Consider the following 72,089-nt stretch of genomic DNA (forward strand, 5'->3'; position numbering starts at 1 on the left):
TCCTTTACTTTTTTCATATCATATTTACACTCTAAAATAGTCTTTAAACTTTTGCCCCTTCTATATGTACACTTCAAAGGCTCATCAAAAATACATTTCAAGTCTGAAATCTGACCAAACCTATACCATTCTTCCTCCAGAATCTTCCTAATTCTGGGTGCACTACCATTGTAGTCCACTACAAAATTACCTGTACCATCACTACTAGGCTTAGTGGATTTTGTCACATTCAAAACTACATTCAAACCCAAAATGGGTTTAAATTTATCATCCATACCTACCCTAACTTCCCTCTCTATAGACTCAATAAGATATTTTGGGTAGCCTCGATCCAAAAACATATTGTATAAAGTTTTACACTCTTCATCAAAATCACACTCTCTTGATGTCATACGGCTCCCCCTCACGTATTGGCCTTTAACAATACCTTTTTTCTGATGGTAAGGGTGAGCACTATTAAAGGCCAGATATGAATTTGAAAATGTTGCCTTCCTGAAAATCTTTGAATAAAAAGAACCATCCCCTTTGCCTATAGTAATATCCAGATAGTTTAAAAATTATTTGTCCTCTTTGTAGGTACATTTTAAAAAATCAGTAGAATCTGAGATGTACTTAAAAAATTCCCAAAATTCGTCCTTCGTACCCACCCATAAAAAGCACATATCATCCAAGAAGCGCTTATAAAATTTCCAATTGTGGGCATAATTTGAATTAATAATATATTTATCTTCCCAAGCTGTTAAAATTATATTAACATATGTGGGGGCACATCTTGCTCCCATCCCTACCCCCTGAATCTGTTTAAAAAATTCCCCCTCATAATGAATAAAATTATTATTCAAAACTAAATCCATAAGAACCAGAATCAAATAAAAATCATTCTTATTAAATCTACCATATTTTAACAAGGCTTCTTCAAACCACATCATCCCATCATTGTGTGGTATAGATGAAAAAAGGTCCACTATATCAATAGTAATAAAAATAATATTATCATCATAAAGAACCTGTGTTAAGCTATGCAATAAATCCCAAGAGTCTTTTACAGTCCCCTGGCCTCCCATAGATAAGGACTTTAACTTTACATCCAACCATCTAGCCAGCGGAGCAGTAACTGAGCCCTCTGATGCGACAATAGGTCTCAAGGGAGGATTTTCCACATCTTTATGTACTTTTGGTATCCCAAATATAGTGGGAACCTTAGGTTTCTCAACATAAAGATATTTAAAAGTTTCAACATCAATTGAACCTTCCAAAAGCAAGTCATTCAAAACCACAAATATTTTCCTGTTACCTATATTAATCTCATTTATAGAGGCTCTGACATATTTTTCTAAATCCCCTAAAATTTCCATCATCTTAGCTTCATATAATATATTGTCCATAATAACAGAACCCCCACCTTTATCTGGTTTCATAACTCTCACTGTAACATCCTCCCTAATTTCCTTTAATAACACATATTCTTCTTTAGTAAGATTATATAAAATTTTATTCTTTGAGAGTTCAGCTCTAAGTTTACTTTCCATCATGGCCTCAAAATTTCTTAATTGTGGGTGTAGAGGCGGGTTAAACAAACTTTTCCTTCTCAATTTTGGGTTTGAATGTAGTTTTGAATGTGACAAAATCCACTAAGCCTAGTAGTGATGGTACAGGTAATTTTGTAGTGGACTACAATGGTAGTGCACCCAGAATTAGGAAGATTCTGGAGGAAGAATGGTATAGGTTTGGGCAGATTTCAGACTTGAAATGTATTTTTGATGAGCCTTTGAAGTGTACATATAGAAGGGGCAAAAGTTTAAAGACTATTTTAGAGTGTAAATATGATATGAAAAAAGTAAAGGAAGGTAAACTGGGAACCTTTAAGTGTGGAAGATGCTCCCAATGCCCCTATATCTGTACCAAGCATACAATTTTTATAGAGAGTAGGGACAGATTGATTCAGAGCAAATATTTTGCTAACTGTCATACCTCTGGGATAGTGTATTTAGGTTTGTGTGACCATTGTGATGCATTTTATGTAGGGAAATTGGAAAGAAAGTTAAAGAATAGAATATATGAGCATTATTATGAGATGAAAATAAAATGTACTAATAATGCTTTATTCCATCACAAACTAACTTGTCAGGAAGCCAAATTCAGCTTCTTTGTGTTGGAAGTAGTGGAAGAAGATGTAAGGGGTGGTCCATGGGAGATATCGATTGAATATAAGGAGCTTTTGTGGCAGCTTTTCTTGGAGGCGAACAAACCTCCAGGATTAAACGATGCCATCTCCTCAGTGCCTGTGCTGAAGCTGAGATCAGCTAAGCTATAATTTTTTTATCTTTTCTTTTCCTTTTATGTAAATTTTTCTTAATGTTTTACTTTAAATGTATTTTAAATGTATTTTAAATGTACTTTAAAATTATGTATTTCAAAATTGTTATATTTTAAAATTAAGGTAGTATATTATACTACACATTATATTTGATTGTATTATGAGCACTAGCTCTTTAAATGTAGATGCTTCTAGCTCACCCTTTTATTGATTAATTAATTGTTTCATTATTTTAATGAGTATATAAATGGAGTGTTTTGTGTAGGTATGCATTTGTCTCCATCTGAAGAAGTTGTTTAAACGAAAACGCAGTGTTGCTGTAATTGCGTTAGTGGACTGCACAGTCATTTTACTAACTGCTCGTGTTTGTTGGACTGAAGAGTCGGTTTATTAAAGTATTTTTGTGTGGATCTTGGTTTGGTGCCTTCTTCATACTGTTCTACTGAAAATGGACATGTATCCAGCTAGACTAGCCCGGTCAACAAATGTAAAATAAATGTAAAATAAAATAAATAAAAATAAATTAGCCCCACCTACCAGCTCTAGGGCCTCATCTTTCCTAGGCATAGGGTAAGCATCTGCTTCCATGTGATTATTTAATTTCCTGTAATCCACACAGAACCTGGTGATGCCATCCATCTTTGGCACCAACACCACTGGTGAGGCCCAGGGACTGTTGGACTCTTGAATCACCCCTAGTTCCAACATCTCCTGTACCTCCTCCCTCAGAGTCTGTTTGACTCTCTCAGGCACCCTATAAGGGGCCTGCCTGATAGGCCTTTGGGGTCCTGTATCCACCTGGTGCTGCACCAGGTGGGTGCTCCCTGGTTTCCCAGTGAACATGCCCCCAAACTCCTGCAACACTGCTCAGATTTCTTGAACCTGGGTAGGAGATAGCTGCTGGGATATTGGTACCCCTTCTACCGAGGTGTAAGCCCAAGCCTCACTGAGGAGATCAGTCACAAGATCTCTCAGACTCCTTCTGCAATTCACTGCAAATGCTCAGCACAAGGGCCTCCCTGTCATGGTAAGGTTTCATCATGTTAACATGGTACAATTTATCTCCCTGCAGCCTGCCTAGCACTTCCACCATGTAGTTAACATCACTTACCTTTCTTACTACCTTGGAGGGTCCCTCCCAAGCTGCCTGCAACTTGTTGTGTCTGACAGGAATGAGAACCATCACCTGCTGCCCTACAGCATACTCTCTCGCTCGAGCATTCCTGTCATACCACACCTTTTTCTGTTGTTGGGCTTCTGCCAGGTTCTCCTGGGCCAGGCTTTGAGTTCCCTGAGCCTTGTCCTGAGGTTCAGGACATATGTCACAACAGACTCCTTGTGAGGCTCACACTCACCTTCTCACTCATCTCGAATTAAATCTAGAGGTCCCCTCACCCTATGCCCATACAGCACCTCAAAGGGTGAAAAACCTTTGGATTCTTGGGGAACCTCTCTGTAAGCTAACAACAGATGGGGCAAATATTTGTCCTACTCCCTCTTAAACTGATCGGGAAATGCCCATAGCATGGATTTGATTGTAGAGTTTAACCTCTCAACAAGACCATTAGTCTGAGGATGGTAGGGGTGGTCTTCATGTACTTCACCCCACAGGACTTCCACAGACAAGCCATCAGGTCTGACATAAAATCGACACCTCTGTCAGACAGTATTTCCTTTGGGAAACCTACCCTGCTGAAAATCTCCAGCAAAGCATTTGCCACCTTCTCGGCCTCAATGGAGGACAAAGCCACTACCTCAGGTTATTGTGTAGCATAATCTACAATCACTAGGACATACTTTTTCCCTGTGGAACTTGGGGTACTCAGAGGACCCACAATATTTATAGCTACCCTCTGAAATGGCTCCTCAATCACAGACAAAGGCATCAAAGGAGTTATCACCTTGTCTCCTGCCTTGCCTACCTTTTGGCACTGCTCACAGATCCTGCAGTGCCCTGTTACATCTCTGGAAATTCCAGGCCAATAGAAGTTCTGCATAATATGCCTCTTTGTATGTTTTATGTCCTTATGACCTGCAAAAGGAATATCATGGGCTATAGCTAGAAGTGCCAGATGGTAAGCTCTAGGCACTACCAACTGCTGTACTCTCTCACCTTCTAGCCCTCCCTCCTTGAAAATCAGGTGCCTCCCTAGCTACCTGCCTCAGGCCTTGCAATGTAGGGCCTGAGAGCTGAGCCTGTCTCAGGTCTCTCCTTGTAACCTTTCCAGCTCCCCTTCCACAGGAAGTCTGGCATCCTCTGACAGTGGTGACTCACTGTCAGCCTGGGTACTACTACTCACCTTTACCTTTGCAGTTACCCTGTCCAAGGGAACATCAGTACCCACAAGCAGCTGTGGCTCACATTCAGTCTCACTGCTACAGCGTAGTTCGCTCCCTGAAGTAACCACCTCAGCGGTCTTGGCTGCAAGTATGCAGTCTGTCTGGGTCTCCCCCAGGCTACCAGACTAGCATGCTTGTCTCCTGGCCTGACTGCTTTTAACAGCATAAATACATGGTACTGCCTCATCCAAATCCTTCCCTCTCAGGACATCTGCAGGATGGTAGTTCCATACCCCTGTAGTCTCAAGACAACCTACTATTGGCATTTTGTCTTTGCCACTTACTGGTTCTCTCACCTATGGTTCCCCACCTTGCCTCCGTGGACAGATGTATGCCACATGGCCCCACTGGTTGCATTCAAAACATTTCACCCTAGGTCCTGAATGTGTACCTGGACTAGTGGCTTTCCCTGCTACTGGCAGATTCTGTTGGGGTAGTCTGTGCTGCCCACCATGGGTTCCTTTAGACCCATGAGCAGTACTGGGGGTCCCTTTCCTGTGCAGGCTGCCCTGCTTGCTAGGTATAGGTCTCCCTTCTTTCCCAACTCCTCTGAAATAGCACACTGTTTATCAGCTAACCACATCCTCAAGCAAAGTGCTAAGGGCTTGTTCCCTCACCAAAAGGTCTGCCAGCCCTTCAAAAGTGCTGACCTGACATTCACTCACCCAGCTATGAAAATAAGTGCTCAGCTCAACAACATATTCACATACATTTTCATCTGCCTTGCGTCTATGCTCACAAAACTTTTTCATATACATTTCAGCAAGTGTCTTTTTACAGCAGTATAATCAAAACAGTCAGTGTCATGCATTTTTGCTAAAGAAGTTACAGCTTTACCATGGAGTAAGGGGGTCAGGAACTGTACCTAGAGCCCCATCTCTCCGCAATTGTCACACCATCCACCTTTGATGTCCTGTGAACTTGTAAGTAGGTTATTCCTGGCATCCCTTGTGAAAGGTGTCTAGCTATCTTCTTTATCTTTCAGCTTCATATAGTTTCTTGTTCTGTCTACTGGGTCACTTTCCAGAAGTTGGTAGCGTGCCTCTGATCCCTTGTTCTTTACTATTACTGCTCCTTTCTTAGCCTCTTTGTTAGCCAACCAGTATTCCTTCCTGGCCTGGTCCATCTTTTCTATCTCCCATGTTTTCCTGCACTCTTTTCTTTTGATGACTTCCTGGACTTCTGCATTCCACCACTAAAGTTCCTTATGTAGCTTATTTCCATACCTGGCTTGGCCATGTATCTGGTCTGTAGTCTTCACACATGCTGTTTTAAGGCACTGCCATTCCTCTTCTTCATTTCATCTATTTCCTTCTCTTCTTCTTGAGATGCTAGAGCCCTTATTAATTCCTTGAACTGTTCTGTTTCTCTCCAGGCAACTTCCAAGTCTTCAGCCTGGTCTCTGTCGACCTTAGAGCCTTCTCCAAGCACTGCTTGTAGTTGATTGCGGCAACCAGAGGTTTCTGCCATGGGCCGTCTGTTTTGCTTGGGTTGACTTTGCAATCACTGAGTCTACATCAGTGGTCTTTTCTTACTAGGAGGAAGTCTACCTGAGAAGGATGTTGGCCGCTGTCATATGTGACCTTGTTACTGTCTGTCTTCCTGAACCATGTGTTGGCTACTATCAAGCCATTTGCCAGACAGAAGTCTAGAATGGCCTCTCCTTCTTTATTCCTGTTGTCTCACCCATATAGACCCAGACAATCCTCATATGGTGTTCTGTCTGTCCTGATATGTGCAGTCACCCATTATCAACACCAACTCATGTTGTCCTGCAACTGCTGTCTGAATGTAATCTTTTTCTCATTATCACAACCCTGCTGTGGGACACAGACTGAGCTGCGATGAAAGCTCTTAAAAACAAAACACAAAAAAAAAAAAAAAGAAAGAAACAAAACAAAACAAACAAAAACAAAACAAAACAACAAAAAAAAAAAAACAGTTTCAACTTCCTACTTTAAGAATGAGTTAATAGGAGTCATGTAACAGTACACATACATAAACCATATTCATAATTGCTGCAGTACAACACAAACCTGCTAATGTACCAGGAAATTAACACTGGGTATGAAGAAAGTGTATTATGATTACTGCATAGCAGAAAGACCCCCAGTAACTGTAAACTTATTACTGACAGAATTTATACTGAAAGCTAGTTGATGTATGTTATGCAGTCACTGAATACCCTGAAATTAGGTGTAGATCAGTCCATGGAATTTATCCCAGGATGTATGCGGTGAGACAAATCCGTTAAGCAGTATGAGATATACGCAACGTGAAAAATCCCTTAAACTGCACGATAAGAAAATGCTAAAGTGATGCATGGGGGGGGGGGGGGGGGTCGAGTGGGAAAAGAGCTCTGCAATGCCTTTAGGATCTAAGATGTCTTGCCTCCACTTTTTTTTTTATTTTTAAAGTGTTGCCTTATGGAAAATTAAAGCACAAGGCAACCCTTTACATATGTATTGTGCTGTGTGATTTGTCAGCAGCTGTATTTCATAATGTGAAATGTCCAGGATATCAGCATAACATTTGTAGAAAGGGGGAAAGAAAACAAATATTTACTAGATTTAGGAATTAAAAGAATTCAAATGGCAAACATTTAAAGACAAATCAGAATGAGTCTGACAATATAGAAGAAAACACTTGGACAAAGAGCTGTACAAGGTAAATTACAGTTTGAAGAGAAAAAAGTCTTGCAAATTGTAGGTCAATTACAAGGCATGTAACAACAATCTTAATATAGATTTAAGCAAACTGAACATGCTGAACAAGTTTAGAAAATACATGTGTTGCTCTTTAAGCATCAGCTTGCCATGACGACATTCAGGCTAGAAACATTGTATACCATTTGTGACAGAAAAATGCACATGCAGCTCATTCAGATTGTTACATTATTCAAAGCTAATAAAACATTGGCCACAAGAGGGCAGCAAATGCACAGGGATTATGCATCCACACATCATCACCATAACAACTGAGGTGAAAAAGAAAGTAAATACAAGGACCTTTATGGGGTCTGCACGACTGGAGCACCGTATAGTTACTTAGAGTATCAAATAACCAGTAAAACTGCATAATTCTCAACTGATTTGCTCGAGAATTCTGAACAAAACCAAAAATAATAGAAGAGAAAGTTAAAAAATCAGAAACAATTTTCAAATATTACTATAATTCACTTAAAAACAGAACAGATTTTATATCAACAAGCATTTTTTTAACAATAAGAAGCATAGACTTTAATGACTGGCATTTCTGACTGACTTGTATCCTCAGTGATTTACCAGGAAATCAGAAACTTTGCAAAGGACAGGGTGAAAATATGAGGCAAAGTTGTGGATATTCTGCAAAATGATGCACATCTAGCTGAGAGGTATGCAGGCAGCATACAGAATGATACAAATATAAATGAAACAACTTTGCCACAGGTAAAAATGGATTCCACAATGTGTCTGAAATGTTTCTGAATGTTTTGCACTAAATCATGTTCATTACTTTCAAGAGAACTATATAAAAATGTGAAACCAACCTGATACTATCAATGCATTGTTCATGCAAGATTATTCGGTATTATTTCTTCACACAGCTGCATTTGATATTCTATATTGTGTACTTAGTTTATGAGAGTTCTCTTAAGTGGAAATACACCTGTTGGCCAGGTGAACTCACAGCTATCCCTTTACATGCATGAGAGAGAAACACTGTCTTTTTAGTTTCCTCATTTATAGTCGTAGTCTGTAGACAGAGAGGGAATGAAACTCTTGACTTGCCTTAACGCTCTGAGCTAAACCATCAGGCTGAACTGTAAATGCTTGGAAATTGTACATTTCATCAGTCCATTCAAATAAAATGTTCTCTGTGTCACTGGCAACCCTTAGGAAGCATTTAAAAATGCAGTATATTGTATTTCCATTAGGATTACAGGCAGAGTACAATGTAAGTGCTCCACCCTCAGAGCTTTGTTTAATATATGATTCTAAGTTTTTTGCCTCACAGGATGCTTTAATTACATATTGCACAAAACAGTGCTACTGTTACTGTGTGCAGAATAAACTGGTATCATAGGTTCATAGGTTGGTACTAGACTACTGGCCCTAGGGCCTATACAAGCCTAGCCATTAACAATTCCCTGGCTATTTCTTCCCACACTGTTTACTTCCCTGGACCCCTGTCTAACAGGGTGACTGACATGATCCCTGGGGTGAATTTCCTTTCTTCCATCCAATCATCAAGGTTCTTTTTGAAGAGGGCCAAGGAGCCTCTCTGCTTGACATGTATAGGCAGTCTATTCCAGAGTATGGGGAGTCTCTGGGTCAAGAACCTATCCCTCCAGCATGTTTTGTTCATTGTGATGACAAGGTTTAGATCCCTGGAGTGTGTGGCTCTGAGGGATTGCGATTTCTTTAAGTGCAGCATGTCCAACAGCTCTGGGTTTGACATGGCCTTGTATGTTAAGCAGAGATTGCCTCTGAGTAGATGATATGCGACAGAGTATAGCTGGAGTTTTTTAAGGCAGTCAGCATAGGGCATCTGCTTTAGGCCTGTGATTCTTTTAGTGAGGTATTTCTGCGGCCTTTCCAGTTGTTGCAGAAGTCTTGAGAGGTACATACCAAATGGGGCATTGTATTCTATAATGGGTCTAATGAGGGATGAGTACAATGTGACAGTGACCTCCTTTTTTCTGGATGAATGTGTTTCTGATGAGGTGTGCCACATAGAAGGATTTCCTGACTGTTGTGGCGATGTGGTTATTGAAGGTGAGACCACTGTCCACCTGTGTCCCTAAGTCTCTTATAACACTTTCAGTGTTTAGTGTACTGCCACCTATGTGGTAATTCACGGGTACATGTTTTTTCCCGAAGGGGATAACTATACATTTCTTGGCATTGAACTTGAGACCATGGCTCTGGCACCAAGCATCTGTTTCTGTAAGGTCATTTTGTAGAGTATCCACATCATTTGGGGATTCAATAATGGCTCTCAGTTTGCAGTCATCTGCGAACTTTGTTAGCCAGAGTCCTTTAGTGTTGGCCTGTACTTCAGATAAGTAGATGCCAAACAAGAGCGGTCCCAGGACTGAACCCTGAGGTGCTCCACTTTTCACTTGTCTGGAGCTGGATTTGGAGTCAGCTACTTTTACAGTGTGGGTTCTGTCAGTAAGCCAGTTGCCAACCCATCGAGTGATGTAGGGATTAATGCCAAGCTTAGTAAGTTTATCTATGATTCCAGAGTGGGGGATGGTGTCAAAGGCCTTGGTGAGGTCCAGATAGACTGTGTGGACTGCCTTACCCTCATCCACTGCTCTGGAGATTGATTCAAAGAAATCAGTCAGGTTCAGGAGACAAGATCGGCTCTTCATGAACCCAAACTGGGTGGGGTCCAGTGTTTGAAGGTTGCCAATATCTTTGTTTATAAGTTCCATGATAATACGTTCCATGGCCTTGCAGATCAGGCTCGTCATACCAAACCAGGATGTTTGTTTCTATTTGTATTGTGCAAGATAGTGCTTTTGGCAGTTTATGGGTTAAAACAGTGCTTTGTTATTCCATCATCAGCATCATCATCATCATCAGCTCTGCTTTTGCCCATTTTCTACATGAGGTCAGGGTGTCACATCAACTGTTGCCATCTCCCTGAATTCAGTGTCACTCTCCTAACTTCTTCAACAGTCATGCCTGGCTGTCACAGGTCTTCTCTCACACAATCCATCCATCATTACATTGCTGGATGCCCTTGTTTCCTCTTGACTCCCTCCTGTCTGTCCTAAATATTCTTTATCGATTTGTCTTCTGCTTTCCTGCACATGTGCCCAAATCACCATAGTCCGTTTGATCTTCTCTGGAACTGGAGCTGCTGTGGCTTTTGCACTGGTGTCCTCATTTCTTCATGTGTGTCTCACAGTGTGCATCGTCCCACTCTTCTCAGGCACTTCGTCTCCACAACATCGAGCTTCCTCATCTGCTCTCCTGCCCAGGTTTCTGTACCATATAGCAGTACTAGTTGCACCACTGTCTTGTACAACTTACTTTTCAGCTTCTTTGGCATTCTTCTATGACATATTACTCCTGACATGCTCTGCTAGTTGGATGTAGCCCCTCTGATTCTAGCTTTAACCTCTTCATTCAGACTTCCTTTCTCCCTCCCACATACTTGCAGCTGTTAACCTGTTCCACTAGTTTCCATTCTAGCTCAGTTTTTAGCATTTTCTGATTTTCCTCATTTGTTGGCTTAACAGCTGTCTTATCTGTATTCAGTTTAATTCCACGTATCTTCAGTTTGGCATTCCGTTGTCCTATCCTGTGCTGAAGTTGTTGCACAGTCTGCTTTTAATGCCAGATTGTCTACATACAGCATTTTTGTTGCTCTGTCCTCTCTGACCTGTTTGTTAATTTAATCCATCTCAAGTATGAATAGCAGTGGGTTCAGAAACTGAACCCTGGTGCACACCCACTCCCACTGGGAGCCCCTCAGTGAGTCCTAACACTGTCTGTACTTATGTCTTTGGGTCTTTATACATAGCTTCCATTAATTCTACCAATGTTTTTGGGACTTAAAACCATTACAAGACTGCCCAAATCAGCTTTCGTGGGAGCTTGTCACATGGTTTCTACAAGTGTACAAATGCCCAGTTAGACTCTCTCTTCTAGCTTCCTGTCAGCTATCTGTCTCACTGTCAAACATCAGGTCATCTGTGCCGCATCCTGATCGGAATCCAAATTACTTAACTTCCATCTTACTTTCTATTACTCTGCATATTTGTTTATTGGTCACCCTCTCCAGAATTTCACGCAATATGACGGAAGGTTGATACCGCTGTACTGTCCACAGTTACAGATGTCCCCTTTGTTCTTGAACACTGCCACTAATATGCTTATTTTCCGGTCATCTGGGATATGCCTTTCTCTCCAGACCACACTGAGTACCCTCTGGAGCCATTTCTTCCCATCTGACATAACATCTTGATCATATTTATCAGCTCATAACCAGTGCTCAACACAGATTCCTCCCTGGCCTTAGTATAACTACTGCACTATTATCCTTTGTGCATAATATTAACAATGGACACTGGCAAACTTCATCTGTTCGAAGCCTTCGATACTGTCTCTCACAGCAACCTCCTATAACAAGTGCTACACTCGGTCTGTCTCCTTCATTATACTGGTTTACAAAGTACCTGTCTGATAGACAACAAACTGTTAAATGGCAGCATACCTTCTCTCTTTACCTGCCTGACACAGCTGGAGATGCACTGGTCTATATTAGATTATCAAACATTTAAAAGTTTGAACACCATATGGTCGACACCATATGTTTGAACTCTTAAAAGTTTGAAAATCAAAAAAAAAAAAAAAAAAAAAAAAAAAAACCTACCGGAAAGGTTTAGCAAGCCCCCCTGCACTGCCCACACCCCCTGCTCTTTAAATATACCAACTCCAAGATCACACTACAGTGCAGACAATGGAAAAATTCTATTTCCACACTGCATGGAGATCTCTGTTGAAATGTTTGAACATTTACATGTCCGATCATAATGTGTCGACCATATGACTTTCGAACATGTAAATATTCGACAATGTAATATAGACCCAAATGCACAGGGCTGGAGTTTTGGCTCAGAAGGCTCAGTTCTTGGCCAGCTTCTCTTTAACATTTACATTAATTAATGATCTTCTGGACAAACATCCCTTGTACAGTACGCTGATGACTTGACACTAGTATAATTATCTGACATGTCTCCTTCAGATCACACAAGAAACCTTCACTTCTGATGAAAACTGGCTTTACAATGTCCAGCTATTGCTTAACCCTAATAAAATAAAACAACATAAAATAAAACTGCTCTTTTTCTACTTCAATGGTCATTTGAAGGACAAATTCAACTTTAAAATCTTCCCGCCAAACAACCCAGGGAAAGAAGTTGTATCTTATACAAAACTGCTTGGAGTTACAGTTGATGATAATCTTAAATTTGAACTCCACTTGTATGAAGCGTGGTATGCTCTACAGACACAACATTTTCTTACAAACCCCAGCAAAGCCAGACTAGCCATAACATACCTCCTTCACTCTTATATGGCACCCCTGTCCTTGGAGTGCCAGCAGACCTCAGTTAAAGCCAAACTTGAAACATGCTACAACAAAGTTACTAAATTTGATACAAATATACACATTTTTTATTTTTTATTTGACATTTGTTAACTGGGAAAGTCTGACTTGGAATGAAGCCAATTTTCAGCAGACGCCTGGGGAGAAATGCTCCAGATGCATGTCTTTGTATCACTGCAATTCTCTCAAAATCTCGAACTGGCTTGACCTTCCCAGCACCTGGACTTCATCCAACTAGCTGCAGTCCGCAATATCATAAGTAAACTTCTTGCCTGCACGGCATTATGCTCTGTTCTACCCACCTACAACCCAAACAGATGCATTTGGTTAGATGATAAATAACTCCTCTCTGCTGCCGCATCACCTCTACCTTTCCTGTCGTCACACTTTCATTTGGTTAGATGATAAATAACTCCTCTCTGCTGCCGCATCACCTCTACCTTTCCTGTCGTCACACTTTCATTTGGTTAGATGATAAATAACTCCTCTCTGCTGCCGCATCACCTCTACCTTTCCTGTCGTCACGCTTTCATTTGGTCCGATGATAAGTAACTCCTCTCTGCTGCCGCATCACCTCTACCTTTCCTGTCGTCACACATTCCCACTCTTTCCTTCCTTCCTCTCTATACTTAATAAAAACAAAAAGTATGACTTTTAGTAATATTACTGCAAATAGAAAAGGGGGGGGGGGGTCAAGCTGCTTGTTTTCTTCTTTCTCTCCATAACATTATTTTTTATTTTTCTCTCTGTTCTAAATAATTGAAATCTATCTTACTAGGATGTTTTATTCAATGTGTTTGTCAAATGGTTTCTGTTAACTGGAGTTTTTCTCCCTGGGCCTCTGATGAATATGGTCTCTTTTTGACTCAGATGGATATTCTTGGTAAACAAATGTCAATAAATAAATAAATAAATAAATAATCTGTCATGACCTCATCTGAGTCTTCTGCCTTCCCTGACTTAATTTTTCTTAGTGCTGTTCTTACTTCTCTTATAGTGGGCTTCTCCTCTTCTCTCATTTTAGGCTGTGTTTGGGGCAGTACAACGTCTGTGGGGTTTTCTTCATTCAGAAGCTACTGGAAGTGCTGTCTCCATCTCCCCTTGCTGTCCTGTGACAGGTCAGCAGGTGTTGCTGGCATCCCTCATGAAGGGTGTCTGACTGTCTTCTTTATCTTTCTGTCTTTGTCTTTGCAACCTGACAGAGTTTCTTTCTGTTTTCTGCTGAATAACTTGCCAGCAGCTGGTAGAGTGTCCCTCCTGTCTTGATCTTTGTTATTGGGGCTGTTCTGTTTGTTCACCTTTGTTGTTGGGGTTGTTCTGTTTGTTCACCTTTGTTATTGGGGCTGTTCTGTTTGTTCACCTTTGTTATTGGGGTTGTTCTGTTTGTTCACCTGTGTTTTTGGGATTGTTCTGTTTGTTCACCTTTGTTATTGGGACAGTTCTGTTTGTTCACCTTTGTTATTGGGGTTGTTCTCTTTATTCACCTTTGCTATTGGGGCTGTTCTATTTGTTCACCTTTGTTATTGGGGCTGTTCTGTTTGTTCACCTTTGTTATTGGGGCTGTTCTCTTTGTTCACCTTTGTTGTTGGGGTTGTTCTGTTTGTTCACCTTTGTTATTGGGGCTGTTCTGTTTGCTCACCTTTGTTATTGGGGCTGTTCTGTTTGTTCACCTTTGTTATTGGGGTTGTTTTGTTTGTTCACCTTTGCTATAGGGGTTGTTCTATTTGTTCACCTTTGTTATTGGGGCTGTTCTGTTTGTTCATCTTTGTTATTGGGGTTGTTCTGTTTGTTCACCTTTGTTATTGGGGTTGTTCTGTTTGTTCACCTGTGTTTTTGGGGTTGTTCTGTTTGTTCACCTTTGTTATTGGGGTTGTTCTGCTTGTTCACCTGTGTTTTTGGGGTTGTTCTGTTTGTTCACCTTTGTTATTGGGGTTGTTCTGTTTCTTCACCTTTGTTTTTGGGGCTGTTCTGTTTGTTCACCTTTATTATTGGGGTTGTTCTGTTTGTTCACCTTTGTTATTGGGGTTGTTCTGTTTGTTCACCTTTGTTTTTGGGGCTGTTCTGTTTGTTCACCAACCAGTACTCCTTCTTAGCCTGGTCCTTCCTGTTTCTCAACTTTTTTTTCCTGCATTGCTTCATTCTTTTGTTAATGTCCTGGATTTCTTCATTCCACCACCAGTCTCCTTATGTTCTTATCTGTTCTGTAGTCCTCACCCACGGTGTTTTGAGATATTGCCATTTTTCTATGATTCCATCTACTTCTTCTTCTTTCTGGGTTGGTAGAACCCTGAGTATTTCCTGTAACTCTTTTCCTTTCACTGCAGTCAGTTTCTAGGTCTTCAGCCCGGTCTCTGCTGACCTTAAAGCCTTCTTGTGACCACTACTTGCAGCTGATTGAGGCCACTGGTGGTTTATGCTGTGCGCTAAATGTTTCACAGGGGATAAATTTTCAATCTCTGATTGTATACTAATGCCCTTTCTTTACTATGAGGAAGTCTGCCTGAGTTGCATGTGGTCTTTTCACTGTCTCGCTTGCTGAACCATGTGTTGGCCACCATCAAGCCATTTATCAGATAGAAGTCTAGGATGACCTCTCCTTCTTTAGTCCTGCTGCCCTACCCATGTGGATCCAGGCAGTCCTTATATCACATCCGTTAGTCTTTTCTCATCCCATTATTAAATACAATGCCACCTTTGGAATGTACCCCTCTAAGCACCTTGTACAACTCAAAAGGCCCCAAAGATTCCAAACTAGAAAAATCTCTGTTTTAAGCCTACTTAAGTTATGCCAACAGACTAAAGTCTGTATTATTCTGCTTAGTCTCTTAACAGGCTTCTGATAGGCAATTTTTGCCAAACATTTTGTGCTTCAGAAGACCCCCTACTTTTTGACCTACTTCAGTTCAGTTTTGTAGATTAAAGAGCTTCACTAATACCCACCCCAAGAAAGTAAACATCCACTATAAAATCAGCAATATCTGGTGGTGTGAGAGGTTTCTTATCTGACCCCCCCCTTTAGAACAGACCCCATCTACACATTAAACACAGAACCTTTCTGATATTCTTTAAAGCAAACCTCAGAACCTTTCTGATATTCTTTAAAGCAAACCTCAGCGACTGGATGGGTGGCCATACATTTGTGTATGTCATTAACACTAAGGATCTCCTATCGAAAGCCAGCTTGTCTATCACCATTATTACAAGGGTCATGTGACTAAGCTTATTAATGACTGCCATTTTCTCTAGAGAATAACTCTTCAAGTTTCTGATTGGTGGAAAGCATGAGATTGGGCCACTCATTACCGGAGTTGTAAACCAAGAAGCAAAGACCGAAAAGTGTGCCTTAGAAATTATGCATTCAGCTAAATGTGGCTCATTGGCATGATGTCTTTTCTTTCTTTCCTCATAAAATGTGAAGACAATTTTGAAAATAAATATTTTAAAAACAGATAAACTAGCTTTTAGTTGCACTGTAGTAGAGAGTACCCATGTGGCCCAATCAGTAAACAAAAGACTACTTTTATTTTAACTTGCTCTGACCTCAGTGATTTGGTTGTAAAACATGTTATCCTGCAGTGTGGTGTGATCAATGCACAAACATACCCTTCCATATATTGCCTTTATGTAAAAACTTTTCCTGCTCACCTCAAATGTGAGAAACACTTATTTACTCCTTTCAGAGTCCCAAAATATGACCAATAGACTGCAGAATACAAAAGTAGGAAGTAATCTAGTATATTTTATTTATTTTGAACCTATTTTGCCATTATTTCAGTTGCATCTGCTCTTCCAGTTTTTCGTTAGGCAAAGTAATAGTCTCATTCTGTTTGTGGTTGAGAAGCAAATCTTTGTTCATGCACCTATCTCCATGCACTTATCTCCATGCACCTGTCTCCCTGCACCTACCTCCCTTCCCATCCCTTTCACAGCTAAGTGTCTTAATACAATGGCTAGTAGTTATGTTTTTATGGACCTACATTATGTTATTTCATGAGTGTGTGCGCTATTTTATACATTCCCTGTATCCCCTCATATCCTTGTACTCATTTTCCCATCTCCTATCTCTAGGTCTCTGGCAGTATAATCTGGGCTAAAACAACTGTGCCACCAGCAACAACCATAGTGTAGTCGATGCATCTGGTAAGTGGTTGACATGCAAGGTGTAAAGGTCATAGGTCATGTTAGAGTGACTTGAGCAGCGGGAAGAATACAGATATAGATACGATGCTGTTCTCTTCCCCACACGTATCTGTGGCATTGCACAGAGCAGCACAGACAGCAAGCCACTGTTTGCCGATGATGTGAAATGGCATACATAGTCCTATACTTGTGTGTTTCTTAATTTGATTGCTTGCCAATATTTTTTTTTATTTTTTATGAAACTCTCACAGTTCTTAATTAGGAACAGCAGGATCATTATTGTCTAAGGCTACTATGGGCAGTTTTTTTATAGGTTTTATGATTCCCCACTGTTGTGCAATTGTAGAGTTACTATATTTACATAACAGCGATGTTGGGGAGAAAGTCCCCATTCGGACTGAGCAGGGGTCTTGCTCACGTAAAAAAATACTTCTTTTGGATTTTTTTTTTGCATTTCTGCAATTATCTTTTTGTTCAGTGTAAAAATCAGTAAAACATTGCTTGCAGAAATGTCATTATATTTAACATAGCAAAATCAATGCTTTAATGAACTGCAGTTATAAGAAGTGCTATTATGATAAAAGAGATGATCAAATACAAAGAATCATTGTGAGTTCAACATTTAGCATTGAATAATAAATACAAAATAAATGATACTGGGAAAATGATCATAGAACAACCCCCCCCCCCCTTAGAAGACTAGATTACAGAATATATTAAGAAGGAAGGCAACCTTAGTGTTGTCATTCTAACTTCAACATGGATAATAAATGCAACAAAGGAAAAAGCAAACAAAATAATAGGATTCATAAGCAGCAGCACTTCAGGTGGAAATGGGGAGGGGTCAGAACTCTGTTGTTAAAACTGCACAACCTCTGTGGGAAATTAACAGGTGCATCTACAGATGTTACAAAGGCATGGGCAGTTTAGAACAGGTGAAAGGAATGCCGTACAAACAGTGAAGGCATTGTGTTAGTCATTACTGGGGCAGAGTTTGGATAATTCAATGTAGTTTTAACCTGCATCTGCAGTTCCCAGATGCTCATCTGTCCAGTTCTGCGGTTATAAAAGATTGCACTGCACACGTGCACAAAGCTACAGAAACTGTCAGGTCACTATCATTCAGTTGTGTTTAATAAGGAAAAAAAATCCTCTGAATTTTTTTTTTGCCCATGCCTGCAACTATGGCATTCCACCCACATCATTCCTAGTTACTCTCCTGTTCAGAACGGCACTTAAGGGACACATAATTTACTGCCATTATTATCCTGAAGTCTCGACTAGCTCTGCTCGTATTTAGATTTGACTTGTAAAAATGAAAAACATTCAGTTATTTCATTATGTATACTATGCATTCATTGTACTTTCTCATCTGATCCCCATACACTGGATTTGGTTGTAGTGCTACTGTCGATTAGATGTCTGAAATTCCTTAGATTGCAAACAGGCCTGAGTTGCTGTATTTCAAGGGATCCTTTCACACTGTATTGCATCTTGGTAACTTTTAAATATCTTTGTTTCATATTTTCTAAGTATGTCACATGGGACTTTGCTTCCCAAACTATCACAGTAAAACCGGGCTATTCTCTCAGCAATTATTAGTGCAATGACTGCAGAATCATTTTGGAGCAGGAGTTTTACATTTTTGCTGACTTAAGTCTATGAGACAGGTACATAAAACAAATCTGTTCAAAACCTACGGTACAAAGTATTGAAACCCCTGAATTTATGACTATGAGTTTGAAATTGTAGCATTCTTTCCTTACAGCTCTGAGTTTTTGGTCAGCAGACTTACAATACAGAAATTTTTTCAAATTATCTCACAAATATTGCATGTATTGTTTTTCATTTCTTGTCCAAAATAAGATTTTTTGCTTTGTGAAACAACTGTTATGTTACTCTTGCTGTGCAAAACTACCTTCTGGGCAAGTTCTGGAATATTGGTTTATCACATTGGTTATTGGTGTAGAAGCTTGGTGATTACTGGAATATTGGTTTATCACATTGGTTATTGGTGTAGAAGCTCAGTGATTATGGTTTATGTTCTGGAATATTGGTTTATCACATTGGTTATTGGTGTAGAAGCTCAGTGATTATGGTTTCTGTTCTGGAATATTGGTTTATCACATTGGTTATTGGTGTAGAAGCTCAGTGATTATGGTTTCTGTTCTGGAATATTGGTTTATCACATTGGTTATTGGTGTAGAAGCTTGGTGATTACTGGAATATTGGTTTATCACATTGGTTATTGGTGTAGAAGCTCAGTGATTATGGTTTCTGTTCTGGAATATTGGTTTATCACATTGGTTATTGGTGTAGAAGCTCAGTGATTATGGTTTCTGTTCTGGAATATTGGTTTATCACATTGGTTATTGGTGTAGAAGCTTGGTGAATATGGTTTCTGTTCTGGGATATTGGTTTATCACATTGGTTATTGGTGTAGAAGCTTGGTGAATATGGTTTCTGTTCTGGGATATTGGTTTATCACATTGGTTATTGGTGTAGAAGCTCAGTGATTATGGTTTCTGTTCTGGAATATTAGTTCATCACATTGGTTATTGGTGAAGAAGCTCAGTGATTATGGTTTCTGTTCTGGAATATTGGTTTATCACATTGGTTATTGGTGTAGAAGCTTGGTGATTATGGTTTCTGTTCTGGAATATTAGTTCATCACATTGGTTATTGGTGTAGAAGCTCAGTGATTATGGTTTCTGTTCTGGAATATTGGTTTATCACATTGGTTATTGGTGTAGAAGCTCAGTGATTATGGTTTCTGTTCTGGAATATTAGTTCATCACATTGGTTATTGGTGTAGAAGCTCAGTGATTATGGTTTCTGGCTTGTTGCTGTGTGACTGAGTTCAGCCATGATGTCTGTATAGAGTTTATATGTTCTCCCCGTTTTTGTGTGGATGATGTCCAATATGGTAGGTTCTTCCCCAAACCTGCTAGCTAAACTGAATATTCTAAGCTTCTACTTGTCTGTCTATCATGTATCTATCTATCTATCTATCTATCTATCTATCTATCTATCTATCTATCTATCTATCTATCTATCTATCGCCTGGCAAGAGGCCTGAGCTGACCAGTTTTACAAATACACACATACAATAAATTCTAAACCTGTGCAAACATATTGAGGAGTGAATGCAATGGCATATGTTTTGACCTTGTCAGTGAGCATTTAGAGTTTGTGATGGGTATCTGTAGGCACTAATTTGGACAAACTAGCTGCACAAACCATTCTTTGACATCCTTGAAAGTTAGCGATATCACAGACAAATATTTAGCACTGTCAAATCATTGTTATTCTGTTTGACAACTAAATAATATACTCCAAGGCCAGTTTAGCAAAGAACTAGAGAACTCAACCGATGTAATAAACAATAAAGCTAGTGAAAACGTTTTTTCTAAATAAAGGCCTCTTCTGTTTTGCTCTTAGATTTGTGCCAAGAAAAAGTTGTAGTCTTTCCCAGCGAGGCTGCTATTTGTGCTTTTTGCCACCAGAGAGCAACAATGCACTATATAGTCATTTTCTCCGCTGCATTTCTTTGTTAGAAGACATTGGGATGAACAGATGGGACTGGAATAAGAAAAACAAAGCTGAATCATAAAGGCAATGCAGAACATTGCCTTTTATCAGAAAGCATTCAGAATGTAATCCATATAATATGATGCAGCATGCATCTCTGCCAAGTGTCACCCAGAAAGGTTTATTTAACACTAAATCTAGTTTCATTTAACTGAATTATTTATCTACTAATCAGTATAACTGAATGCAGATAAAAACCATGAATGATAACTGAATGAAAGTGTATGTCTGTGCCATTACTCGGACATGCTAGGATTTCTAGTCATCTGTCTTTTTCATAACAGGTGGCTGCAGAAAAACATGAAGACTGCTGAAAAGGCACATATTAATAAAGTGCTGCATTGTTAGTGATTTTAAGTATCTTGTGTTGTAAACTGCCTAGGGGAATGTCTCCCACAGGTGTCACAATCGATCCACTGCAGAAAATATCATTTGCTCTGTGAAATGGAAGTGAGACACAGGAAGATATGAAGTTTAGACTGCTTGCATGGCAGGTATATCTGCTGAAATCTCTTACCTCCTTTAGATAGTCAGTGCTGCTAACACTTGAAGATGTAACACTAGCTAGTCACATTAGTGGTATTAGCTGAAGTCTACACAGAGACAAACTGCCCAAATGACCCATTCTGCATTAGTGTGATGCATTCTGTATTTGCTGTAACCACACAACTGAAAGCTAAATTAAAGTTAAGACTTAGACTCAGACAAAATAAGCACAGAAATAAATTACTGATGCACTGTATGTGAAAAAATAAGACCACAAGCTATTTATTGATTTACATACACAAATTGCTCTTATTTCTTGCACAAAGAACTTCTTGTTCTGGTCTGTTTTCTGTAACAAGTTGCATTTCTCTGGCTTAAATGTGTAGTCTATTAAAAACACACTTACTCATCGCAATTCTTTTTTTTTTTGCCATGAAAAGAAACAGAAAATGAGGTGACTAATAGAAGGAACCAGTCAGACAATGAAAACTGCTGTTTCTTATTTCCTTATCGTTGCAAAAAATATAATTTCTTTACTGCTCTAATGCCATGCTGACGATTTCAGTGTATATCCATTTTTTAAGAATCTGTGTAATTCTAGAAATTACATATTTTCCTGTCAGACTATTATTTATTTATTATTTTTATTGGAAATAGATAACTACTATTGTCTATTTCCAATAAAAATAATAAATAAATAAATGAATAATAGTCTGACAGGAAAATATGTAATTTCTAAAATTACACAGATTCTTAAAAAAATGGATTTACACTGAAATTGTCAGCATGGCGTTAGAGCAGTAAAGAAATTATATTTTTTTGCAACGATAAGGAAATAAGAAACAGCAGCTTTCATTTCAGAGTAACGGTGAGTGCGGAAGAGAGGTGACGAAGAGAGTACAGGCAGGATGGAGTGGGTGGAGAAGAGTGTCAGGAGTGATTTGTGACAGATGAGTACCTGTAAGCGTGAAAGGGAAGGTCTACAAGAGGGTAGTGAGACCAGCTATGTTATATGGGTTGGAGACAGGGGCACTGACAAAAAGGCAGGAGTTTGAGCTGGATGTGGCAGAATTAAAGATGTTAAGATTTGCACTGGGTGTGACGAGGGTGGACAGGATTAAGAATAAGTATATTAGAGGGTCAGCCCAGGTTGGAAGGTTTGGAGACAAAGCCAGAGAGGCACGATTACGTTGGTTTGGACATGTGCTGAGGAGGGATGCTGAGTATATTGGGAAAAAGATGCTAAGGATGAAGCTACCAGGTAACAGGAAAAGAGGAAGGTCTAAGATAAGGTTTATGGATGTGGTGAGAGAGGACATGCAGGTGGTTGGTGTGACAGAGCAAGATGCAGAGGACAGGAAGACATGGAAACAGGTGATCTGCTGTGGCAACCCCTAATGGGAACAACCAAAAGAAGATGATGATTGGAAATAGATAACTACTCTTGCAAAAAGTGTTATTGTAGTGTTAAAATTCACTGTAAGGTGGATTGATATTGCCCGGGAAAGTGTCTAGAATGTAAAGTCTAAGTCTGACAGGTGCTGAATGGGACTAAGACACTGAGCTGCTAATGAGGTACTTCCTGTGGTGCAGGGTTTGATTCCCTCAGCCTTCATCTGCCTACTGTGTGACCTTGAGCGAGTCACTTAATCAGACGGTGTTTTGAGGCAATTGAAAGTTTGAGCTAGGCTCCATAACAATTTCCTGGACTACACGTGCAGTCATTACATGGGGATAATTTGCCTTATGGTATGTACTGACTGAGGTTGTGGATGAAGAGGGTTTATGAACTAGCCCACCTACCCCATTTTATTTTATTATTTTTATTTATTTGTAAGTAGGTAAACTGGAATGCCAGGGCCTGTTTTCTCTTTTGAACATTTTACATAAACAAGTGCAATATAAAAGAAGGGATATTTATATAAACAAAGACAATAAACAAATAGGACTATGCTACTCACATGTTATAAATAGCATATGATACACTAGCAGTGTATTAGTATACAAGTTTTTCAGCAGGCTGTTTAATGGCTACCATTAAAGATATGATATTAAGAGGATTAAGTAGTAGTAGAAAAATCAAGTAAGTTGAGGAAAGAAAATGTGAAAGATATGCCCTGGGATTCATTAACAATTGTGTACACTTCTTGCTAAGCCTACACGATTTGTGCATGTTACCTCAATCAGCAGCAGTGCTCACTGAACATGTGTGCTACTACAGAAGCCCACATGTTTAGCAGTACCTACTTACAGCCAGTATAAGTACTAGCATTCATAAAAGGTGCACAGAGCCTCAAACCCACAATCTAAGCAAAAGTTGTTGCCTTCAGGTAAACCTGTTGAGCGAGCACACACGTATAGTATATTACAGGCAGGGGCAAGTTTAGTGAAAGAATTAAGAGGCAGGGGAAGTAATCGGAGAAACTGTACTGAGATATACTGTGATCAGGGCACAAACAAGAACCAGGGGAGGCTAAACGGAAGAAATATACTCAGATAATTAAAATGTGATTAGTTCACAAAGAGCATTTTTGCTGTAAATCATTTATATTCATTTAATAAAAACAGTCCTGTACACTTTATTAACCCATGCACATGAATAAAAATGGACATGCTGACATAGGAAGTGAGAGGGACACAAAGCAGCAGTGTAACAAAGGGGGTAACTGTGATAAATGAAAGCAACAGTGCAACAAAGGGGGGTAACTGTGATAAATGAAAGCAGCAGTGCAACAAAGGGGGTAACTGTGATAAATGAGAGAAGCAGTGTAACAAAAGGGGGTAACTGTGATAAATGAAAGCAGCAGTGTAACAAAGGGGGTAACTGTAATAAATGAAAGCAACAGTGCAACAAAGGGGGATAACTGTAATAAATGAAAGCAGCAGTGCAACAAAGGGGGGGGGGTAACTGTGATAAATGAAAGCAGCAGTGTAACAAAGGGGGTAACTGTGATAAATGAAAGCAGCAGTGTAACAAAGGGGGGTAACTGTGATTAATGAAAGCAGCAGTGTAACAAAGGGGGTAACTGTTTTAAATGAAAGCAGCAGTGTAACAAAGGGGGGTAACTGTGATAAATGAAAGCAGCAGTGCAAGAAAGAGGGGGTAACTGTGATAAATGAAAGCAGCAGTGTAACAAAGGGGGGGTAACTGTGATAAATGAAAGCAGCAGTGTAACAAAGGCGGGGGGGTAACGGTAATAAATGAAAGCAGCAGTGTAACAAAGGGGGGGGGGTAACTATGATAAATGAAAGCAGCAGTGCAACAAAGGGGAGTAACTGTGATAAATGAAAGCAGCAGTGCAACAAAGGGGGGTAACTGTGATAAATGAAAGCAGCAGTGTAACAAAGGGGGTAACTGTGATAAATGAAAGCAGCAGTGTAACAAAGGGGGGTAACTGTGGTAAATGAAAGCAGCAGTGTAACAAAGGGGGTAACTGTGATAAATGAAAGCAGCAGTGCAACAAAGGGGGGTAACTGTGATAAATGAAAGCAGCAGTGTAACAAAGGGGGGTAACTGTGATAAATGAAAGCAGCAGTTTAACAAAGGAGGGGTAAATGTGATAAATGAAAGCAGCAGTGTAACAAAGGGGGGGTAACTGTGATAAATGAAAGCAGCAGTGCAACAAAGGGGGGTAACTGTGATAAATGAAAGCAGCAGTGTAACAAAGGGGGTAACTGTGGTAAATGAAAGCAGCAGTGTAACAAAGGGGGTAACTATGATAAATGAAAGCAGCAGTGCAACAAAGGGGGTAACTGTGATAAATGAAAGCAGCAGTGCAACAAAGGGTGGTAACTGTGATAAATGAAAGCAGCAGTGTAACAAAGGAGGGGTAAATGTGATAAATGAAAGCAGCAGTGTAACAAAGGGTGGGTAACTGTGATAAATGAAAGCAGCAGTGCAACAAAAGGGGGTAACTGTGATAAATGAAAGCAGCAGTGTAACAAAGTAGGGGTAAATGTGATAAATAAAAGCAGCAGTGTAACAAAGGGGGGTAACTGTGATAAATGAAAGCAGCAGTGCAACAAAGGGGGGTAACTGTGATAAATGAAAGCAGCAGTGTAACAAAGGGGGGTAACTGTGATAAATGAAAGCAGCAGTGTAACAAAGGGGTAACTGTGATAAATGAAAGCAGCAATGTAACAAAGGAGGGTAAATGTGATAAATGAAAGCAGCAGTGTAACAAATGGGGGTAACTGTGATAAATGAAAGCAGCAGTGCAACAAAGGGGGATAACTGTGATAAATGAAAGCAACAGTGTAACAAAGGGGGTAACTGTGATAAATGAAAGCAGCAGTGTAACAAAGGGGGTAACTGTGATAAATGAAAGCAGCAGTGTAACAAAAGGGGGTAACTGTGATAAATGAAAGCAGCAGTGCAACAAAGGGGGGTAACTGTGATAAATGAAAGCAGCAGTGTAACAAAGGGGGGTAACTGTGATAAATGAAAGCAGCAGTGCAACAAAGGGGGATAACTGTGATAAATGAAAGCAGCAGTGTAACAAAGGGGGTAACTGTGATAAATGAAAGCAGCAGTGTAACAAAGGGGGGTAACTGTGATAAATGAAAGCAGCAGTGTAACAAAGGGGGTAACTGTGATAAATGAAAGCAGCAGTGTAACAAAGGGGGTAACTGTGATAAATGAAAGCAGCAGTGTAACAAAGGGGGTAACTGTGGTAAATGAAAGCAGCAGTCTAACAAAGGGGTAACTGTGATAAATGAAAGCAGCAGTGCAACAAAGGGGGGGGGGTAATTGTGATAAATGAAAGCAGCACTGCAACAAAGGGGGGTAACTGTGATAAATGAAAGCAGCAGTGTAACAAAGGAGGGGTAAATGTGATAAATGAAAGCAGCAGTGTAACAAAGGGGGGTAACTGTGATAAATCAAAGCAGCAGTGCAGCAAAGGGGGTAACTGTGATAAATGAAAGCAGCAGTGTAACAAAGGAGGGGTAAATGTGATAAATGAAAGCAGCAGTGTAACAAAGGGGGGTAACTATGATAAATGAAAGCAGCAGTGCAACAAAGGGGGATACCTGTGATAAATGAAAGCAGCAGTGCAACAAAGTGGGGTAACTGTGATAAATGGAAGCAGCAGTGTAACAAAGGGGGGTAACTGTGATAAATGAAAGCAGCAGTGTAACAAAGGGGGTAACTGTGATAAATGAAAGCAGGAATGTAACAAAGGGGGCAACTGTGATAAATGAAAGCAGCAGTGTAACAAAGGGGGGTAACTGTGATAAATGAAAGCAGCAGTGCAACAAAGGGGGGTAACTGTGATAAATGAAAGCAGCAGTGTAACAAAGGGGGTAACTGTGATAAATGAAAGCAGCAGTGTAACAAAGGGGTGTAACTGTGATAAATGAAAGCAGCAGTGTAACAAAGGGGGTAACTGTGATAAATGAAAGCAGCAGTGTAACAAAGGGGGGTAACTTTGATAAATGAAAGCAGCAGTGTAACAAAGGGGGTAACTGTGATAAATGAAAGCAGCAGTGTAACAAAGGGGGTAACTGTGATAAATGAAAGCAGCAGTGTAACAAAGGGGGGTAACTGTGATAAATGAAAGCAGCAGTGTAACAAAGGGGTAACTGTGATAAATGAAAGCAGCAGTGTAACAAAGGGGGTAACTGTGATAAATGAAAGCAGCAGTGTAACAAAGGGGGTAACTGTGATAAATGAAAGCAGCAGTGTAACAAAGGGGGGTAACTGTGATAAATGAAAGCAGCAGTGTAACAAAGGGGGGTAACTGTGATAAATGAAAGCAGCAGTGCAACAGAGGGGGGTAACTGTGATAAATGAAAGCAGCAGTGTAACAAAGGGGGTAACTGTGATAAATGAAAGCAGCAGTGTAACAAAGGGGGTAACTGTGATAAATGAAAGCAGCAGTGTAACAAAGGGGGTAACTGTGGTAAATGAAAGCAGCAGTCTAACAAAGGGGTAACTGTGATAAATGAAAGCAGCAGTGCAACAAAGGGGGGATAATTGTGATAAATGAAAGCAGCACTGCAACAAAGGGGGGTAACTGTGATAAATGAAAGCAGCAGTGTAACAAAGGAGGGGTAAATGTGATAAATGAAAGCAGCAGAGTAACAAAGGGGGGTAACTGTGATAAATCAAAGCAGCAGTGCAGCAAAGGGGGTAACTGTGATAAATGAAAGCAGCAGTGTAACAAAGGAGGGGTAAATGTGATAAATGAAAGCAGCAGTGTAACAAAGGGGGGTAACTATGATAAATGAAAGCAGCAGTGCAACAAAGGGGGATAACTGTGATAAATGAAAGCAGCAGTGCAACAAAGGGGGGTAACTGTGATAAATGAAAGCAGCAGTGTAACAAAGGGGGTAACTGTGATAAATGAAAGCAGCAGTGTAACAAAGGGGGTAACTGTGATAAATGAAAGCAGGAATGTAACAAAGGGGGGGCAACTGTGATAAATGAAAGCAGCAGTGTAACAAAGGGGGGTAACTGTGATAAATGAAAGCAGCAGTGCAACAAAGGGGGGTAACTGTGATAAATGAAAGCAGCAGTGTAACAAAGGGGTAACTGTGATAAATGAAAGCAGCAGTGTAACAAAGGGGGTAACTGTGATAAATGAAAGCAGCAGTGTAACAAAGGGGGGTAACTGTGATAAATGAAAGCAGCAGTGTAACAAAGGGGTAACTTTGATAAATGAAAGCAGCAGTGTAACAAAGAGGGTAACTGTGATAATTGTAAGCAGCAGTGTAACAAAGGGGTAACTGTGATAAATGAAAGCAGCAGTGTAACAAAGGGGGTAACTGTGATAAATGAAAGCAGCAGTGTAACAAAGGGGGTAACTGTGATAAATGAAAGCAGCAGTGTAACAAAGGGGTAACTGTGATAAATGAAAGCAGCAGTGTAACAAAGGGGGGTAACTGTGATAAATGAAAGCAGCAGTGTAACAAAGGGGGTAACTGTGATAAATGAAAGCAGCAGTGTAACAAAGGGGGGTAACTGTGATAAATGAAAGCAGCAGTGCAACAGAGGGGGTAACTGTGATAAATGAAAGCAGCAGTATAACAAAGGGGGGTAACTGTGATAAATGAAAGCAGCAGTGTAACAAAGGGGGTAACTGTGATAAATGAAAGCAACAGTGCAACAAAGGGGGATAACTGTAATAAATGAAAGCAGCCGTGTAACAAAGGGGGGTAACTGTGATAAATGTTACTAAAATGCTGACTTGAGATAATAGCTGCAAGGACAGTAGATACATGAGGGGATATTTGCATATACTGCAGTTAGTGTATATCAGATGTATATACAGAGAGTTATCTGTGGTAACCAACAGTACTGCTGTATTCTCTACTTCATTATGTGTAAATGAGAATAAATGAAACCTGCAGCTGTTGTCTCATACATCAGAAAGGGACATGTCTTTGTCAGTTGTTGTCACTTTACCCATAGAAAGGGAGTATTGTACTTTAAAACATGTATTAGTCAAGCATGTGTTGTACATTAATGTAAGTGATAAACATTAATATAATTATAGTTATAAACATAAATGTACAGAAGTCACTGTACATGTTCTGTGGCGTGCTCAGTAATTTTTGTGTTACTCAAACGATTGTACTGAGAATGCCTAGCTGCACAGGTGTGCTGCTAGGCTTCGCGAGAAAAATTGCACAGGACACTAAAGATAATCACAAGGCTTTCTTTAGTTATGTTAGGAACCTGGGTGGGAATTCCCAGATATGCTCAGAATTAGTCCAAAATGACAAAAATACACCGAACCCACAGACATTGCCAACATCCTAGCTGACAGGTTCAGCGCAAACTTCTCCCCCCTCCCCATCAAAAGGGCAAATATCTATCCCAGCAGAGTGCTGCCCCCCTAACATCTCAGATACTCAGGTAAGAGCCGCCCACTCCAAAGCAAAAAGCACAGCATCAATGGGACCAGACGGTGTCCCAGGCTGCGTCCTACATGAACTCCAAGAAGAGCTAAACTCAAACATAAAACTACTGTTCAATCTCAGCCTTACTACAGGATATGTACCCAAAGAGTGGCGTACAGCAACAGTGGTCCCTCTCCACAAAGGTGGTGCCTCAACAGATCCTGGAAACTATCGCCCCATAAGCCTGACTAGCTTGGTCTGCAAAGCTATGGAAAGGATCATCATGGACCTCATAAATAAAGATATTGGGGACCTACAGACACTGGATCCTACCCAGTTCGGCTTTGTTCAGGGCAGATCCTGCCTCTTAAACCTGGTTGAGTTCTTTGAAACAGTCACCAAGGCCATTGACGAAGGGAAGGTGGTCCACACAGCCTACCTGGATCACGCAAAAGCCTTCGATACAATACCCAACTCGGGCATTATAGATAAGCTCACCAGCTTAAATATAAACCCCTATGTCACTAGATGGGTTGCAAACTGGCTCAAGGACAGAACCCACATGGTTAGAATTGCTGGAGCCTTGTCAGACTTCAAACCAGTTACAAGTGGCATCCCACAAGGCTCAGTCCTGGGACCTCTCTTGTTCGGTATATATTTCTCGGAGGTACAGGCCAACACAGAAGGACTGTGTCTGACCAAGTTTGCAGATGACTGCAAACTGGGCACCATAATCGACTCTCCAGCTGACACTAGCATCCTCCAAAAGGGCCTCATAGAAACAGACAACTGGTGCCAGAGCCATGGCCTCAAGCTAAACACCAAAAAGTGTATAGTCATCCCCTTTGGCAAAAACAAAGTGCCCACAAATTACCACATAGGTGGTAATCCATTAAGTACAGAAGAAGTAATTAGGGACCTGGGGACCCAAGTTGATAGCAATCTCTCATTTGACAACCACATGGCCAAAGTGGTTAGAAAAACATTTTATATAGCCCACCTAATCATAAAGGGATTCACATCTAGATCAGGGGAGGTCATCATGCCTCTTTACTCATCCCTCATCAGGCCCATAATTGAGTACAATGCCCCCTTTGGGATGTACCTTACCAGACACCTGCAGCAACTGGAAAGACCCCAAAGTACCTCACCAAGAGGATCAAAGGGCTCAAACAGATGCCATATGCTGCCCAGTTAAAGAAACTCCAGCTCTACTCAGTGGCATACCACCTGCTCAGAGGCAATCTGTGCCTGACGTATAAAGCCATGTCCAACCCAGAATTAATGGACATGCTGCACCTCAGAAAATCCAGATCCCATTGAGCTACGCGCTCGAGAGACTTGAACCTCAGCACTGAAATAAATAGGACATGCTGGAGGGACAGATTCATAACCCAGAGGTTCCCTTCACTCTGGAATAAAATCCCAGTCCAGGTTAGGCAGAGTCCCTCATTGACTCTCTTCAAGAAGAATCTTGATGAGTGGATGGGAGATAGTAGGTTTACCCTGGGTATCACTTCTGTGTCACTGTTAGACAGAGGCACAGTATACTAACCTCGAAAAAGTGCATAGCACAATTAATTTAAAATGGGTGGCGAAAGCCAAACACACTCTGGCTAGGCTTATAAATGCCCTAGGGCAGATAGCCTAGTATGAACCTATGAACCTATGAAGTACTCTGTCAGTGGAATGCATACTGTGGGAGTGATCAAAAGTAATAAATTACATCCACATGAGTGATGCTAGGACACACATACAGGTTAAAGAATTGTAAGGCTGTCATTATTACCATATGTGTATGAAGGAAACTATAGTGACGATTTTTAGGGCAGTGTACACACCTGTGACAATGTGGAAATATTGAGAAGAATCATGGTCACCTGTGCAGTCATACCAATAATGTTATTAAGTGATGAGAAAAAAGCATTTGCTAAACAACCTGTGTATTGTGAATGGTAGAAAGTTAGTGATTGTACATGAATGCCGTGTATTTATGCAGCAGAATACAAAGGGACATCTCATGAGATACTTCAGGTACAACTAACATTATGTAAGACTGCGATCCAGGTCGTAGCCTGTTATAGATCCCCAACCATGTCCCTAGACTCTCACTCCATGTTCCTAAGCACCCTGAAACCTATCAAGGTCCAACCCAACACTCTCATAATAGAAGACTTCAACTACCCCTCCATCAACTGGGAATATTACTCAAACACCAATATAATGGACCAACGCTTCCTAGATTTCATCAATGCCAATGCCCTGGACCAGCTCATTCTTACCCCCACTAGAGGAAGCAACATCCTTGACCTGGTTATTACTAACATGGGCAACCATTGCTCTATACCAATAGTTAATTCCTCCCTGGTTAGATCCGACCACAAACTAGTCACCATGGAAATCCACATCACACCCCTCCCCCTGCAAAGGTATTATCATGAAAACTTCAGCAAAGCTGACTTTGGACTCCTAAAGACAGACATGACTAACTTAATGGCACCCATGTCAATGGAAAATAGATGCATGACTGACAAATCATACACCAATGCACTGTACGAACACATATAAATGCATGGAACTAGCCATACCCAACAGAACCAAGATGCTCTCCTCCAAAAAAAGGAAGCCAGTCTGGTGGTCCACTGCCATTAATAAACTCTACAACACAAGGAAGAAACTGTTGCAGAAAAAGGTGAAGTCCCAAGACTGGAAAAGTTCCCTTATTAGCCTCAACAAAAAGTTGAGATCCCTCATCAAACCTCCAAAGCCAGCTATGAAGGCAGAATTGCAGGAGACACTAAAAACAACCATGAAGCCTTCTTTAGTTATATCAAGAATCTTCAAGGCAATACCCAGATTTGCTCTGAGTTACTGCACAATGGTACCTCCTATACTAAGCCAACATACTGGCTGACAGATTCAGTGCCAGCTTTACACCTCTTATCCTCCCTAAAAGGCCAATCTCAATACTGGAAGAATGCCAGGCACCCTGCATTACTGCAGCACAGGTTAAAGCTGCATTGTCTAAGGCTAAGAATACAGCTTCCATTGGACCTGACAATACATCTGGCTGTGTTCTGCATGAATTACAGAGTGAACTGGCACCACATCTGTGTGCTCTGTTCACTCACAACCTCACTTCAGGCTTTGTCCCTACCAAATGGTACACTGCTACAGTCATCCTTCTCCATAAAGAAGGAGAGACTACAGACCCTGGAAATTATCTCCCCATTAGCCTGATGAGTCTGATATGTAAGGCTATGGAGCGCATCATCATGGACATAATTAACAAAGATATAGGGAATATCCAAACTCTGGATCCCATGCAATTTGGTTTTGTGAAAGGTAGTTCATGCCTGTTCAACCTGGTTGACTTTGAGTCAGTCACCAGAGCAGTGAATGAAGGTAAGGCAGTTCATACCTCAATCTGGCCAAGGCTTTTGATACCATTCCTCACCTGGGAATTATTGATAAACTCTCCAAACTAGGCATCAACCCCTATATTATTAGATGGGTTGAAAACTGGCTCATAGCGATTGGTCCTGGGTCCTCTCTTGTTTGGCATCTACTTCTCAGAAGTCCAGCCCAACACAAAGGGACTCTGGCTGACCAAATTCGCAGATGACTGCAAGCTGGGAGCCATTATTAACTCTCCAAGTGATGCAGACATCCTACAGAAAGGCCTCACTGAGACCAATGACTGGTGGTGAAACCATGGCCTTAAGCTTAATGCCAAAAAATGGATCATCATCCCCTTTAAGAAAAACTCAGCTCCCACTAATTACCACACTGATGGGTGCCCACTGAACACTGAAGGCATTATAAGAGATCTTGGGACACAGGTTGATAGCAACATCTCCTTCGACCACCACATTGCCACTGTGGTCAGAAATTCCTTCTGTCTGGCACATCTCATTACCAAGGGTTTTGCATCCAGGAAGAAAGAGGTCATCATTTCTCTCTACTCTTCCCTCATTAGACCAATCATAGAGCATAATGCCCATTTGGCATGTACCTCACTAGACACCTGCAATAGTTGGAGAGGCCACAAAAGTACCTCACAAAGAAGATCCTAGGCCTTAAACACATGCCTACATGGACAGACTCAAAACACTCCAGCTATTCTCTGTCTCATATCGTCTACTAGGAGGTGATCTCTGCTTGACTTACAAAGCTGTGTCTGACCCAGCTCTGTTACAAATGCTACATGTAAAGAAATCCCAATCTCTCTGCACCACAAGCACCAGAGACCTCAACTTCATTACCACAATCAACAGAACATACTGGAGGGACAGGTCATAACCTAGAGACTGCCTATGCTATGGAATAGACATTTTGTACATGTCAAACAGAGCACCTTGCTGACCCTCTTCAAGAAAAGTCTTGATGAGTGGATGGGAAATAGAAAGCTCACCCTGGGGATCACTCCAGTGGCTCTACTCGACAGAGGCACTGGAAACTAAGGTCAGGTGGCATGATGCCAGGGTAATCCTATGGGCTAGGCTTGTAAAGGCCCCAGGGCCATTAGCCTAGTACACACCTATGAACCTATGCACACAGAATTACGATGGGATATTTTTATTTTATTTTATTTATTTTATTTATTTATTTTATTTATTTATCATTTGTTGACCGGGAAAGTCCGACTAGGTTCCACAGAGCCTGTTTTCAGCGGAGGCCCGGGGAGAAATGCTCCAGATGCATGTCTTTGGAATGTGGGAGGAAACCGGAGTACCCGGAGGAAACCCACGCGAACACAGGGAGAACATGCAAACTCCACACAGAAGGCACCCCAGCCGAGAATTGAACCGGAGAACCTCTTGCTGTGAGGTGACAATGTTAACCACTGCACCACTGTGCCACCCCTTTTCAGCGGAGGCCCAGGGAGAAAAGCTCCAACATCAAGTTAAACAAATACAGTACATCCAGCATAATACACAAAACAGGTTACATCATGTATGCTGAGCATAGTAATATAACAATATTATACATATTACCACTTCTCTAACTGTAGCAGATGTGACATACATACATGCAAAATGAGTCAGGCTAATATAGCATATGCGAAAATGCAGATAAATCAAGGTACAAGTCAGCTGTAGTTCATCCCCTGGCAAACAGGTTGTATTGTTGAATGTTTTGATGTATATCAATATGCCCAGGATGTATTTCTGTGTATATTACAAATGTTTCGCTAGCCCACACATGACATGGGCAATCGCAGTATGCCATTAATGAATCAGCTAATGGGAAAATGTAGCAAATATCAGACTATAATTACTTGTGACTATCATGCACTTGTGTTACTGTAATCAGTGAAATGATGTGTATCCTTAATGGTGCAACTGCCATGCCAGACGTGCTGACTAGAATAAAGTGTATTAAACTACAGATGTGAAGGCAATATATTTTCATTCATATATACAGCCCTGAAGTGAGCCTTGTTAAATATAATAGTAATAATTATATGGCACTACAGTTGTATACAGCACACCCAACACACCCAGGTGAAGCATTAATGTGTATTATTAAGTGACATATTGTACATTTATTTTATTTATTTTACATTTGTTAACCAGGAAATTCTGACTGGACCAGGTCCATTTTCAGCGAAGGCCCAGGGAGAAAAGCTCCAACATCAAGTTATACAAATACAGTACATCCAGCATAATACACAAAACAGGTTACATCATGTATGCTGAGCATAGTAATATAACAATAAATTAATAAAAACAATCCAGGTAAAAGAAGATATAGAACATGAGTAAAAAGACAATGTCAGTTATACATTGGTAAGAGAAGAAAATATATCAAGTAAGATTCTACAGTTAAAAGTACCCTTTCAGATGACCAAGCCTACAGGGGATCAAAGCTCCAGCATGTGATCAGAGAGGAATTTGGGGAGTTAATAGTAGTATGGGTAGGGTTATGTGATACAAGGGCATAACCAGGTACTAAGAAGGTGCAATTTGAGGGAGTTTTTGAATATGGATGTGGTGGGGGCAGTGGACACGGATAGGGGAAGAGAGTTCCAATTTCTGGCAACGGTGTGGGAGTAGAGCACTTTTCCTGCATTATTGTTAGCTTTGGTGATGGAGAGAAGAGTTTTCACTGGATCTTCGGTACTGGTTTGCAGTATAGATAGTAAGTAGGTTGGATAATGAGGGGTTTTTTTCAGGATATTTGAGAATATTTTAGGCTGTGCCCAGCTGGTGATAGTTAAGTAGCTATGGTAGCTCAAGCCATTTTAGTTCTTTTAGTGTAGCACAGTGATGGGTTCTATAGGTTGAGTTAGTAGCAAACTTGGCTATTTTATTGTAGCATGATTCTAGTTTGTCTAGGTCACATTGTCTGATTTGGGTAAAGATTGGTGCTGCGTATAATACAGTTGAGAGGAGGTAGCTTTGTGCAAGAGTGACTCTTGCTTTTTGTGAGAGAAAGGACTTATGCCTGAATAGTGAGCCTAGTTTTTTGTGTACTAGTTTTATGGTATGTGAAATGTGAACATCAAAGTGGAGACTATTGTCTATTTTAATGCCCAGAAGTTTGGTGTGGTTAGAAGGGGAGATAGTGGTGCCGTCCTTAGATGTTATGGTAAAGGAGAGTTTTTTTTTATCTATTAGGGGTAAATAGTAGCAGTTTTGTCTTTTTGGGATTTAGAATTAGTTGGATACCCGATATCCATTTTTCTACTGAGATAAAGGTATCTTGAGTGAGTGTATGTAGGGTGGTAGGAGATGAGGCGGAGCAGATCAGGGTTGAATCATCCGCATATTGTATGAGAGTGGCATGTTGTGTAGAGCATTTGAGGTTATTTGTGAAAATAGAGGACAATAACAGGCCCAGTATAGAGCCCTGTGGGACTCCTATGGTGGTTGGAAGTTGTGTAGACAGAGTTCCTTTCCACTGGACTGATTGTTGCCTGTCAGACAAGTAGCTTCTGAACCAGGCTATAGTAGAGGAGGTGAAGGATAATGATGTTAGTGAGTCTAGTAGAATGGTGTGGGAGACCATATCAAATGCTTTTGAGAGGTCTAGGAAAATGGCCAATACATATTTGTTATCATTCCTGTGAAGGTTTATATAATTAGTGAAAGATAAAAGGGCTGTGGTAGTGCTGTGATGTGGACGGAAACCATGTTGTGTGGTAGATAGTAGATTGTGTGTGTTAAGAAATGTCATCACTTGCAAGTGGATGCATTTCTCAAGAAGGGGCAAAGGATGGCAATAGGTCAGTAGTTGGGGAATTCGTAAGAATTACCTCCTTTATGGAGAGGAATGATGTGAGATACTTTCCAGAGTTTGGGTATGTAGGATTCTAGTATGGAGCAGTTGATAAGGATGGAGACAGGATATGATAGGGAGTCAATAGCCATTTGTAGGTATGCAGCAGGTATGTTATCAGCTGCTAGTGTGGTTGGCTTTAGTTTTAGGAGGAGTTTTTTGATAGTTGAGGTGGGCACTGGTGATAGGCTGAAAGAGGGGGTAGTGTGGGATAGGTTAGGTTGTGATTGAGGTAGACTATTTTTGGTTATTTGACTGGATAGGGCTAAGATGGATTTAGTAAAATGGTTATTAAATTGAGAAGCTATGTCTAGGGTATTGTTAGTAGAGATGGGTGCTGGGGTTGTGGTTTTGCCTGGCTTTAGTAGGGAGTTAATGGCATGCCAACATTTTTGTAGACTATTTGAGTATTTCCTTTGGGTGCTAATAAAATAGTTTTGTTTGTTTATTTTGGATTCAGCCTTGGCCTTGTTTCTAAGCTGTTGATAGTATTGACTGGAGCTAGGGGTTTTGTCAGTTTTCCAGATTTTCCAGGCTTTATCTCTAGCTTTTAGTAAGGCTCTGGTGTCCCTATTTTGCCAGGGTGCGTAGTTGGCTTTAACTCTGATCTTTCTGCTGGGAGCTAGACTATTAAGGATGTTAGAGAATGTAGTATTGAAGTAGTCTACTGCCTGGTCTAACCTGAGTGTCTGTAGTGGTTGCCAGTTGCAGTGGCTTAAGACAGTATTTAGGTATTGTGGGGTAAGGTTACGGTCATCTCGTACAAATTTGTAGACTACTGGTTTGGGGTGATTGGAGTGTTTCTGGAGTAGGAAGGTGAGGAGATGATCACTTAAGTCATCTGGGAGACAGCCTACTGTATAGATTTGTTTGGGATAGTTGGTTAGTGTCCAGTCCAGTATGGATTCTCTCTTGGTTTTCTCATCTATTCTAGTTGGTTCTTTAATTAGTTGAGAGAACCCATATAGATTGATATGAGTAGAGGGGCTGCTGGAGTTACAGGCTGCCCAGTCAGTATTAAGGTCTCCTAGTAGGATTGTTTCCTGAGGTAGATTGCCCTTTGTCCAGTGTAGGATGTCTTCTATTATGAGCGAGTTGTGGACTGGAGGTATGTAGCAGCATATTATATTGATCTTCTTGGTGTTTCTTATGGATAGGACAGAATATAGGACTTCAGCATTTTGAAAAATGGGTGGTGTGGTGTGCAGGAGCTGGAGGTTAAAGGTGTTTTTAAAGAGAATGGCTACTCCTCCTCCTTTCCTGTTTGTTCTATCAGATCTAAGTGCATTATACCCTGGGAGGAGAAAGCCTTCATCTTGGATACTGGGTTTAAGCCAGGTTTCTGTAATGGTGAGTATATCAGGGTTGTAGTGGGCTATGAATACATGTAGGTCTGTTAGCTTGTTGGTAATACTTCTTATGTTGAGATTTAGGATTAGCAGGTCAGATGTTTGTCTAGCTGAGAGGGGACCTGGATTTGGGTGAATGTCACCAGAGGTTAGCAGAGTTTGTAGGAGTGTCAGTATGTGTTTTTTAATATTAATTGTTTGTGAGCTTGGTCTATGAGAGTTTTTCTTAGTGTGGTGAGATGGTGTAATTTTTGTTAGTGAGTAATATGTAGTTGTAAGATTTATGATTGTAGGGCAGATGTAGAAGTCTGAGTGGGTTTGAGAGAGTGGGCTAGTGTGGGTAGTGTGATAGTAGTTGTGCAGCGGTAGGTCTGTTTGTAAGGAAGTTAGGAAGGTTAGCGATAGTAGAGCTAGTGATAGGGATGCGAGTGTGGGTAACATGATACTACTTTGAGTGAGAAGTACAACTAGAATTCCTGGTTGGCTGTGTGTGAGGGTAGAGTTGTGTTTTCTGGGAATGTGTTGTTGGGAGTGGGATCAGTGTGGGATGTAATTGGATTGGGGGGTGGGAGGGAGGTAGGATGAGTGGGTTGGGCTAGTTGTTAGGGAATTAGGGGTTGGACTACTGGTCAGGTGATTAGGGGTTAGAATAAAAGTAGAAGTAGTGGGGGGTGGGTGGGAATGGGGGCAGGGAGGGGAGCGGAGCAAGCCCGAGCGCAGCGGGCTGACACTGACTCCAAGTGTTTCTTTAGGCTTTGGTAAGTCTGTAGTGTTAGCTTAAATTGTTATATGTTAAACTGAAATTTTAACTGTAATTTAAACTGTATGTTTGCACTAAGTTATAGACTATGTTATGGGCACAGAGTATAATTTTCTGACATTCTTAAAAGGATATAGAATTAAAGCTGGGGTTACTTACAGATGAAACAGGAGGGGAAATGAAATGGTATTTTATAGATTTGAGTATTTCTCAAAAGAAAATTGACTTTAGTTTGGGGGGGGGGCACTAACTGGAGAGCAATATACAGCTGTTTATTCCTGGTGATGTACTCATCAGTACAGAGGTTTGACTAAGGAACTATACAGCAGAAATGTACTAATACACTCACTAACATTTGTTTAAGTTAATGCAGGTAAGGTATTGTACTGTCTAGACACTTGGAAGTTAAGCACCTGCATTAGTATTTAGTCTCTTTATTTGCAGGACAAGTGTCTGTGGGTGCCCAGTGCTCAATAGAAAAATTTGAAATTTCCACTGCTTGATATGAGGGGCAGAAACCTGCTTGATCTGAAGGATGGTTTGGATTACTGAAAGAAAAATAGAAGAAAAATGTAAGAGAGCATTAGGTTAACGCAGCACATACTGTGTGATCAGTCAGATTGGACTTTTGTATAGCAATAGTCAATAACAAAAACATCAGGCAATGGTTATTCCTGCTTCAGCACCTGATAACATAAAATCTTTTCTTATGGCAACATACAAAAATAAAATGTAAATATATAAAGCAGTCCTCTACTAAATTAAGCAAAATACACTTTCAATATATTTAAAAACTAGTCAATGCAGTTAGACAGAGCAGTGAAATGCAACATGTGAAATAGCCCTTCTGGCTCTATAACAGTAAACAAGGAAAACAGAACATATCTAGGTGCATATGTGACAGCAGTTCATTAAGCAGAATTATCTAAAGGCATCCTGCAGTGTTAAAAATAACAGAAACCTATAGTATAAGCTGTTGTACTAAAGAATTATGAATTAAACCACAATGTACAGCATACCTTGAATGCAAAAACTTACAGTAGGATGATTACATACCAAGGGAGACAAACAGCTGCCGTTGGATTTGAAACAAAAAAACAAAATGGCACCCTGGGTTTAAATTACCTCAGGCTATCCAATACAGAACAAGAGCTGGAAGAGGGAGGGGTAAAGACTACAGGGAAGGAGACGGCTAGCCAATGGTTAAATGACCTCTGCAGACACTCACTGTGAAGTGCAAAAGGAATAGAAACCACTCAGTGAACCTTAAGAAAAGGTATGCTACTTTGCACAGTCACTCTACTTTATACTATAAAATCAAGACATTATCCAATTTTACCCTGACATTCTTAAAAGGATATAGAATTAAAGCTGGGGTTAGTTACAGATGAAACAGGAGAGGAAATGAAATGCTATTTTATAGATTTGAGTATTTCTCAAAAGAAATTTGACTTTAGTTGGGGGGGGGTCATTAACTGGAGAGCAATATACAGCTGTTTATTCCTGGTGATGTACTCATCAGTACAGAGGTTTGACTAAGGAACCATACAGCAGAAATGTACTAATGCTCTCACTAAGATTTGTTTAAGTTAATGCAGGTAAGGTATTTTACTGTCTAGACACTTGGAAGTTAGGCACCTACATTAGTATTTAGTCTCTTTAGTTGCAGGACAAGTGTCTGTGGGTGCCTAGTGCTCAAGAGAAAATTTTGAAATGTCCACTGCTTGATATGGGGGGCAGAGACCTGCTTGACCTGAATGATGATTTGGATTAATTAGTATTTAGTCTCTTTAGTTGCAGGACAAGTGCCTGTGGATGCCCAGTGCTCAAGAGAAAAATTTGAAATTTCCACTGCTTGATATGGGGGGCAGAGACCTGCTTGACCTGAAGGATGGTTTGGATTACTTGAATGCAAAAACTTACAGTAGGATGATTACACACCAAGGGAGACAAACAGCTGCTGTTGGATTTAACTGCACATACTCCAAATGTACACTGTCCTGTGACAAATGTTAGCTTCCACCCATAGGTCACTAACTCCATTGTGGGAACATTGGCAAAACCAACATTACAAAGGCTAATTCAATTAAGTATCGACAAATAACAAATATCTCACGACATTCATTGCTTAAAGGTCTCTTTGCTAAACAGCGTCTACCACATCATTACACTGGGCATGCTCACAAAGAAGTACAGTGATGATTGCAATAACATGTACTACATCATTATACTGGGGCATGGTCTTAAGGAAATACAGCGATAACTACAATAACATCTACTACATCATTATACTGGGCATGCTTCTAAGTAGCACAGGGATGACTGCAATAACATGTATTCATGTACTACATCATTATACTGGGCATGCTCATAAGGAAGTACAGCAATGACTACAATAACATCTACTACATCATTATACTGGACATGCTCATAAGGAAGTACAGCGATGACTACAATAACATCTACTACATCATTATACTGGGCATGCTCATAAGGAAGTACAGTGATGACTACAGTAACATCTACTACATCATTATACTGGACATGTTCATAAGGAAGTACAGCAATGACTACAATAACATCTACTACATCATTATACTGGGCATGCTCATAAGGAAGTACAGTGATGACTACAATAACATCTACTACATCATTAGACTGGACATGCTCATAAGGAAGTACAGTGATGACTGCAATAACATCTACTACATCATTATACTGGGCATCTCATAAGGAAGTGCAGCAATGACTACAATAACATTTACTACATCATTATTCTGGGCATGCTCATAAGGAAGTACAGCGATGACTACAATAACATGTACTACATCATTATACTGGGCATGGTCATAAGGAAGTACAGTGATGACTAGAATAACATCTATGACATCATTATACTGGGCATGCTCATAAGGAAGTACAGAGATGACTACGATAACTTTTACTACATCATTATACTGGGCATGCTCATAAGGAAGGGCAGTGAGGACTACAATAACATCTACTACATCATTACACTGGGCATGCTCATAAGGAAGTACAGCGATGACTACAGTAACATCTACTATAGCATTATACTGGGCATGCTCATAAGGAAGTACAACAATGACAACAATAACATGTACTACATCATTATACTGGGCATGCTCATAAGGAAGAACAGCAAAAACTACAATAACACCAGCTACATCATTATACTGGACATGCTCATAAGGAAGTACAGCGATAACTACAATAACATCTACTACATCATTATACTGGGCATGCGCATAAGGAAGTACAGCGATGACTACAATAGCATCTACTACATCATTACACTGGGCATACTCCTAAAGAAGTACAGCGATGACTAAAATAACATGTTCTACATCATTATACTGGGCATGTTCATAAGGAAGTACAGTGATGACTACAATAACATCTATGGCATCATAATACTGGGCATGCTCATATGGAAGTACAACGATGACTGCAATAACGTCTATGGCATCATAATACTGGGCATGCTCGTAAGGAAGTACAGCAATGACTACAATAACATCTACTACATCATTATACTGGGCATGGTCATAAAAAAGTACAGCGATAACTACAATAACATCTACTACATCATTATACTGGGCATGCTCATAAGGAAATACAGCGATAACTACAATAACATCTACTACATCATTATATTGGACATGGTGATAAAAGTACAGCGATGACTACAGCAACATGTACCACATCATTATACCAGGCAGCTCATAAGGAAGTACTGCAATGACTACAATAACATCTATGACATCATTATACTGGGCATGCTCATAAGGATGTACAGCAATGACTACAATAATGTCTACCACATCATTACACTGGGTATGCTCATAAGGAAGTACAGCAATGACTACAATAACATCTACTACATCATTATACTGGGCATGCTCATAAGGAAGTACAGTAATGACTACAATAACATCTACTACATAATTATACTGGTCATGCCCATAAGGAAGTACAGTGATGACTACAATAACAACTCCATCATTATACTGGGCATGCTCATAAGGAAGTATAGTGATGACTATAATAACATCTACTGCATCATTATACTGGGCATGCTCATAAGGAAGTACAGCAATGACTACAATAACATCTACTATATCATTGTACTGAACTTGCTCACAGAGAATTACAACAAAGACTACCATAACAATAGTTAAACAACGCAAGCACACAGGAAAGTCTAATAACATAAGCCCACTCACACTTTCTGATGATTTTGCAGATTGCCACTCAGTTAGAAATGTTATATACACCTGATGTCCTAGAAAGCTATTCATTGTGAACAAAAGAATTACTTTAGTACATAAATGTTTGTATGGAGACATGCAGTACAGAGCATTAGTTATTTGGAGAATAAATCATACTTTTGAGTAATCAGTGACATAATTAGGTTTTGCATCTTGCTAGACTCAAACACATGCCAGGGCAGATTTTAGAGAGGTTCTTATCAGTCATCAACAACAGAGAAATAGACATATTGGTTGTGTCATGAAGAACACCCTTGATGGGATTATATCACTTTCCAATTGTAATGGAAATGGATCACGTAACTTGGAGTGTTAGACCTAAAAATGTGGTCCTCTATGCCATACCGACTTTTTTGCCTAAGTCACTCTTGTCTGACACAGTTTTCTGACAGACAGATGTTACTAGATTCAAATCCCTGCCAGTCATACTGCACAGCCTACAGAGCTGTGTATTGACTGCATTTGTCACAGAAGACAGTAATGGAGCCTGTCAAAAATAGCAGAAATCAAAGTGTGAAGTAAGAAAGGACTTTTGTTGTGAATTTATGCAATATTAATTTATCGGAGTGATGAAAACAAGGTACTAGGTTAATGTTCACATAGCTGTGAGCAGTCCAGTATCAATGTTGTTTGACCAAGCCAGTCTTTTCCATCTACATTGTTTTGTACACACAGTCCCACATTCACGCTACACTGTGTAGACATGCTACACAAGTCAGTACTCACTGAATGTGCCACAGTAGCACCTGCACCACAAGAATCCCATAACGCCTGTTTCACTGCCATGAAATCACCAAATGTGTTGAGAGTTGTTTGTCCAAGATAAGCATGGATTCAAATAACCTGTTGCAATGGTCTTTGTGTCACATTATTACACTAACATAAAATTGTCCTTTTCTGGAATTGAACAGACACCTACATAAGTCCACCAGCTAACAAAATTTGTATGAATCACATGCACCTCAGTGGACGTCTTAATACAACTGTGAGACTCCACATATGTAAAGTCATAACAACCAATTATATCCAAGCTTTTTGAGGTAAGAGTGATGGGAGGTGTCTCCCACTGTAATTGTATACATAGCCACTGTGGTGGATGTCATTCATGCATAGCGGTATACTCACTGTGGTGGATGTCATTCATGTATAGCGGTATACTCACTGTGGTGGATGTCATTCATGCATAGTGGTGTACTCACTATGGTGGATGTCATTCACACAGAGTGGTATACTCACTGTGGTGGATATCATTCAGGCATAGTGGTAGACTCACTGTGGTGGATGTCATTCATGCATAGTGGTGTACTCACTGTAGTGGATGTCATTCATGCATAGTGGTATTCTCACTGTGGTGGATATCATTCATGCATAGCGGTATACTCACTGGGTGGATGTCATTCATGCATAGCAGTATACTCACTGTGGTGGATGTCATTCATGCATAGTGGTATATGCACTGCGGTGGATGTCATTCATGCATAGCAGTATACGCACTGTGGTGGATGTCATTCATGCATAGCGGTGTGCTAACTGTGGTGGATGTCATTCATGCATAGCGGTGTACTGACACACAATGATTATAGACACTCACTTCCGGTTTTGAACACCTACTAAACTATGTGACAACAGAAGTTACATGATATTGTGAAAAATGAATGTGCCGGTGCAAGGACTTATTACAGTTGTGAGATAATGTGTATTTGAAGGCATTACATCATGTTATTTCTGCAAGTCATGTGCCTGTAATTTGGTTAAAATAGTGGTGCAATCTGTCTTTTTGTCACACAATATCTCATGATGCTAGGTATACCCAAACACATGTGATGCATAATGCTGTCATCACTCTGACGGTCGACTCACTCTCACTCGTGCACAATGTGTTGAAAATCACAGATTCACACCCTTGGCTTACTAAAGCAACAACATACAGAACATTGTTTTATTTCATCAGGAGGGCTACTATTAGAAAAAGCAAAGTTCATCAAATGGCATCATCAGCATAAAAAACAAAACATTTCTCTGTGAAACATGAACAAAAATTCTTTTACAAGGAATCTCCACCTATTCATTTGCACAGCATATAGATGGCTGACAACATTACTTACATGTAGATTCACAGTCATACTGACACAACTAAGTCTAAGGAGAAATGGCTGGATTTGAACTGCTTAACTAAGATCATAATCTAGAGAATATTGGGTGATTTGAAGTGGGACATGAGATGTTGGTTGATAACTGTGACAGTGCATATTTGAATGAATATCACCATTGTCTAATAGGGTGATGGTTCTGCTAACAAGGACAGAAAGTGGTGTAAGAGCACATCTACACATCCTATATGTATTTAAAGCATTTTCTCTGCAGTACAAGAGAGAGAGAGAGAGAAACATGCACACACACACACACACACCAGTCATTCAGTACTGGATTCAACCCACCTACCTACCTAATTACGCAGTCTAAAAAGCACAGTATCAACAGCCAGTGCCACAGGGGAAACTTTATTACAGCTATGAGATAGTGCAGGTTTGAAAGCATGATGTAATCAGCGTGTGTACAAAACTGAGTTTTGCATGAGGATGCAATAGATATTTATAGGATAGCCCTCTGCCACTGAAAATAAGCCTTCTAAGTGGAAGTGTATATAACAAGTGTTCTGACAAAGCCAACTATGCATGACATTGCACATAGTATACCTCTCAAATGTACAGATTTTTGTGGAATGTCCAGATTTTTGCCTCATATTTTTGATCTGTTTTTCATAAAATTGTGTTTTTTCTTGCAAATTAGTGGCAAATTATTAAAGATTGAAGTTAGAAAATAATGACAAACATGTGAGTTTCAGACTTCATACCCTTCAGAATATTCATACTAAAGCAAAACCTTTACTCTATCAACTTTTTAAGTTTGTAAGAGCAATATTTAAAAATTGTCCATATTTCTGGGCCTTTGTCCCACTTTTATTTATGGCTTTGCCCAGGTTTCTTGCTCTAAGAGGCTGAGAGGTATGACACACAGTCACACTGTTTAAACAATACTAGATTTGAACTACCTACCTACCTAGTTACACAATTTACAGAGAACAGTATCAACTGCACTTGCTAGAGAAGTCTGACTTCTGTAATGAGAGAGTGCACTTTTGAAAAGATGATGTCAATGTGTTGCAGAGAAAATTTATTTATCTATTTATTTTCATTTGTTAACTGGGAAAATGCTTGTGGGAAAAGTGGGATAAGATGATGAGGCAGTCCTCTTCCTGATTAAATGTTTTCCTTAGTGGCAGTAAATACCAGCACTTCTGTTAATGAAGCTTATGTACCTGACACTTGAGACAGACAGATACACAGGATACACACACACACACACACACACACACACACACACACACACACACACACACACACACACACACAGTTCATCACTGTTAGATTCCAACCACCTACCTATCTAGTAACACAGTCTAGAGAAGACCGTATTAACTGCAAATGTTATAGGAGAAGTCTGACATTTACAGTGAGAGAGTGCACTTTTGAAAAAATATCATCAGTGTGCTGCAGAGAAGATGGTTGTGCTAAAAAAGGGATAATGGGACGGGGAGTCCTCTCCCAGTTTAATTGTTTCTCCTGAGTGGAAGCAGACACAGCACTTCTGTTGATGAAGCTCTGCATACCTGACACTTGAAACACACACAGATGAATTCCCCACTGTGAGATTCAAACCATTTACTTATTGGGTTACAATCTACAGAATACAGTATTAACCACAAGCACCACAGGAAAAAGAGTCTGACTTTTATAGTGAGAGAGTGCACCCATGAAAGGATGACCTCATAAGTGTGGTGCAGAGAAGATGTTTGTGCTAAAGGTGGGATAAAGTGATGGGATTCCTCTGCTGGTTTAAAAGTTTCTCCTGAATAGATGTGAACACAGCTTGTTGAGGTCATACTTACTTTACACTAAACACACACACACACACACACACACACACACACACACACACACACACACACACACACACACACACATTCACCACTGCTAAATTTGAACTACCTACCTATTTAGTTACACAATCCAGAAAACACTGTATTAACTGCAAGCACCACAAGAGAAGACTCACTTCTATAGTGAGAGAATGCACTTATGAAAGGTGAAAATCATCAGTGTGTTGCCGAGATGCTAGTGTGCATCACAGGTTTAGGTGAAGACATGTGTGTTTATAAGCAGGAGTAACAGCAAGGTGCTTATCATACCTAATTACATGCTGTGCACATATCTCATTTATGCCATCATTCATGTACATTGTGATGTGCACATATCTCATTTATGCCATCATTCATGTACATTGTGATGTGCACATATCTCATTTATGCTGTCATTCATGTACATTGTGATATGCACATATCTCATTTATGCCATCATTCATGTACATTGTGATGTGCACATATCTCATTTATGCCGTCATTCATGTACATTGTGATGTGCACATATCTCATTTATGCCATCATTCATGTACATTGTGATGTGCACATATCTCATTTATGCTGTCATTCATGTACATTGTGATGTGCACTTATCTCATTTATGCCATCATTCATGTACATTGTGATGTGTACATATCTCATTTATGCCATCATTCATGTACATTGTGATGTGCACATATCTCATTTATGCCGTCATTCATGTACATTGTGATGTGCACATATCTCATTTATGCCGTCATTCATGTACATTGTGATGTGCACATATCTCATTTATGCTGTCATTCATGTACATTGTGATAGTGAGAATGACGTGCACCTGTTTTGCATGATGGTTTTTGATGACAATCACACTTGTGAAACAGTGGACTGACAACAAAGCATCCATGCCTGTTCAGCTCAGAATAATTGTATACAAAAATCAGTCGTTTATTGTGTCATTATCACTGGTATTTTCTCATGCTTGGACGATGTGCAGTGTAAATACAAGCACACAGGTCAAAAGTATAACAACGCACTGCTGAAAATTGCTGATGAATTATGTGTGAATGGGTTGCATATTACTGCCCATCATTTCCAAGTGTAAGTGATGGAGTCCATAACTTTACAGACTAAATTGTTTAGTCAACATCACAGTTAAATTTACATAGCCTGAGTACAACAGTCCAGTCCAAAATAAATAAATAAACAGACAAATTAATTAATTAATTAAACTAATTAATTAACACATATAGAAGTAATATAACCTAGTAAGAATATGTTTATTTTTCCCAACTCCTTTCCTGAAGTACACTGCTGATAAGTTCATTTGAGTGGCTGATGACAAGGTGTTAGTTCATGGGTAATATATTGAGGTGTGATCTCAGAATGGGCATTAGCAGCAGTCAGTGGTTCTCCTTGCCAGCCTCAGTGCAAATAAGGAGTGTAAACAAACAGGCCTGCTTGTGATGAAATCCAGAACAGATGTGTGTGTTACATTAATGTTTTATGTGTCATGATTTACACTTTAGGCATGACACCCGCAGTGCATTATTCATAATATGGATGATACAGGTGTTATATTTACACAGCACACATGTCTGATGACTGTACATGTATTTGAGGCATGTCATTATTGTTGTCATGTAATTTTATGTGTTTACATGACATGATTGAATAAAAAAAATCAATACATCAATTATAGCTATCTAGGTGTCATAGTTAGTATACCTAAGAACATGGGTTAAAATGAAACCACAATGATAGTATCAACTTATGTCTGTATATTAGTAATGGTGCCCAAATGTGCCTATTGTAGTATGCTTATTAACACATAAAGCCTTGATTCTACCTGATGTCCTGCAGTAATTTCTAGAAACATTTGAGCATCTTGCCAATAGATATGAAACACATGAGGGACCAAGCATGTTAATGCTGGTGAAACCTGGACTATGGGAACAATATGAAGCAATGAAGTTTGCAGACAGCATTCTTCATAGCACTACTAATAACTGCAACATACCATATGGTGTACATTTCACTTTGCAGCCTGTTGAGGAGATGATAGGATCTGTTTCCTCATAATGCTATCAACCTGTCTTTACATAGTGCAGTGAGGCTAAGCATGGTAGCGTTAAGGGCATTAGAATAATGGTTGAACGTAAAAACTCACAAAAATTTGTTGTAAGATGCATACTGCTATTTCTTGTAAGTTACAGTGTAGCACCAGGCATTACAAAAATGCTGAGGACAAAGACTAGTGTGACACAAATGGTGGGAAAAGGGAAAGATTTGGAGGCAGGAATACAGACATACAAAGAGATTTCAGTTGTGCACATCTTTATGGTGTGTTATTCTTAGGGTTGCCATCATGATGATTCTTCTGGGCACTGTATATACAAAGGCAAAAGATCATGGGTAAGAAAAACAAAATGTTTTGGATACTTTTTTAAATACTCCCCTTATAAACTTTCACTTCTGCTATGAAAATGTATTTTCTAATCTATGTTTGTTTGTCTTTTCGGTTTTTCCCGGTTAGGGGTCGGCACAGCGGAACTCCGATCCACTAATGATTGGCAGTAGATTTTTTTATGGTGCCGAGTTGCCAGCCCCATGCCCAACCTTCAGCAAAGGCTCACCCATTCACACATGTCTTTCGGAGGCCACTCAACCGCGGGGAAGACATGCAGACTCCACACAGAAGGCACTCCAGCTGAGAATCGAACAGGAGAACCTCTTGCTGTGAGGCAACAATGCTACTGCTGTACCACCACGGCTTCCATGAAAATCAAGTGTATGGCATTACTCAATAAGTTCAATTATCAATGATTTTCCAGAAATGTACAGATTTTCAAAGGTTGTCCACATGTCTGCATCCTAATTTGTGGTATGTCCATCACAACATCTGTACATTTCTGGAAAATCATTGACAATTGATTTCCAATCTAGATCAAGAAGGGGCAGGAGAGTGGAGCCATGATGAGGACATATGGAGGACAGTGGTAGGTTAATATTATTTGTAGCAGACAGTTACACAACTACACTATTAATGTGGACAAACATTACATGATTGTATGACATACTTCTGGATTTGAATCTTTGACAGTATAAAATATTAGTGTACAGATAAGAGGATTGTCTCAGCTTACCACATAGGAAGTCATAGATGTCTCACTGATAGGACCTAGGAAGTTAAAACTGGTGAGGCCACCTGTACAAAGAGGCCAGTCACCACTGGAGTTCCCAAGGGCTATGTGCTATGTGCTAGGCCAGCTCCTCTTTGGCATCTACTTCTCAGATATCCAACCCAATGTCAATGTCCTCTGGCTAACCAAGTTTGCAGATGATTGCAAACTGGGAGCAATGCCTGAAGTCTCCCAAGATAAGAAAACCCTTCAGGAAAGTTTAATACAGACAAACTCTTGGTGCCAAAGCCATGGCTTAACACTCAGTACCAAGAAATGCATTATAGTACATTTTGGGAAATTTGCAACCCTGGGTAACTACATCATTAATAAAACACCCTTAAGAGTCGATTCACTAGTTAGGGATCTGGGAACTCATGTAGATGACAACATAGTCTCCGACCAACATGTGGCCAAGGTAGTAATAAAATACTTTGATGTGGTTCAACTTATAAGCAAGGACATGTCATCTAGGTCCACGGAGGTCATCATACCTCTGCAGCTGGCCCTTATCAGACCCATTATAGAGTATATTGACTTTTGGGTATGTACCTTACCAAACACATGCAGCAACTAGAATATCCACAAAGGTTCCTTACAAAAAGAATACAGGGAGTAATCACAATGTCCTACTCTGGTCACCTCAAAGTCCTGTTTCTTTACTTGCTACCATACAAACTTCAGAGAGGTGAGCTTTGTCTGGCATGCAAAGCATCCCTGGAACCTGTTTTGATGAATCTTCTGCACATCCACAAAACAAGCAGCATGAGAACTACTAGAATAAAGGGCCTACATTTTCCTTGCAACATAAACAGGATAGTTTGGAATCATGGATATATTTCTCAAAGAATTCTCATTCTCTGGAATAGGCTCCCATTGATGTATATTTAACCGCAACTTGGAACAGTGGAGGAGTAAACAGAAATTTACCCCAGTCTGACTCCTAGGCAGTTAGTAAATCACTACCTCTAAATCAAATATAAATCAAATTTGTGGGTCACATTTGAGCTGCAAGGCTAGGCTTTTAAGGGCCCTAGTGCTTGTTAGCCTAGTATACACCTATGAACCTATGAATAACTTTAAATTACACATTGTAAGGGACAATGTCAAGAGGTAGAATAAAGGAGTATGTAGGCAGCAGCCTTCACCACATTTATAACAATTGTAACATCCCTCAGACTGTATGTCTCATCTAGCAGCCTAACAGATATGAAAGAGTAATTGTATCGTACTTTATTACTTTCAGTCTGCTTTTCTATAGCACAGCAGACTTAAGCATGTTTGCACAAAGCTAACTGTGATAACATGGTCTATGGCAAAAACTGACAAGATTTTGTCATAGGATGTTAACTGCCATTCACCATCAGTATTGCTGCTTGATGCCAGGCATTGCACAAAAGCTGAGGACTCAGACTGATAATGCAGAAAGGGGTACACAGATAGGCAGCAGTAAAATCTCATAAGATGAATATTACATCCATCAACCTAATAAATATGCAACTGTAAAAGTGATGTGACAGAAGGGGTGAAGAGAGAATGTGAGACAGAGATGGAGAGAGATATACCAAGAGTTTGTTACTCTTAGGCATTTCTGCCTTAATAATCTGTCATGTTCTATATAATAAAGTGTTTAGAAACATGATCAAGCCATCAGCCAGATAATAGTGGGTTAATAAGTCACCACAAATGCTTCAGTGCTCCACTGTTAAAATTGTGTTCTCTGTTTTATTTTCCTTTTCTTGACTGGTTCATTAAATGTTGGAATTTGGTAGAAATAATGATGTTTGTACTTACTCACATACTAATAATATAAAATAACATCAAATACTAGTTTGACATACTTCTAGAATTGAACCCTTGACATTGTGCTTAAAACTTCAGTCTACAGACACGTGAATTATTACAAACCAGAAAGGAACTGTAACTTCATGGCATCCAGCAGCCTAATAAGTGTTACAGTAGCTGACTAAAAGCAATGACTTTACTCTGTATTCCTATAGCGCAGTGGGTTTAGGCACATTCACATGAAGATAACCAGACTAATGTGAGCAATGGGAAAAGTCACCAGTTTTTGCCATAGGACTTGAAATGCCATTCATTGTCACTCAGCACTGGTTTGAGATGCCAACCTCTACTCAGATGTGCTGGGTGTCTGTGCTGACCATGGTGTAGTCATTGCAGCCACCTGTGGAGGTGTGTTGGGCCAAAGTGTAAAAAAAATGAGGGGAGAGAGAGAGCGACAGATATGGTTGGGGGAGACAAAACAGAGAGAATAGCATTAACGGAATGTTACATTATTTTATTATTTCAATAGATCAACAAATATGACACATAACTATGTTTAGCATTTATGTCTTTCAAGAGATGTTTGTCAGGTATTATAGGAATAGGTTGAGGTATGTATAAACTTTTTGGAAGCAATATCATCTTTATTAATTGCAATCTGTCTTCAAAGGTTATATACATTTTATTCCACTTTTCTATATAATTGTTCATTATTTTTATTATGTTATTATAATTTGTAGTTAAGGTTTCTTCTATATTTTTACATAAAGTAATACCTAAATAGTTTAAAGTGGATACTTGTTTGCCAATTATATGATCCCCATTTACTAGGAATTTTCTACATTTGCTTAATACTATGAAATTAGACTTTTTTTTTATTAAAGTGGAGACCTGAAATTAAATAACTTTTTTCAACCTGTTAATCTAATTCTTTTAAGGATTTTTTTGAATTAGGTAAAGTAAGAAGCACATCATCAGCGGATAACATTATTTTAGAATTTTTTATATACTAATGCTGTTTATTTTCAGATTGTAATGTATTAAAGTGGCAAATATTTCTATTGTTAGTGCAAATAAAATGGGAGACATAGGACAACCTTGCTTAGTACCTTTAGTTAGAGCTATAGATTCATATGTAAATGGTCCTAGTTTTACATATGCTAGATTGTTTTTGTAAATATTCTTTATCAGAGTAATAAAAGAAAGAGGAAAATCATAAGGCTCTAAGACTTTAAATAAATAGTCCCATTTTAAGGAATCAAAGGCTTTTTCTATGTCTAGTATAATTATTAAGGCTTCTTGTTTTTCTCTATTCAATATATCAATAAGTGTTAATATCCTTTGTATGTTATCATATGTGCATCTATTGTGTATAAACCCAGTTTGATCTTCATTTATAATATGGGTCAAAGTTTTTTTTTAATTCTGTTAACTAGAATAGACATGATCATTTTATAGTCATTGTTAAGAAGAGATATTGGTCTATAAGATCTGGAATGTATGGGATCTTTATTCTCTTTTATAATAGGTGTGATTAAGGGATATTTCCATGATGATAGTATTGTGCTTGTGTTTGGATTTCAAGTAAGGTTTTATGAAAAAGAGTAGTTATAGAAGTCGGAAAAAGTTTATATAGTTCTATAATAGTACCATCAATTCCTGGGGCTTTATTGCATTTACTTTCTTTTATCTTTTCTATAACTTCTTTATGTGAAATTAATTTTCGAATATCTATTTTTAAATTTTCTGGGATTTTCTTGATTTTAGAAAAATGTATTTCCAAATTTAGAAGATTAATCTGAGAATTACTATCTTTATAATGTTCAGTGTAATTATGTTTAAGTGTATCTAGAATGTCATTTATATCTGATACTTTTTTGTTTTGTTTTTCCCTCATGTAGAATATTAATGATATTATTAGCTCATGACTGTATTTTGGTTCTCATCGCTAAGTTATACATATGTCTGGGTGAAGTTGAATAAGAGTTTAATTTTAAATTTTCTAGTGCTAAATTAGTTTTATGGGTTAGAATTTCATTATATTTTTATTTAATTCTTCAGTTGTCTTTTTTTGTTGGAGGAGTTTGCAGACTTTTTGGATTTAATCCTTATAAGTTGGTTTTGTATATTGAATAATTCTGATTCTCATTCTTTCGATTTATTTTGGAACCATGTAAGGGTTTTACCATATATGAAAGCTTTCAAGAAATCCCAAATCATGACTATGTTAATCTGTTCAGAATAATTAGTATCTAGGAAAAAAATGTAATTCTATACCAGCCAAAGTTTAAATTTTTTCAGTTTTGTAATATATGCAGGAATTCTCGTCATATGTGTTAGTTTTTTAAAATCGATTTGAAGTTTGGGAATAATTGAGTTGTGATCTGATAAAGGACAGGGAATTATTGAATAGATGTATATTTTTGTATTTAGATCTTGAGAAACATAAATTCTGTGAATTCTAGTTTGAGTACCAAATCTGTAATCTTGATGTGAAAATGTTAATGAGTTAGTTTTTTGAAATTAAAAATATCTAGTAAATTAAGATTTTCACACCATTTCTTGAGAAGTTTTGCTCTGGAAGTAAGACAAAAAGGTCTCTTGTTGGTAGTATTAGAGCTATCTAAAATACAGTTAAAATCTCCACCTATTATCAAGTTACCTTAATAAGTGTTAATGATGAGATCTAAATGTTTTTAGCTGTCCCTACCCCCATGCCAGGAAGTCAATACAGATTTACTAATGTCCATATCCTATTGTTAAATGTTACCATAATAACAGCCATGAGACCTTCCATAGCTATATAATTATAGATAACTTAGGGGTTAGTTATATTTTTCTTCCATAAAATGATCACTCCTCTGGTTTTTGTTTTATATGGGGAATAAGACAACATTAGATATTCTTATGGATTCCATATACATTTTTCATTTGTTTTGAAATGAGTTTCCTGGAGAAAGACCACTTGTGCTTTATTTAGTTTTAAATATCTTAGTAAATTTGATCTCTTCTTTGGATTATTTAAGCCATTAATGTTTAAAGAAAGTAGCATTAGATCCATATTTATTTGCTAGGTTTGGAAGTTGCTTATAAGTATTTGTTAAGAGTATTTAAAACTCTTCCATAATAGTAAACTTGAATATATCTTTTATTATTTCTAAGTATTATAATCTGAGAGGTTTTCTGTAATAAATAACATATAATAAGTTTTAGATCAGGCCTATAAAAGAAAGAAAAAAATATCACAAGAACCATTCTATGTAACAAAATAACTTCAAAAGTTAGGATTTTCCTTATTATACATGGACTGATAAACATTCCTAATCCAATAGATAAAGAATAATCTATTGGATTAACCTCATGTCTCAGCAACAAGAAGCATTATGAGCTCCATACACATTTCTACAGAGACTGTTTAGTCATAAAATGAAATGTAATTTTTTAACTATACTGATTAATTAATTATAACATACATTATAGGTTCATAGGTTCATAGGTTCATACTAGGCTATCTGCCCTAGGGCATTTATAAGCCTAGCCAGAATGTGTTTGGCTTTCGCCACCCATTTTAAATTTATTTTGCTATGCCCTTTTTCGAGGTTAGTATACTGTGCCTCTGTCTAACAGTGATACAGAAGTGATACCCGGGGTAAACCTACGATCTCCCATCCACTCATCAAGATTCCTCTTGAAGAGAGTCAATGAAGGACTCTGCCTAACCTGGACTGGGATTTTATTCCAGAATGAAGGGAGCCTCTGGGTTATGAATCTGTCCCACCAGCATGTCCTATTTATTTCAGTGCTGAGGTTCAAGTCTCTCGAGAGCGTAGCTCGATGGGATTTGGATTTTCTGAGGTGCAGCATGTCCATTAATTCCATTAATAGTTGGACATGGCTTTATACGTCAGGCACAGATTGCCTCTGAACAGGCGGTATGCCACTGAGTGGAGCTGGAGTTTCTTTAACCGGGCAGCATATGGCATCTGTTTGAGGCCTTTGATCCTCTTGGTGAGGTACTTTTGGGGTCTTTCCAGTTGCTGCAAGTGTCTGGTAAGGTACATCCCAAAAAGGGCATTGTACTCAATTATGGGCCTGATGAGGGATGAGTAAAGAGGCATGATGACCTCCCCTGATCTAGATGTGAATCCCTTCATGATTAGGTGGGCTATATAAAATGTTTTTCTAACCACTTTGGCCACGTGGTTGTCAAATGAGAGATTGCTATCAACTTGGGTCCCCAGGTCCCTAATTACTTCTTCTGTACTTAATGGATTACCACCTATGTGGTAATTTGTGAGCACTTTGTTTTTGCCAAAGGGGATGACTATACACTTTTTGGCATTTAGCTTGAGGCCATGGCTCTGGCACCAGTTGTCTGTTTCTATGAGGCCCTTTTGGAGGATGCTTGTGTCGGCTGGAGAGTCGATTATGGTGCCCAGTTTGCAGTCATCTGCGAACTTGGTCAGCCACAGTCCTTCCGTGTTGGCCTGTACCTCCGAGAAATATATACCGAACAAGAGAGGTCCCAGGACTGAGCCTTGTGGGACACCACTTGTAACTAGTTTGGAGTCTGACATGGCTCCAGCAATTCTAACCATGTGGGTTCTGTCCTTGAGCCAGTTTGCAATCCATCTAGTGACATAGGGGTTTATAGTTAAGCTGGTGAGCTTATCTATAATGCCCAAGTGGGGTATTGTATCGAAGGCTTTAGCGAGGTCCAGGTAGGCTGTGTGGATCACCTTCCCCTCGTCAATCGTCTTGGTGACTGTTTCAAAGTAATCAATCAGGTTTAAAAGGCAGGATCTGCCCTTAACAAAGCCAAACTGGGTAGGATCCAGTGTCTGTAGGTCCCCAATATCTTTATTTATGAGGTCCATGATGATCCTTTCCATAGCTTTGCAGACTAAGCTAGTCAGGCTTATGGGGCGATAGTTTCCAGGATCCGTTGAGGCACCACCTTTATGGGGAGGGACCACTGTTGCTGTACACCACTCTTTGGGCACATATCCTGTAGTAAGGCTGAGATTGAACAGTAGTTTTATGTTTGGGTTTAGCTCTTCTTGGAGTTCATGTAGGATGCAGCCTGGGACACCGTCTGGTCCCATTGATGCTGTGTTTTTTGCTTTGGAGAGGGCGGCTCTTACCTGAGCATCTGAGATGTCAGGGGGGCAGCACTCTGCTGGGATAGATATTTGCCCTTAATTTGCTTACAATTTACTAATTATATATCTTCATATCTAATATAATAAATGAGTTAAAACTAAACAATGTCAGAACCATTTTAGATACAAATATAATTTATCTAAAGAAGTATAAGATGTAATTCAGTTTAGTAAAGAAAAATAATATAAAATATTCTCACTATTGTGTATTTCATAATTATATGAGAACATCCCATCTATTATATGGACATTAAATAAATAGATTATTGTCATTTACTATAGCATAGTTTTATAGTTAAATAGACTTAATAAGTGTCATTATATTGATTGATTCAGTATGCGGATTTAATTTTTTTAAGCTAGTGTGAATACTCATATATATATATATATATATATATATATATATATATATATGGGTCTACTTCATATGACCTAAATTTCATTTGACTGAAATTCTTTTGACTGAAACCAAAACACTGACAGTTCAAAAGACCGAAAACACATTTGACTGAAACTCATAACAATGACACTTTAAAGTAAAAGGTATGTGCCATTTTCCCCATTGTAGTGCAATCCTGGAGTTAGTATATATAGTTAGGGGGTGTGGAGGCATAGCACCCCACAAACCCTATACATTTTAAATCATACACATGGATATCTATAACTGCAATGAATAACTCTTTGTAGAAAACAATATTTACCTAAACTATGTGGGGGGTTTCACCACCCACACCCGGCAGTGTTGGGAGTTGTGCCCCCCACACACACCCTAACTATATATACTAACTCCTTTTACTTTAATGTGTCAGTGTTATGAGTTTCAGTCAAATGAGTTTTCAGTCTTTTGAACTGTCAGTGTTTTGGTCTCAGTCAAATGAATTTCAGTAAAATGAAATTTCAGTCATATGAAGTAGACCTATATATATATATATATATATATATATATATACATATATATATATATATATATATATATATATATATATATATACATATATATATATATATATATATATATATATATATATATATATATATATATTTTTATATATATGTGTGTGTGTGTGTGTGTGTGAGTGTGTGTGTATATATATATATATATATATATATATATATATATATATATATATATATGGGTCTAGGACACATGCTCGACTAGCATATGTCTGAATCACAAAACATCGAACACACATACATGAAAGCACTTAACATCGAAAAGCACTTCCGTGTATGTGTAGTTCAAGAAAAAATCTACGTTTCTGCAGGGGGGCTTTGCCCCCCCTGAGCCCCTCACACCCCCCTACTTTATTATTCTCACTCCAAGTTCGCACTACAGTGGGAAAAAGGGAATTTTCCCTTACCTGCACTGTAGTCCGATCTATGAAACAGGCACACATACATGGAAGTGCTTGTCGATGTTAAGTGCTTTTGTGTATGGGTGTTCGATGTTTTGTGATTTGGACATATGCTAGTCGAGCATGTGTTCAGATCCCATATATATATATATATATATATATATATATATATATATATATATATATATATATGGGTCTACTGCTTTTGGTCGAATTACATTTGGTCGAAAATGATTCAGACAGTTCACTTCACCGAAAATGCATTTCACTGAAAACCCATTTGGTCGAATTCCATTTGGCCAGAAATGGAATATAGCCCCTGCCCCACTGCAGTGCAACCCTGGAGTGAGAATATAAAGTTAGAGGGGGTGTGGGGGGCACAGCCCCCTACAGTAGGGGGTGTGGGGGGTGTAGCCCCCCACATAATTGCAGTGTATTCACTATTATATACTTGTGTATCCATTAAAAATACTTTGAAACATATAACGTCAGTACAAACTAGTTGCAAAATGTGCCCCCCACACCCCCTTAACTTTATATTCTCACTCCTGGGTCACGCTGCAGTGGGGCAGGGGTTATATTCCATTTTTCACCAAATGGAATTCAACCAAATGAGCTTTCAATCAAATGAGCTTTCAGTGAAGTGGGCTGCCTGAAATCATTTTCGACCAAATGTAATAGACCCATAGATATATATATATGTGTGTTCACACACACACACACACACACACACACACACACACGCGCGCGCGCGTGTGTGTGTGTGTGTGTGTGTGTGTGTGTGTGTGTGTGTACACCCATATATATATATATATATATATATATATATATATATATATATATATATATAGGTTCATAGATTAGTACTAGGCTAATTGCCCTTGTGAGCCATTTTAAGCCTAGCCAATCACCCCATGTGAGAATCAAACTCTGCACCTTGTGTCTGCAAGGTAAACACCTTAACCATTCTGTCATCCTCACATATAGAAACAATATATACAGGCATTTATTTATTTGCATATGATGTAACTTCACTGCCTACTTCTGAATCCTTAAGCTTAAATAAATGCTTTTTTGTGATTACATTGTTTTAATATAAAGTCTAAATGTAGTATCTAGATACTGTTGTGAAACTATAACATTGTGTTGCACTGCAATGTTTTACTGATCGAGCAATTATCAATGCTTTAGGTTATGAAATGTAATGTATGCCAAAAGCTGCCATGTTAAAAATGTAAGCATTAAAGAAAATCTTGCACAGGCATATATGTTTGCTTCTTCTGCTGCAACTAAAATGTATTGCTTTAGTTGTTGCTCAGTGTATAACATAAAAGACATGAGCTGACTTTCGCATTCACAGGATGTTTGCAGGAACACAAATACAGTCTCCACTTTCAATCGTCATGACAACCTGCAATATCAGGCCAATTTAGTTCGTAGTGAGAGCGTGAAAACATTTCATGTGCTTGTGAGGTGCTCCAAGCATCTAAAGCCTTACATCACACATCCAACCAATCTCTCACTCCCTCTAGTTTGACAAAATGGGCTGAACAAAGGGCCATATAGCAAGAGAAATGAGAAAAACAAATGTGTGGTAGAATAGTCCAAACCATTTCTCACAAACACACAGAGCAGCTTCTAAATCTCATGAAGCAGCCTAGCCAGCAGATAACCTAAACAAAACATCTCCTCCTAAGAACAGCAACTCAACTCTCCCTCGGGATGTCTGCAGAACCAAAAACCCAGACTCCACCCTCCGTCTTCACAGGAACCCACAATACCAGTTTAACTTTGCCAATAAAGGGAGCAGAAGACACACCATGCAGCTGTGAAATGCTGAATTCATCAAAGACCCCACACCGCACAGCCACACTTAACAAAGGACAGGAAAGCAAAAACAAAAAGCAAAGCAAAGGACTGGCAAAACAACTTCAATTTCAATCTGCACACCTATAGTCCACATTCAAGTCCTGTGCAGCATCTCAACCAGCAAGGAATGCAAACAAAACTTGTCTCCCCATGAATAGCAACCCATCTCATCCACAGGACATGTACAAGATCACACAGTCAATCTCTACTTTCTGTTGTCATGGTAACCTGCAATGTCACTCTAGTTTTACTTGTGGAGGGAACAGAAAATGGATTATGTGCTTGTGAAAAGCTTCAATTATTCAAAGCTTCACTTCGCTCATTTATTAAATCTTTCATTCCCTCCAATTTAACAAAATGAGTCAGGCAAAGAACTGGAGAATTATAAGATAGTAGTCAGCAAAGTACCATCATAACAATTTAAATTTTAGTTTAAACCCATTGAGACCTTTTAAATATTGTGGGGCAATATAATTAGTGAGTGACATAAACAAAATGCTACTTTACATGTATAGCAACCCCTCAAGTATTTAAATAACAGGAAGACAAACATTTATTACTAATAGCTCAAGAGGCTGCCAATCTAACTATAAAGTAATATCAAGAAAGGAAAAGGCTACTAATTTAAATTAAAGTTATTCATTCTAGTAATACACTTTTATCATAAATCAAACACCATCAAGCATGTGTGTCCCTTGTTAGTTTCAGACATGAATATTACTATGTGATATAAGAATACAAATTAAATTCAGGAGAAAGTGTATCCCATTAATGTCACTCATTATATTAAATTTATCTGACTATCATTTTTATTCTGAGTCAGAAGAAACCCCTTGAACAGTAAAGAAAGAAAGAAAGCGAGAAAAGAAAAACAAATTAAACATAGAGACATTCATACCTGTAATAATATATTATGAACATCGAGACAGTAACAAATCAAGTTGAAGTACAATCTTTGAGAGATTTACATTGGCCAGTTATTTTGGATTCAGTCTTTTGTTTTTTTCTTTTTAACATCAGTCCAGGAATTTTTTTCATGTGTTCTCTTCAGAGATTGGGATGACCAGTCCATATCCCCAGGAATAGAGATAACATTGTTGTTTTTTATGAATGTTGAAGCTTCTTCTATGCTGTTAAAAGTTCTCAATTCATTTGAATAATGGATTTTGATTCTAGCAGGAAACGGAAGCTGTGCCTTGATGTTGTTTTGCTTAAGCAGTTTTATTAGTGGCCAAACTGTCTTCCTTTGTAGCAGTATTTTTGTAGAAAAGCTATTGTCAAATCTGATTAAATTCTATTTATATTTCAAGGGTGATTTCCTCCAAGCAGCTTTTAGGACTAATTCTTTGTCCAAAAAAGATAAGATTCTTTATTAATATTGATCTAGGAGGTATATTAGTTGAGGTAGAGCCAGGTTTCCCTAGAGCTCTGTGAGGTCTTTCAATGCCATATGATAGTCCTTCTTTCAAATCTAGAAACTCTGGAATCCATGAAGTTAAAAATGAAATAATGTCCTCACCTTCAGTATTTTCAGGAAGTCTGAAGATTCTAATATTTGTCCTTCTTTCTCTATTCTCTAAGTCGTCCGCCTTATTAAGGAGCCAGGTATTTTGTCTGAGAAGGTATTCTTTTTGGATTTCTTCTTCATTGATCCTCCATTCAATATAATTTAATGAAGTTTCTAAATCTGTTATTTTTGTTTGTTGTTGTAACATTTCCTTAAGAACATCAGTTTGCTTCTGACAGTTGATTTTTAGATTTTTCAAGTTTTCTATAAAAAGATCCATTTTCAAAGGCAGTTCTTGTAAGGTAGAAGTCACTAGCTGCAGCTCTTTATTTAAAGTCACATCAAGATAGGAGTTCCTTGAGTTGCTCATTTCCAGTATCTGTTAAATCTCCAAGTATTTCTGACAGGAAAATATTTATAAAAATCTTCCAAGATTTCTATTTTTATAATTTAGGTCTTTATCTATTTGTTATTGATATTTTTGTTTGAAACATTTTAAATATTTCCTGTATTTTTTGATAATTTTATGGAGATTTAAAATTATGCTGCTTTCAGTTAGCCATCAGGCTCCACCCCTCACAAAAAGAATTTCTGATAATTACTGGAATTACTTTACCTTAATTAATAACAATCCTCCCTCTGATGATGATAAGATAATAATTTTGGAATCATCCAGACAGACTACATCCTCACTTAGGTGAAGATTATACTCATGGAAATTGTTTTTTATACACCTCATAAAAATAGAACTGATCAGTACAGAAAAGACATTGTCCTGGAAGTGTAAAATGGAGGCCAATTCCTAAATGTATCAGAAGAATTAAGTATCCTTTATTATGGTCTATTTTGACAGTAGCTAGAAAAATCATAACCAGAAATTGGAAATCTGTATCTCCTCCTTCATTTACAAATTTTAAGAATGCTCGTGCTGAACTATATCAATTAGAATTGATAACTATAAAATCCAGAACTATTAGAACATCTTATTCTTATAATCTGTGGTTAAATTTAAAAACTTTAATAGAAAATAACTTATGCAAATTTTAAGTGTTTTTTTTAACTAGTTTTCCTTTAGTAACTTGTTAATTTGTTTATTTAGACACCGTTGTACATACTTTAGTTGTTAATGTTCTTATTCATATTTTGTTTTTCTTTTTTGTTTAACACACAATTTCTTAAATGTATTTCTGTGGTTGAACTCTGTATGGTAAAATCTTAATAAAAATTTGTTTTAAAAAAGAATATTTGAAAATTTACAAACAGCTATGTCTTTTTAAAGACTAGTAAAATTCAAGATTAAATAGAAGAAATGGACTGGAGTAATAATTCCTTGAAGAGACATGCAGAAAAAAAGTGGATGGAAAGTTAATGAGAAGAAGAAACTAAAAGATAAATGGCTTTTTACTTAATACAAAAATGACAAGTTATTTCAAAATAACAAATTATTATTGTTTTACATAAGCATTGTCTCAATTAAATAAAACCTGAATAAAATAATTGTGAATATATACATGCATAAAGCAAAAGCTTTAATTAACATTTCATTTTACAAAAAAATTACTATAATATAATAAATATTTTTCAAATTATTAGGTAATAACTTACATTACAATTTAACACATACCACTTAATCTTAGATACATGCTTTTAAAATAAATATAAACTCTCTGCTGAAAAATTATTAGTGTAATTAGTAAATATTTATTTACTTTTCAATTATCTCTGTCTTATCTGTATTATCTTGTCTTTCCTTGTACCATTCCTCCTTCACCCCACCATTTAAACTTGTAGACTCTCCCTATCAAACTTTCCATTCTTAGCTGCACCCCCTCTCTCTTTATCTCATACCTATGTTGCGCTACTCTCTTTATTTTCCTTTACCCTACCCAGCTACCCCAATACTGCTATCTCAACCTGCAGTATTCTCCTTTTCTCATCTCTTTTAGCTTTCTTCCCTCCTGTACATTATCTGTTCTCGGCCTCTCCCACTAATGTATATTAATACTCAACACAAGTGCTTCTTAATACATTGGTGCCACTTGCATCTCCCCTTACCTTTCCATAGCTTGCACAAGCTTATATTCTAAGTGTGCCTTAATTTATATTGTAGAGGATTTCTTAAATACTTTATCTTTCCCTAGTATTGTATTTTATACTCTAAGTGTGCCTTGAATTATTGTAAATGGACTGGTTTAATCCATTATCTCTGCCTAGAATTGTATTTCCTGAACTACTTGTGTTTTACTATGTATTTTTCTGTATTTTGTACACTGAAATTTTGTTTTACTAACTGTTCTTATTTCTGTGCATAATACTCTGCACATATATGCTAACTACCTTCTGGAGCTTTTCTCCCTGGAACCTCACTGAAAATGGACTCCTTTTGGCCAAGTGGACTTTCCTGGTAAACAAATGTTAATAAATAAATAAATAAATGAATTAATGAATTAACTTAAACCTGAAGATATATAACAAACAGTCACTTATATTATTTAAAATACTTAATAAATACAATCTAGTTATAACATTAGTTAGAAGTTATACTAGTTCTTATTTAGATGAGTTTTCTGCAAAAACTGTATCATCTCTTTAGATGATTTTTTTTCTCTTTTTTGTTTTACATTACATTACTTGCCTTGATTTGTAGTCAAAATAATATACAAGCATTCAAAATGATATGCAATATAAGTTAGATTTAGCATGTGATTGAATGTTACATATAAATTTAGTAATCATTTTGACACCGAGGCTGTGCAAGAGCTTAGACATTGTATGAGCTTTATGACATGCTTAAATGTGGTATATTTATTTTGAGTGAGTTATATGTTCAAACTTAATTGAATTAGATTTAGTTCTTATTTTTAATATAAAATCTGTGGTTGTTCTGCTTTGAGTTTTCGCTGATGTGCTGGGTTTAGTGAGATAGAAATGATCACTGGGTGTTTTTTACGTACTGTCCATACTGTTTTCAAAGGGAGATCCATTGGTTTGATGTGCAAGTTAGCTGAGATAGCAGTTGTAAGCATACTAAGCTAAACAAAGCTTATGCAACATTTAACAGTCCTTTTTCCATTTTTTTTTAAAATTGTTTACTTACTTATTCCCACTGTTGACTTGTAAAAACATTATTTTTCTTTTTCTGGGGTGGGGAAGGATATGTATTCGGCACTGAGAAGGAAAGAGGAAAGAGATCTATATGATGTCATTTAAGAGAGGTTAAAACCAGAAATTATATTGGTTCACCAAACCTTAATGTTGCAGCATTTTAGTCCTATAAATGAGGACGTCTTTTGAAAATTCTTTACATTAATATAGCTGTAATGTTAAGCATTAAGGAGATTTGTTTTAAAGATTTGCCCTTATTTTTATTACCTACTAGTACTTTTGTAATAAAGGATACCATTGCATATGGTGTTTGGTTGGTGCATAGTTGTTTTCTTTTTTTTTTTACCAAAGAAGACAGAGAGTAAAATCTTAGTCTCAAGTGCAATTGTTTATTTTGATTTTGATATGCTGTTTTTTTTTCAGATCTTACTGTGTTACTACTCATTTCTTTTTGGTTCCTCTTATAAGATTTTTAGCTGGGAAAGAGGAAAAATGATTTATGGACTGTTGCTGAACTTAGTTCCAAAATTTAAATCTTTTAAGAAATTGCTTGACTATTATACTTGTCTAACCATATGAATCCAATACTTTTAACAACGAAAAAGAAGTTCTGGTTTTATAAAAAACCCAAAAAGGAGATGAAAACATATTAGATGATGTATCTTAGTTAAACAGATTTGATGAACACAGTCAAATTCATTATGGATTAGAATACCATCAGCTCTGAGGCTAATTAGGTATATAATGTTTCAGTGCTGGTGCTTGACAGCATGCTATTGACAGCTGCTTCCGAAAGATAACTTAAATCTGTTTAAGAAGCTGGCACAGAGATGTGACTTAATCCCAGAATGAGAAATGTTGTTAACATGCTTAAGCTGATTATATTATTAGTGAATGCAGTGTACTTGTGTTCTACTCTGCTGATCACTGAATACCTCACCACAGTGCATCTAGCAGTTTTAGCACATTTTACTTTGTGCCAAATTTATGGGTGAAATATAAAGTGAAATTACACAAAATGAAATTACCTTTGAAAAAGAACTAACAATGGAATGAGTTGTAAACATAGCAGCTTCAGTTGTAAAGTTTGTAGCCGTTCTTTTGATTTGCTTCAAGATTTATTTGTATGCTTAGCGATTAAACTGTTTTTTTTATTAAATCAATAAGAAAATACAAAACAAAATATATAAATATGATTAATCTTTTGAGAAATATTAATTGTGGATTTCAGTTTTATTATTATTGTTAACATATCTTGTTTAGTATGCATATCTTTATAACCATAGAAATATGTATATCTATTATGCAGTGAAGGTTTCTTTAAGATTTATTTTTTAGTGATTGAACACATATGTAATACAAGCTTTATGAATATCATAATATCACGTTTGCTTTAGCTTCTTTGCTGAAATTATATGTATTAAATCCATTGTATATTAATATTTAACAACTTTGTGTTTGTGCTTTAATATGCTAAACAGATAGTAGTTACCTTTGAGTTTTTGGTCATATAGTCTTGCATATCAGTGTACTGGTGGAATTAAACAACTTGTAATAGATAGATATATTCTTTTCAGTTTAAAATACATAAGGTACTTTGATTAAAGAAATGTATAAGATTCAGATGGGGTAAACATTTAATCTTTTTGTTTAACATGAAATTCAAATAGTAATAGACAGAAGTTTGACTATGATCTTGGATACTAGAAGGCATGTTTGGATGGGTATATTATTCAGACTAGGAGTATTAAACTCCATGAAGGGTGGAAGATGCAAATTAAGCTTATCTTTATATTTTTAGTCATTTTAAATTAAATCTGGTGTCTACTATTTTGACAAAATGACTTCAACTGAAAATTTTGAAAGTATTATATTTAGACTTATTTAAACACAATTCAAGTTTTATAGAAGTGATTTTTTAGTAATAGTATTCAAATATGTTGTAATACTTTTTGTGCTAAATGACATTTTTAAATTGTATTTCCATTAATGTTAATGGATTGAATAATGGTTGCAAGAGGGGTAGTTTATATAAATATTTCAGGATGTCTAATGCTCAAGTTATATTTCTACAAAAAACACATTCAGTTAATGAAGGCATAGATAAAATTAATACAAATAATTATTTGGTTCTTACTGATTCTAATTATATAGAAGAGAAAAGAAGAGAAGTAGCAATGCTGTGGAAAACCTATTTAATACGTTATAGTAATTTTGTTACTGAGGATCACTTTCTGTGATGAATAAAGGCTTATTGCTTTGGAACACTGCCCAGGTTTCATGATTTTAGGAAATTTTTGTGACTGAGCTCATCAACGAAGTTTTAAGATCACTAGTTTTTCTGTTTTTTTTTTCCCTCAAAACTTGTGGTGGTGAGGTTGGAACTAGACAGATTTCTGTGCTTCTCAATTTTTAAATTTTTTTATGCTTACGGCAATTCATGCAAATGGAAATAAACAATTTCTTCCCATATTAATTAATGAAGGCCAAACTGGTGTCATAACAAATAGAAATATATATGATAATATAAAAACGAATAGTGGAATAACTGATTATGTCAATACTACAAATAGAAACTTAACTCTAGTAAGTTTGAACATTAGTAGTACCTTTCATTGGGTACATCAGTGATATTCATTTTCTGTTTTGGAGGAGTATATGCTTTTGAAAAAAAAAATCCCGAACTCATTAAATTCCTATTTGAAAAATATTTTGCCTATATAAAAATTGGTTAATATACTTCCAAATCAATTTCACTTACTTAAGGTACTAAATAAGGATGTCTTTATCACCACTATTATTTGCTTTAGTTATGAAACCATTTGCTAATTATATTAGGTCAAATATGAATATTGAAGGGGGGTCTGTATCACTTTGTTGAATCACTATTTATCAAACGCCTCTTCATCAAACACATTTGAGCAAACAACCTAATCATCAAACTAAATTTTCAGTGAAAACTTTGCTAGGGCAAAATGATGGTTGGCCACCATCTGGAATTTGCTCTTTTCCCACTGCAGTGGGATCTCAGAGTTGGTATATTTAGTATGGCTACTTGGGCAGAGTACTGTCAGTATGCCCTAGGAAAGTTTTCACTGTTAGACTGATGATTAGCTTTTTCGCTCAATAGGTGTTCGAAGAGGCACTCACTTAATAGTGATTCAATGATTCAATGAAGTGATATAGACCCCAAATATGAATATTGAAGGTATCCTAATAAGTGGCAGATTAAATATTAAAGTTATTTTTTTTGCAGATGATATGTTGTTAACTCTGAATGACTGTAATCATTCCCTTCCTGTTTTATTTATTTCATTAGAAATCTTTCAGACGATATCAGGACTTAGCTGTAATGATAATAAAAGTAAGATTTTACTCATAAATTATAATAAACATAACACAGAAAAGAAATTCTACAAACAGATTCCAGATGACAACAAAATTAAATAGGAATTATTTTGACAGATAAAATTAAACATATAATACCACTTAAATATGTTATAGTTTTGACACTATCAAACATATCATTAATACATGGACAATGGAAGAGACGTACTCATTAATTAAAATTATTGTTTTTCCAAAAATATTATATATAATACAATCTACATCTCTTTCCCTTCCAAAGATTTGTATTAGTCAGTTTAATATTTTGATTCAAAATTTTCTTTAGTAGTCTAATAAACATAGATTAGCATTAAACTATCACTTAAGAGATTGGATTGATGGAGGTATTGGTTTACCAGATCTAGAAATATATATATACTTTATCATCTATTATTTAAATGATAACTTTATGACTAAATCCTAATTATTTTGCTAAATGGAAAGAAATAGAAGACAAAAATTTGGTTAGAATTCAAATTATCTAATAACGGAACAACATAATAAAATATTAAGTAACAGTTTTTATTGGTTGCTAAAGAATACTTCTCTGAAAATAAAATCAAACCTATTAAGAACTATTATATCACTACAATAATAAACACTTTAAAAATATTTATAAACTTCCAGAATATAAAATATCATTTTTGTTATTTCGTATTGCAGGCACTGATCTGACAGTGCTTTGTGAATGTGATCTGGACCTTGAATAAGAGGTTCTGTTAGGTGAAAACAAATACTGATGCTGTCTGCATGAAATCTGCTACGCTTGTTCCCCCTGACTAGTTATAGTACTTTGCCGAGAAACACTTGTAGTCTCATATGATCTGGCCCAATGGGTCTGGACAGTACACTATCCTCTTCCACTTCCAAGACTGATTCCTGCTTGAGGGTGGTATGACTTAACTGGTGTATGAATGGAGGCATCCATGGATGTTTGCTGTGTCATCATACTACACATCAGTCTGATTATGGCATTATCCCTACTTTGGAAATCCTTACACATACTCTGGAGGATTGACACCATTACCAGTTGATTCTTTATGACAGTGCTCTGAGCCCTAACAAAGTCACTGCACCTTTGCTGCTGGGTGGCCAATACTTTTCATATTTCTTGGGTAGCTGAAATAAATGTCTGCACCTGCTTCTCCCATGTAAAGGTGTCACTATGGACACTGGTACCTTTGAATGCCTGCCATCATCCTCAAAGTGTTCATCTGGGTTTGGAGAGACTGGTGTAGAGGCACAAGGGTGTTCCTATTGTGCAAGCATGAGTGGCATGTCAGCTTGTGCTTGACTTTATGCAGCGCTGTCGCATCCTGCAGACTTACTAACATGATTTTATGCAGTGCTGTCGCTTCCTGTAGACTTACTAATGTAACTTTATGCAGCACTGTTGCTTCCTGCAGACTTACTAACGAGCCTTTATGCAGCGCTGTCGCTTCCTGCAGACTTACTAACGTGACTTTATGCAGCGCTGTCGCTTCCTGCAGACTTACTAACATGACTTTATGCAGCGCTGTCGCTTCCTGCAGACTTACTAACGTGACTTTATGCAGCGCTGTCGCTTCCTGCAGACTTACTAACATGACTTTATGCAGCGCTGTCGCTTCCTTCAGACTTACTAACGTGACTTTATGCAGCGCTGTCACTTCCTGCAGACTTACTAACGTGACTTTATGCAGCGCTGTCGCTTCCTGCAGACTTACTAATGTGACTTTATGAAGTGCTGTCGCTTCCTGCAGACTTACTAACGTGACTTTAAGCAGCGCTGTCGCTTCCTGCAGACTTACTAATGTGATTTTATGCAGCGCTGTTGCTTCCTGCAGACTTACTAATGTGACTTTATGAAGCGATTTCGCTTCCTGCAGACTTACTAACGTGACTTTATGCAGCGCTGTCGCTTCCTGCAGACTTACTAACATGACTTTATGCAGCACTACCGCTTCCTGCAGACTTACTAACGTGACTTTATGCAGCGATGTCGCTTCCTGCAGACTTACTAACGTGACTTTATGCAGCGCTGTCGCTTCCTTGCAGACTTAATAACGTGACTTTATGCAGCGCTGTCGCTTCCTGCAGACTTACTAATGTGACTTTATGCAGCACTGTCGCTTTCTGCAGATTTACTAATGTGACTCTATGAAGCACTGTCGCTTCCTGCAGACTTACTAACGTGACTTTATGAAGCGCTGTCGCTTCCTGCAGACTTACTAACGTGACTTTATGCAGCGCTGTCACTTTCTGCAGATTTACTAACGTGACTTTATGCAGCACTGTCGCTTCCTGCAGACTTACTAATGTGACTTTATGAAGCGCTGTCACTTCCTGCAGACTTACTAACGTGACTTTAGGCAACGCTGTCGCTTTCTGCAGATTTACTAATGTGACTTTATGCAGCGCTGTCGCTTCCTGCAAACTTACTAATGTGACTTTATGAAGCGCTGTCGCTTCCTGAAGACTTACTAACGTGACTTTATGAAGCACTGTCGCTTCCTGCAGACTTACTAATGTGACTTTATGCAGTGCTGTCGCTTCCTGCAGACTTACTAACGTGACTTTATGCAGCGCTGTCGCTTCCTGCAGACTTACTAATGTGACTTTATGCAGCGCTATCGCTTCCTGCAGACTTACTAACTTGACTTTATGAAGCGTTGTCACTTCCTGCAGACTTACTAATGTGACTTTATGAAGCGCTGTCGCTTCCTGCAGACTTACTAACGTGACTTTATGAAGCGCTGTCACTTCCTGCATACTTACTAATGTGACTTTATGAAGCGCTGTCACTTCCTGCAGACTTACTAATGTGACTTTATGAAGCGCTGTCACTTCCTGCAGACTTACTAATGTGACTTTATGAAGCGCTGTCACTTCCTGCAGACTTACTAATGTGACTTTATGAAGCGCTGTCACTTCCTGCAGACTTACTAATGTGACTTTATGAAGCGCTGTCACTTCCTGCAGACTTACTAACGTGACTTTATGAAGTGCTGTCGCTTCCTGCAGACTTACTAATGTGACTTTATGAAGTGCTGTCGCTTCCTGCAGACTTACTAATGTGACTTTATGAAGTGCTGCCGCTTCCTGCAGACTTACTAATGTGACTTTATGAAGCGCTGTCACTTCCTGCAGACTTACTAATGTGACTTTATGAAGCGCTGTCACTTCCTGCAGACTTACTAACATGTTGTGGGGTGCGAGATCCTGCTATTAAATGTGGGGATGGTGTATCATGTTCCTCAGGCTGCCTCATAATATAACTATGTTATCATCATCAAAATCTTCAACAGCCACCCTGCTGCTGATATCCTCCAAATGTATTGTTTTAGTGGAACTGTTTGTTTTGGCTGCTTACCCTGCAAATTAATGACCTCAAAACATTACCAATAAACAAATTGCATACACTACTGTATGCTTACTCAGGGGGTGTGGGGGACACTTAACATTCACACTGCCTTAATTGCTATTTTGTGCAGATGTGGAAGGTTCACCTATTAATAATAATTGTCATGTGTTTAATATAATCATTACTGGTCAGCACTCAATTTTCTATGTAACTGTATGTTACTGTTTTTAAACCAACCTTCATGAGAAGATGTGCTGCTGCTGCAGACTTTGATAAGAGTGCCTTCATCGTCTGTGGGATAGTCATCGCCACTGACAGATAGGAGGTATTTTTCATCTGGTGTTAATGGGATAATTTTTGGAGGGCCTCCCAGTACTGGAATGGGTAATTGTGTTCTGCCTCACCTTGCTTCTAGAATGTCCTTCCATATCATTTACCCTCCTCTTGCACTGTTGCACAATTTCTACCACCAACTACACTAATGTTTAGGGCAACTTGATTCCAAACTTTTTTCCTCCCAGCTTTACCAAAGAGATGCTTCCCATATGTCCTAAGGGCTGCCATGAGGATGTGATTTTCCTCATGGTTAAAGCTGTCCTTTCTCTGCCTTGATCCCTTGTTTTACATCATTACTGCACATGAAAAAAATTACACGGTCATACACAAATCTTTTGACATACTCATCAGCCAAACTACATAAAATTGACTAAACCTGAACATGTGTGCATCAGATCCTCCTATAAAAAAGTTAGGCAACTCTGACCTCATAACTATGAAAATATGCAAAATCTCAGTCCTGTCAAGTAAAGAAGTGGTACACTAATAGACTTTTTAACAGATTCATCTACCTTCTAGCCTCTATGATTGTTATGTATTCATAATACTGTAATTCTTCATTCAGCAGCGACACTCAGAAATTTTCAAGT

Source organism: Protopterus annectens, chromosome 1.part1 (assembly GCF_019279795.1).
Source record: "Protopterus annectens isolate FY-2018-M chromosome 1.part1, PAN1.0, whole genome shotgun sequence".
Classification (NCBI taxonomy): Eukaryota; Metazoa; Chordata; order Ceratodontiformes; family Protopteridae; genus Protopterus; species Protopterus annectens.